Below are 72,089 nucleotides of genomic sequence, written 5' to 3'. Positions count from 1 at the left end.
GTAAGCCCCTTTGCAAACACCATCTCAATTTCTTCTCAAATGAAAACTCACAAGTGAAGAGTAGTGAAGAGCAACGTCTTGTCACAGCAAAGTATGCTTTTTCCTTCTATTTTCTATTACCACACCTCAAAATCTGTCCTGCCTGCCCCTCTCCAAAATTTAAAATTCCTCCTCTTCTTCTCAGAGCCTTTGACTTCCCCTTTCATCATAGCCCACAAAAGTTTCATACTGAATCATCAGTCCAGTCACGGGAAGTTGAATGTACCTCACACTGCAGAGCAGCTGAGATACAGTGAATTGAGGTACATTTGCACCAGCTGAGAATGTTGCCTTATCAGCACTCATAGCCCCTGCCAGCTTGAAAATGAAGGACTGAACTTGAATTGGTGATTCATTTTAGTACAGCTGAGCCACCAGTTCTGTTCCCACATTATCTTAGTATTTTCTCTTTGGTCTTTGTTGACAAAGCTTTGCCGCCCACTCATGAGAATGGGCTGCTGGTGTCTGGCTGGAATGTGTACAGCAGTGTGCAACCCATGGAGCAAACGCAGCCAGCTCAGATCTGCCGAGCAGTCTGTGCTGCCTGACAACGGAGGGATGGCTTTAGCAATTGACATGTCAAAGCCTGCAAACCTCTGCTGAGAAACTCACAGGTACACCGAGACGAAACGCACCAAGCTGAGACTTGTCATTGGAGCCATGATCTGGTCAAAAAGGGTATTCTGACCTGCAGTCCGCCCTGTTTCAGATAAGGCAGGTGTGGAGCTGCGGCAACACATGTGCTGCCAGTGGTGCTGGGCAAAGCCTGTATGTCACAGCAGCAGCAGACACTCACTTTTAATTAAAGTCAATTGTCTGCTTCTAGAGCTAAGCAGCTAGAAACATAGCCTCCCAGGAATTGCCATTTCTGCTGAAAAGCAAGTCAGAAATCAAAGAAAGTGTAGCTTGGAGTACTAAAAAAAAGGTAACTGTAGAGGCATTATTTTCTTCATTTAAAGAGAAGTTGATACATGTTTAAAACAAACACCAAGTTTGAGAAACAAAGTTTGATGGGATGCAGAAGACCAACTGAATCCATGCTAGGGATTTCACAGTCCCAGAGAGGCATCCCACAGGGCACTGTAAACGAACTCCCACTCAAATGTTGTAGAGACAACAAAACACTCATTTACAACACTGCATAACATCTGCAGGTAAAACCAGTCTCTGTGAGGACTCTCTGAACCTAGAGCAGATGAGTTACAGAAGCTCTTGCAAAAGACCGAGAGCGTGTTACTGGCTGAAGCCACGCAGTGCAGGTGAGGCTTAAGGCAATGTCAGTAACATAGGAAAGAATGGTAATACAAACCAGTTAATGAGAAATTGGTCCTTATCAGTGGTTAGTGCCTATTTCAGAGTAAGTAGACTGAGGATAAATTGAAAATTAATATTCTCAAACTAATTATGACAAATCAGGACTGCAGTAAGTGCTTCCATCTGAGTAAAGCTATAGAACTACTAATTTGCCACTTAAATGACGACAACATGTTCCCTTGTTAGAGCCTGGACTGGAGCTGTCCTATCAGGGTTAGTAAAAGACTGCATCACTACTCTAAATGGGAAATCATTTTTCTTCAGAGCAATCAAAATTAAAAAAAAAAACAGCTACTGTATGCTGACAACTGATTTCTCACATGTGTGGGAAACAATGAACTTTCAGCAGCTTCTAGGATCAAGCCTATAATACAGGCAAGCATAAATCTGTGCCTGAAACAAAAGCTCAAACAGGCAAAAGAATTAGAGCAAAGGGAAGTATGTCATAATCATCAGCTTTACCCCAAAGACCCTCTTGTTTTTTCTTTAGGCCTATTCCAGTTCCTAATGTGGGACTTTCATTGACTCCACTGGAAATTAACTTGGGCTTTGTGTCAATTTCTTTCACTTTTACTGCACGACCCAGATTTGAGATACCACACTCCTAAATCTATTCCCAGTAAAAGTTAAGCACATGACAACTTATTTCCTCATGTGTGTTCTGTCTCAAAATCAGACCCAAAACAGCTTATCAATTTGCACTGTTACTGCACTTGAAAGTTTTTCTCTTTTGAGTTCAGACACCTCTTGCTACTGATGGAATTGTCCCTTCAAAAAATAAAGATACTTATTTAACTAGAAGAGAGAAGATCACTAATAGAGAAAGAAGTTTTAATCCTACACATATCCACATAACTAAGAAAGAGGAAGTAAGAGCCCAAATATATCAATTTTACTTTGAAGGACTTATTAAAAACCATAGACTAAAGAAGCTTATTTTCTTGGAGATGATTTTTTGGTACAGAAATATCTGACATCAATGTAAGGCCAGCAAAACTTCCTTAGTGTGCAATGAAGTGCCTAGAGTACTGTACTAATGGCACATTTGGCAGGACGTAAACTCCGCTGCATCTGTAAGCAACCCGTTAGTCAGCGTGCAAGACGTAAGGAACACAGATCATCAAGCAAGCTCAAATATCACATGAAAAAAAAAGTAAGGAAGGAACCTATATGACTATAGCATCAATGACCGAGTGATCCGATCCCTCTGTGTGTGGTAGAATTAAATCTGCAGAAGCCAAATCCCTTCCCTAAACTCTCATCTTTCTTGAAGCCATGAATAGTAACCGATGTTAATGTAAATGTTGTCAAGCACCCAACCATTATTTAAAAAAAGAAACATTTCTCTAAGAAGTACCTGCCCCAGGTCTCCCAGCACAGCTTGCACTGTCTGTTGTTAGACTGCACACTCCTTGGGCCAGGAAGTGTCACTTTTACTGCCTCTTACAGCGCTAAGCACATTATCAAAGCTTAGCATCCATGACTACGAAAAGCAAAGCAAAGAAAAATCCCACAAGTGAAATTTGGTGTGGGTTGCAGATCCCAGTCCTGTTCTAACATCAGGAAACTGGACTCAGGAAGGATTTGTGAAAGCTGTTAGAAAAAAAAAGGTAAAGATATTTAGGGCTTATCTACAGGGGGACAAAAGGAAAAGTTAACATGTTTTACTCTGGTTCATTTAACTACATGAAACCTCTCCAAGGACTCTTATAATTATAGTGGCTTTAATTTGATTAGGATAGGGTCTCTCTAATTATGGAAGTTAGCCCACAATAAGCTGTGGTACTAATTTCTAGATTTCTGGCTGCTCTACACTCGCTTCCCATGCAGTGATAATAGCTGAGTCCACATATATATATATACAAAATATATATACACACATACATAAATCATGCCCACACAGGGAGTTAGCACGAGGAGGAGTAAACAGCATGTTATTGATTCACACTCTGCTGAACAGAACTCTGAAGTGTCAGATGACAGTGATACAAGTCGGATCTTCAGAGTATGTGTACCTTTGTCACCAAGCTTTAATCCAGGCATTCTCTATTGCTTCTGCACTCTCAGTTACTTCAGATAGCTTTTCCTCCATGTAGCATGGGGGATGTACAAGCTGGCATAGACTTTTTAATCTCTAGTTTCTACAGGGTGACAGTACGGTATCATCTAAGAACAGAATTAAAATGCCATCATGCTGGGTGCATATATAATGCCGTAGTGAGAAAGTCTGTCTCATCTCCTACTGTTGAATATTTATAGTGAAGTAGTGACCAGATTCCCCAATGAAGTTTGGGGTTCTGTTGTGCTTATAATTTTGTGCATGTCTGGAACAAGTCAATCACAGGCCTAGGATATTTATCTCATCTGAAGATGACAAAACCCCAGGGAACATCTACCTCTCATGATCCAAAACCCACATGACAGAACACTTTAGCAAGACTGGATACTTCTCATAAATAGGTCTTAAGAGAAGCTAGGATTGTCATTTCAACTTAAACTCTTCCTAGAATACCTAAATCACACTCCTTTCTGTCTGTGTCCATTCTCAGTGCAGCTGGGAATGTTCTTACTATTGTAAAAGCTAGGACTTAAAAGACAGCAAACCATCATCTGGAAGATATTGGTACCAATGTGTAACTGGTGACACAGACTCCAGCACTGACATTTGCATCAGGACTTAATATTGAACTTCTTGAATAGGACATGATGAACTAGGTCCACCCACATTTTGTCAGCATTATTTTAAAACAGAAACTGCAAAAACAAACAATATCAAAAGCATGCTTAGATATTTCATGCCTTTGGTGAGAGGAAACACAAATGATCTTTTCCCCTGGAGCTACGTTTACAGTAGTCTTATTAAAAAGCAGAGACCAAACAATTTTATCACATTATATTACATATTCAACCATTCTATTAGAAGGAGACTGATTGGATGTACTCTGCCAATTCAATCCAATTCTCAAGCAATACTCTCCTTCCTTGCTATTAAGCAACTCAGCCTCCTAATCTGTAATAACTGGAATTGGAATCCTCTGTCTTTTACCACAGCATTTCCCACTGATTTAATCATTCTATTCATATTTCTTGCTGACCTGATTTTTCTCCCCTTTCACTTTTAAATCCCCTATTGACTTGAATTAATCTTGCAGAGGGCTTGTACGACTGGGAACTCACTGAGTTTTGAAAGCAAGCTCTGCAAGCTCACGAAAGCCCTTCTCACACATCTATTTTCAAAAAAGGTTAAATGCCTCGTGGCAGAGGTAGCCAAGTGTCATTGAAAAAAAACTGCAGCCCACCACATACAGAAGAAGAGAATGAAAGTGATGGTTAAAGCAAATCTGTACCTAAGAAGCTGCTTCAATTCAAGTTAAAACTCACTTGCCGGAAACTGTACAATTTTACATAGGAAAAGTAATGACAGAATTGCTACTAAAATAAAGGACCAGCCAGTTTCATGTGTACTATACTAAGGTCCTGCAGTAAGCTCTCTTACTTCATGCTGTGCTGTGGACAAAATACAAATTATGCGCTGCATCCATAAAAAACTGTGACTACATGCAGTACCCGTGCCTTAAATAATTACATGAAGCCATTTAATAGGATTTGATCCTGGGTTTATACTTTTCTCCCTGTTTTAAAACTGAAGAATATTTACACAACAGCTATCTATCTGTACCAACAAGGAGTCTTCAGTATGACATGGGCTCATGCTGTGCACCTAATACAGCCTCACTGAATAAAAACTTATTTCAGTTATGAGGCAGCATTCAGGCTGCTACAGTTTCTTGTGAAATACACATTTATTTTCTCAGCTTAATTGCCCCTTCCCAGCTGCATTAAAACGAAGAGGGAAAGAGTCTGCGATTTCATGACATATACTGAACATTGGTTATATAATAATTAACCACACTAGGAATATAAATTAAAAAACATTTTGTTATAATAATGCAAGTTCATATAAAGTAGGAAAGAATAATTATTCTGCAGCAAAAAGTATAGAAACAAACATCCACTGGTGCCCAGAAAAACGTGATATAGCTCTTTACTTTTTTTCTCAGTTAACAGTCATACTGTTAATTGTAAGTAAAATACTTACTCCAAGTATAGTGGTTGTACTTAATAATTTCTGCTACTGTTTTACAGATAAGAAAATTCTCTTAAACTGAGATCAAGAAACAGCATGACACTACAGTACTGAACAACATAATACAGCTGTAACAGAAATTCCTGCTAATGTTTGCATTTCCTATAGTTTCATGGTTTTGTGTGGTGGTTCACAAAGTATGGCCTATGGATCACTGTTAGTCAGCTAAGTCACGTCGAGGGATCTATAGAGCTTCTGAAAATACTCAGTATTTTCAGTAAAGAATTTCATAGAAGTGAATGTTTTCCCAAGAATTTTACAGGCCTCATATTGATCCATAATTGCACACTCGACAACTAACCCCTTCTGTCAGTTATAGGGGAATATCAACAGATAGTAGCATTCTCCATGTAAAGAACAAGGATTCAGGTTTTGGATGAAAATAGAAAGGTTATAAATGGCCACAAGCTAAACTTTCAGCTGGGGGAAGATACACGTATCCAATTACCAGAGAAATTCTTGTCCCTTCCTGCAATTAAACCATTGGGCTGCACTATTAATACTACCAGAGCTGTATTTTCTACGTAAAGAGGCAAAAACCAGCACATGCAAACAGAGCAGTCATTTGGCAAGGGAAATAGTGTGAGTCTAAATGCACAGAAGGCATCACTTCAAAGAAGAAACATTATTAACAGGTTTTTATCCCAGGTTTTTTTGCTAAATTTTCCTCTCCTTTGTACTGTGTTCCTGGAGGGTCGAGTGGGTTTAATAAATTACTAAGAGCTTTGGAAGTTTCTAGCATGAAAAATATCATGTAACTATTCTGCTAAGACAGAAACAAATAAAACCACATTTTTCCTTAGGTGCTTAGACATATGGGAAAAGATAAAGGAGAAAATTATTTCAGCTGGAGTGACTATTGCATTTAACATATGTGGATGTAAAAATATTTATGAAGATAAATTTCAGATTTCAATAAAGTTACAGGATCTTTTTGCCTGTTTTGACAATTCTCCTCATTACAATACCAGAGCTGTTGATAGCAGTCTTAGGAAGGTAGGTATTACAGAAACTAAGTACATTATATCTCATTTTTCTTCTTTATGCTATTACTTTGACCTTTGAAAATTAGTGTAGATTCTTGAAGTGATTATATAGCTGTCTGTAAGTTTATGGCCAGTATCCACCGGAAATATTTTCAAATTTAAAAGAAATCATTGCCCCCTTTAATTGCAGTAGCAAAACTATTATCTTATTACTGTTCTTTTTCACCATGAAACTGCAAAGCTTGTGTGGGCAAATTATCCCTCTTGCTGCTAGATAAAAAACTGAACACGAAGCTGCTGAAATAATCTTGCAATATGGGCATTTAAAAATGAAGTAAAATGTTATTCACAGGTTCAGAGGAGGAGCAATAATGAACACTTATTGGTTTTAAAGGTATTTGGTGATTTAACTCATGCAATTTCTTTTAGGAAACTATCTCATTGTTTTAAATGGCCTTGAGAGTTCTATTCCATTAGCTGCAAATTTGAGAAAATAAAATGCTGTTTTCAATCAACATATGCATTAAATCCATATCAGATTTTCCTTTAAGAAGTTTATGTCAGTTAATATGAGTTCTGTACATCACTCTCTATTTTTCACACTGTACCAAATTAAAATGAAACACCTCGTAACAAGAAAAAGATATGCACGTATTGTTTTCAAGGACTTGACAAAGAACCGTTAGCTGCAAATGGTCATCATGTCTTCACAAATCTGGGGGTAAGGGAATAAGGGGAACAAGAAGCAGAGGGCAACAGAAATAAGAAGAGGATGGAAAATAGATGTTAAAGATTCAACAAGGCATAAGACCTCTTAGACACCAACACCATATCTTCCAACTCACTGGCAAACTATCCCTCAGAAGTATGCATGGGTACTCCCGGAGAAGGCTGGAAATTTATTCTCTTGATAGCTGCTACTGTTAGTCAGGCAACTTGCTACCATTCTTACTTGAAGAGAGACGGCCTTCACAAAGATCTTAAGCTTTTTCTGGAGGTCTATCCACAATTTAAACAAGCTTTCTCCACGTCCAAGGGTTGCTCACCCAGAGCTTGAAGAAGCCAACCCATTTTCATGAGTAAGAGCAAACCACAGGTCCTCTGAAAATGCTCCACGCCAGGAGGATCTCTGCGTGGCCACCGCTTCCTGAAGTTTTACAGCGATGCAAATACTGCTGATTGTCAAACATGACACTTCCAGTTTCTGGTATGGCCATATTTGACTTAACTGGCTGCCATGTTATGCCTTGCCCTTGAGACAGAGAAAAATACTAAGGTCAGGACCATTAGTGACCCTGTTGACCAGAGGAAAAGTCTGGCTGAATGAACACAGTGTTAGGACCTAGTTCTGTGAGAACAGGGAGTGAAGAGTAATTTCTGGTCAAGCAGATTTGCCACATTGCATGCTTGTGATTAGTTTCAGTTTAGCCTGGTGTGGTCTAAACAGAAGTGACAGGTAGAAAAGCTGGAGCTGGAAACTGAACCTAAAAGTGAGGAGATGAACCACCTTTTGAACAGTGATCTTTCTACTGTATTAAAGTGATTAATTTAATATTTGCATTGAATTACAGCAATTACAGTTAACTGAATGGCAGGATTCCTTATTTCTGAAGATACCAGTTTTGTTCAGATTAAAAGGATATCCTTCGTTCTCCCATGCATTCCTTACCTGACTTGTCAAGAACTCTTGGATCAAAAAGAGAGGTACAGTTCCTCCAGTTTCTGGTTTTGTTTGAAATGTCTAACCTATGTGGTCCATACTCCACATCACGCTCAGTCAAAACAGATTAAAAAGAATTAGAGATAATAAACTTAGGCTAAGTCCTCAGATGTTACAATTGTTCTGAATCAGTGTGACCTGTATGAAAAAGGCCTGTACTAAGCCTGAGACCATGAAGATCTCAGGTCTCAGATTTTCAACCATGATCACAGTTCAGTGCAGACTACAGACACACCACCAGGAAAAATCAAATACCTTAGTCTACTTAAAAGTAGTACAGAAATATATACTCAAGGACATAGTTTCAGTATTACATTTGACTTAGTACAGCTAAACTATAACTTATTTGCAATTCGAAATCATTAAAATCACTTAGGAGCAGTTTGTTTCAACATTCTGAGTCTGTACAAGAGTCCTGATCACTGTAGTGATGATACAAGAAAGGAATACTTGCCATGTAATAATCATCTCTGGAGGACATGCCTTTCTAAAACGTACAGATCACATTATGAGAATTTTGCCACTTCTGTTTCAAAGTGAAAACTAAGCTACTGGAACATTGAAAAAAAGTCAGAAAAGAACTTTGGCTATTTTTCAGTTTTAGATCCCCATAAGCATTCAGACATAATTCACTTTCATATGTTAAATTGAAAAGGAGAAGATTTGAAGTTTCAAAGGCCTATTTATCTTCCACCTAATCTAGTATGCTTGTTCCCTTCGCAATGAAACTTTTACTGCTATCTGCTCCTGTCTATTACCACATCATCCAACTTCTCTCCAATGTTTCTGACCTTCACCTGCACTTGCTGCTTCTCTCATTCCAAGCTCCTCCAGGGGATGCCAGCTCTGAACTGAAACATATAGCTATTTTTTTTCAAATTCTTTTTTAAAAAATCCACATCTACTGTGACACATACAAGCTACGAGGTGACTAACAACAGGTCTACCGAAGGGAATCTGGGAAATATTTGATAGTAAAAATAGCAATAGTAAAATGTATTCCTCTTTTCTACTCTTCATTGATGAGTTTCTTAGGGCATGCCTGCACTGTACAATACTACAGGACACAGGGATACCTGAGCTACTGCTGAATGAGCCAGCTCTGCGGGACAGAGCTAATTAGCCTAAGCACAGTGCCATGCTAGCAGTGTTACATCGCGTTAAAGAAGGAAGTTAGTATGTCTTCACAATTCTGCAGTCTGCCCTATCACTGCACCAGCTTGCTCAGAGGTAGCTTGGATGATTTCCGGATCCATCAGAATGCAGAATTTCATTAGTAATTGTGCAAATGCAATTCCATTAAAGTTAGCAAAACTCATATGATGACTTATTTGTAGGTAGGTTTTTTTCTTATGGTCTTAAATGTGTGCACACAAACACACCAATTTTGATCTCCTGTCCATTAAATAAGTATACACATACTTACATTAAAAAATAAATGGTTTGTGTGTGGAGAAAAAATGTTGAATGCTGAAGGAAATCAAGGAAGATCGGTCACTCAGAAGTGGGTGAATTCAGGTGCATGCATGTAAAGACATGGAAAGCAATTTCTTGACATTTCTTGACATAACTTCTGCAACGCAGAAATTATTCTCTTTTTATGCCCTTTCAACATTACAGAAATTTTTAAAAAATATAAATTTATTTTCCATCTATATTTAAAAAATAGCAAAAAAGTATTTGTATACATTGCAAGACTATAAAGCCCTGTGATAATTTTTCTATACACTAATAATGGCAGTGCACTTCATGGCTTTGTACAAATGTAATAGACAGAGCCAAAGAAGCCATTCAAGGAGCATAGGCCTCAGCCAGTAAGTCTTGCTGACCACAACCTATAATGAAGATTATGATCCTCAAAAAAGCCATGTTAGAAACTAGCAAAATAGAGGAAATAGACTTATAAGATGAAGGCAGCCATTAAAAGTTTCCAAAAGGCAAAAGTATGTGAATTAAAATGTTTAGGCCCATCTTAGAGACTGCTTAAGCATACTATAACTGACTAATTAGAAGCACCTATAATCCAGAAAGGAAACAAGTGGACTACACTAAAACAGTATGACTGACCAGTAAGATTTGTATTAAAAGTTATGAAAAAATAAGAGTTCTTCAAAATACAGAATCTCCATCACGAGCAAGTCAGCCATACAAGACAAGCTGCAGATAGTGAAACGTAAAGTAGGAGCTCAGAAATCTCAGAATCTGAAGTCAAAATGGCAAGATTTGAAACTAACAGATTTGGAAAGTAAATCTTCCCTTCTTTCAAAGAAAGAAATGAAAACATGTTGAACTAACAGTGTAGCTAAGAAAGACATAGTCATTATGGGTAATAAGGGATTTGAGATATATTCCTATATCAGCTATAGTTTATCACACAACTGCTCTCTCCCTCTCACAGCAAAACCTCTGACTTCACACATAGCCTTAGTTTAAACAAGAGTGAACCTAGGCTCAGAAAGCAAGGCAACAGGGGTCAGTCTGACACAGGCTGTGTTCCCTTGTCACTGCCAGGGAGGTCAGCAGAGCACTGGGCAGCCAGGATACCGCCTTCTGTCCCTTCACTCAACAAAGGCATCCTGCTAGGTAATAAGGATTGTTCTTATTGATAAACTGCTATTGGCCAGGTCACATAAAGATAGTCGGACCTATTATCTGGATGTAATAATAATAATAATCAGTGGGAGAGATTTATATTTTCCATCCTGGGGTGCCCCAGGGTAGCGCAGCTGGGGGTCTTTTCCAGCCATTCAGGCAGATGTCTGCGATCGGCAGAACAGAAAACCTCCCAAGCTCAGCTACTGCATTTGCTCACAGCTAATCCACTGAGCTCTGAAACGCCGCTGCCCACCTAGTGAGGCAGAATGGAGACCTCACTGTGCGCTTCAAGGCACTAACTCACTCCATGGGAAGCTGCCAGTGCATGTGACCAGCACCAACCAACTGCTTTAGCAATAACGATCCGCATGCAACCGAGTTCTAGCCCTGTCCCTGGGGTCACAAGCACAGGCTCATTTGTATGTACAGCTCTGCAGTATCACTATCTATTTCGGAAAATGTAAACCTCCTAAAGTAATGGGTTTATTTGTAATGCAGTGTAGTGAGAATCAAAAAATGAATTTTTATTAACTGCATGTCTTGAATTTTTTCAGGCTAGCCAGTTCCGTAAACTACATTTTTATGATGTGCTCATCCTTGACATTTTGGCTTCTATTTTTCCCAGGTGAGTTTCTTAATGGCCAATTTCCAACATGCTCCAAAGTGACTCAGACACCATTTCTGCACTAGTCTGATCACCCTGTCACAAGTTCTTGCTCACACAGATCTCTACACCCACCTTCCTTCTCAGACGAGGGGCCCTATCTTACTGGTTGAACAGCAAGAAAGCATTAACAGTAATTACAGCAATGTTTTTCCTCTGCTCTAATTACAGTGACATCAGCATTCTATTAACCTTTAAATTACTGGTATTTTTCCAGGGGAGAACTGTAATGAATACCACTTAAGAAAAATGTTTCATTATTTCAATGCAGAGAAAATGAGCAAGAAACAAAGCAGAGGGAGCGCATCTGTTGCCAGTATACATGCCTCCTCACACTGCTCTTGTACTGATGGACACCACTGCCTCTTACAGGCCAGATCCTCAGCTTCTATGTATTGGAATAGCTTCACTGAGTCCGGTAGCCTGGTATCTATAAAGCACAGTTTTTATTTTTGGTCTTTGGATTTCTTGAGAAAAAAACACCTGGAAGTCAAAGTGCTAAATGAGGTGTGGTAGGTACCTAGTAGCTGGAAATAGTGAGAAGTTACTGTCTTGCATATGCTCCTGGACAGAAAGAAATAAGCACTGCGCTGGATTCACCTTAAAATAATAATCAATGAAACACTGATGAACGCAAAAGAGAAACGGTTTTCTTTCTTTTGTGACAGTCTAATTTCATCTGTTACAAAGTTGATATTTCTTTTTATTCCATTGATGAGATTCCTTAATTTCTCTGAAACTGACCTTAGAACGGAAATATCTTTTTCAGAGAAGCTAAGGAAAGAAGAGGTTGGCAGAAAAACAATACTTTATGGAACAAGTGAAGTGAAGTAGCTGGCGATTTTGTGTATTCTGAAAATGGTGTTTAACAATTCAGAGATGCTTAGTCAGAGGAAATGTTTTTTCTCACTCCAGGCTTTCCAAGCACTTCATTCCTTTAAAGGAAGTCTGTGGAAATACTTCCCATGAGAATATGAATATTCAGGAAAAATAGGGAACCATTTATGCTGATACATACTTTTTCACTGTTGTTTCTGGCAGAGGTGCCTGTTCCCCAAATATACCTAAGCAGACAGATATACAATGGCAAGCTCTTCTACACTGATGCAACAAAAAATTCTGTTTACAGTAGCACATGCAGAGGTTTGGCATAGTAAGAACACATGAGAATCAGTAATGGAATAAAACAACCTTATTACCTCATGCACAACTAGAAAGAAGCCAATGTGGATGATTCTTCATGGAAACGAAATTGTTTTCTTCTTTCAATGACAAGAATCACTTTCATAGACACAGTTCTTAATTCAGTTTAGAATTCTGTTGTGAGTCCTTTGTTAATATGTCTAGGACTATCACTTTAGGTTAAATCTTCTCTGGTTTTTGCCTTGACTTCTGGCTAACATATTTATGAGTATCAACAGTGTGTATTGTGAGTATCACCCCATCTATTCCTGCAGAATGAGATCTGGGTAAAAGAGTTCCCACTCAAAGAATTTTTTAAAATGAAAAATCAGTCCTCATCTCTTTTTTTTTAGTGTCTTTTCTAAGAACTGTTCTACTTCACGCAAATAATAAAAAAAAAAAATGGAACAGGTGAAGTGAGTGCTATGACAAAATAATCTCACCTGAGACTCAAATCCTTGATCTGAATCAGGCAGAGAAGGAACTTAAACCAGCTTTCTTCCCTCACTGTGTGACAGAGCCACTATGCCATGGACAACACTGGATTGACTCTTTCTCTCTGTGTTCAAAATTTCAGGCAGATTTTCAGGGAAACTTCCATTGACCAAGAACTAGTGAAACTGCCCTTCTCAAAGGAGAAGTTTCAGCATTTCCTCAAAACAGTTTTGTCAACTGAATAAAAATATCACGACCAGTGGACTTGTACCATTTTCTAAAATAGCCAAGAGGCTTCAGGACTATGAGATTCATTTTCAAAAGTTTATACCCTTAGAAGCCTTAATCTCACTTCATTTCCTACAGGGTGAGAACAGTCAGCATGGATTTACCACAGGTCAGATGAAGATTATAGAAAGCCAAAGGCATAGTGGAGCATGTCACAGCAGTATAACCCTGGCGGCATTAGCAACATAGTGCTTTCTGAGCCCTGGCAGAGGTGACTGACTCTAATACAGGAACTCTTAAATCAGCACACACGTTTATTGAAAAAGCACCTATGAAGAATTCAGTTGTAATGAAGAAAGTAAAAGGTACTGAAATTGCTTAGTATATACCTTTAGAAAATCTTACTCATCTTAATATATTGGCACTGCTACAATTAATAGCCTGTTTGAATTTCCCTTACAGTTTCTATTACAGGAGATTTATAATTCAGGCATAAAAATCTTTCTCTAGGCTGAAACTTGTTATTTAATGTCTTAGCTCATTTCATGCAGCTTTTCTGCACAACCCAGCTCACCTCTTGCCCCTAAACAGTAACAAAAGCTGCTACGTGGGGTTCCTCAACCTAACACGCTGGTAAGGGGTCAGCAAGCTCTGCTTGCCGTCTCGTGTAAAGTTTGCAAGAGTACTTTTTTAAAAGAAACACCTAGGTCTGTCCAAGAGCAGATGAGGTAAGAGCTCAGGAAGTAGCTCTTCTAACTAAAACTTTAAACACAATTGGAGAATGTCCCTAGCAATTTGCTGAATTATTTGCCTATCACTGATATAAGGAATTTGAATCTTCCTGTCACCTTGAATAAGGATGCTATTGGCACACAGGTTTTTGAGAGGGAATGGTCTTACACTGGAGACAGAATGAACAAGCATAGCACATCCACTGAGAATAAGACTTGAAAACAGAGGAGCAAGAACAGACCAACAACTGGGAAACAACAAAGCGCCAGCCACCTGGAGGGCCTGAGAGATAACCAGGGCCATATGAAAAAAAAAGCTATCCAGGGAGAGGTCAAAGAAATGAGCCAGAAAGGGAGCAGAAGCAGAATCATGTCTGGATGAGACTTTTACCATGGTAAAAGAGGTGATGACACTGGGATTCTTTCCAGATTGACCACAACTGTTCATTCTGACTCAAGCCATGACTCCACAAGCACTAACACCAGATCTGTACAGTATCAAATCATTTTGGCACATAAATCAGATCCACATCATCCATGGACACAAACTGCACTTTGTTGAATTATCCAGACTAATGACAATGTTTATGATGGTTTTCTACTACGACATGAAAAGAGGAAACATTTTGACCAGCAAATGCAGTTTATGCAAGACGGTGGTTAGCAGCTGGAACACAAAACTTTCGGATCTGGCATTAGCAGTTCAAAATCCTAATTTACTACTTATCAAGTCATCATCCCAAAGGAAGGATGTTGTGTTACATACCATCACAACTCCACCACGTTTCCTTTCCCTTAAGGCATTACAGGCTTTCTCCCCTCTCACTTTAATAACAATTTTTTTGAACAGTTTTGATAATGTGCTGAATTCTATATGTGTCCATTTCTTGAACTCTCTTCTAATTTTTGAAAATTCAAAACAAACAGTTAAGATCTACATGTTTTTATTTTCCCCAAAATGCTGCCAAAGTATCATCTTCTCCTATTTTTCAATAAAATTGCATGAAACTGCTAAAGGTGATTTAATGCATTGCCTATCTGTACAAAACCACAAGGCTAGTGGCTTTAAAAATAGAAGTAACTTACTGAAAATTAAGGAATAGTAGGGAAGAGTTATGATGGGACCTGCAACAGCCAGTGCTTTAAAACAAATCTATTTAGACTTTCTTATTATAGCTAGTCTGAACAAGGTGTAATGCTCTGGGATAGGATAGGCTCGTGCAGCTGACCTGGAATCAGGCAATGATATAGTACATAGTATCTGTGGGAAAAGATGATGCTCAACATTGCCTGGAGTAAGGAGAAAAATTGGGTGGTAGGAAAGATACAGTCTAGAACAGACCTGAAGTGGAAGTTACATAAGCATCCTTTGTTTGTCATTTCATATCTTGTGAATGCTTGATTTTGCTCTGCTGAAGTTGTTTTTATGTAGCTTTGTGTGGGAATGTGGGGATGTCACCTGTGGAACAGCGGTTTCCGTCGATTAGAGTGGAACTGGCAGTAAAGATCTCTGGTTTCTATTCCCAGCCTTGTCACTGACAGTACCACTCACCACTTCCCTTCTCTGTTCTTCAGCTTCCCCATTTATAAAACACGAACATTGTTATTCCCTTACTTCACTGAACGTCTTAGTGATTCAGTTAATCAAAATGCTTAACTGAAAAATAATATATATGAACATTCCTCAAGGAAAAGAAAATAAAACTTGCAGTTATCATAGTTCCTGGCAAAAGGAATCACAACAAGAAGAAAATGAGTTGTAGACCGGTCATTTTTAAGAACTTTACCAAATTGCAAAGGTTATCACCCATGACAGCATGCTACAGCAGAGTTCATATGAAAGTACAACCCTACAGATGATCATAGATGAGTACTGAAAAGGCAGCCATCAAGGAAGTTATGTTTATACTGAATCATTCAAACAGAAAACACTGTGTTCTTTTTCAATTTTATGTGCATCACGTTGGAGCATGACGAGATTCTATCAGTTCTTGTGCACCAATGCAGATTTCTCATAAACAAGGAAAACTCCCAGGTTAAATCCACATATTTTAAGTCAGAGGTTGGTAGAGTTTTTCATTAGTCTTAAAATTAACCGGCTGTGTAGGGTCTTATACACATTCTCTCTTCTCATGAGAAAGACAGTAACCTCTCACCCCTACTGTATTTTTTTTCTAACGAGATCCAGTGAGCCTAGATTCCAGCTTCATACAGTATGGACTATCATCTTCAGCCTGGAGTTCCCATTAAAGCATGCATGCTTCCTCCCTTTGCTCTACATCGACATGTTAATTTTCAAGAGAGAACTAGTATAAAATAATATACAAAATTCAGCTGATGAGGTACTCCAACACTTGGATTGGATTCATATAGTTTTTTTGGTAGTATATACTGGATTAGAGTTGGATGGTGTATTTCTGATATTGGAAGAGAGAGGAAAAAAAACAACTGAACTAGAAAGGTTCAGAAATTCTCAGATCAAATGATATATGATTCATTTGAAGGCATCTCTCTACAGCTCAGAAACTGTCCTCTACTGTGACAGATTGAAAAACTCCAGTACAATTTGTCTTTTCAAGCTGTCTCTGAAATAAGATTCTGGGGGAAGTTTTTCAAGTGCAGAAACATGTGCTGTCTTCTTAGCTTTTAGTTTATATCCAAGCTACTGAACTGAGAACATTTTATATCCTGTCAGTTTTAATGTTTGTCAGTCTACTTCTATAATTGTGTTGCTTGTGAGATTTTGTTAGAACAGAGACTAGGGTTTGCAAAAATGTGAGGTGTGAAAGTAACACTGTAATTCACAAGAGAGCTTTGTTTTCATAAACATTCCAAAACAGAGAACTTGCAAACTCGCTGGTTCTCCTAGACAGCTTTGTAAAATCAGGCTTTGTTCTGTCTCTCACGTGGAAAGTGGAATCAGTTCCTTATTCCAGAGCAGTGAATTCTGCGCGTTACTTACTATCAAGGGTCATTTTTTCACTATTGTGGCATATGTTCTTTGAGTCCTTTGGCCAAATACTTATTTATTTGCCAAAATACTGAACAGAATCAAAGTTTTGGGAGGCAGTTTTCTTGGAAGGTAGGGCATTTCTGTGCCATTTGTAAAAAAAAATTCAGGCAACAATATATCATCTTGTGAGGATCTCTTTTTATAGCCCGTCCACTGGTCTTGCAGTGCTGAAGTTCTCTTCTCATGGTCACGTATCAGTTGCTTATCAGTGTTCCTGGAATGAGATTGCAGCTCTACCAGTCAGCCAGAACCCAAGTTGTTACTTGGGTTGCAGAGTGGCAAAAATAGCTGTCGGCTTTTTCTGGATAGTAAGTGTGCATATGGAGAACCTTGGAGACAATCTTGTCACACAACGTATGTTGTTTCTTGGTAATCTCTCTATGTGCTCGCATGTGCTTCCACTTTCATTTCCTTTAGGGAACAAACACTAGGATACTTTCTTTGTCCACACAATTCTCAGTAATATTTTGAGGCTAAGCATTTTATTTCCTGCCTTTTATCTGTTTTCTTGACAATGAACTTCAATGTCTGCTCTCTCCGATAGTGTTTGCCCATTCTGCTTCCTGGTTCCTTTACCTTGAACTTTTGTATTTATTTTGCACTAATGACTACTAATGTTTTGATCCTTTCCACTTTACTGCCTCACTCTGTCTCAGGTCACAGTTCTCATCAGACACTTATCACCCATTCCAGTATTTCAGGAGTTATTCCTAGTAACAGTGTCAATCATTTTATGTCCTTGCTTCCCAATGGGAAAGTACAGAAAGAAAAAAAAAAGAAAAAATAAAACTCCAATTTTATCTTCATTTTTTTCATCATCATTTTCATAGTCAGGTCAGCTTATGGTAAGACTTAATTCTTGTTTCTGATATCATGCAAGTCCTTTTTGGCATGGAGATCCAGGTGACCAGATGGCCTGTCTGTAGGTGCTGCATTTTTGTCTTATTAATTGCATTTCCTGCTATGTTGTAGGTGTCATGAATCTGCTCAATGACATCAAATTTCATCTACAGAGTGCTGAATAGTAACAGCTCAAGATTTGCAATCAAATCTTTATCTACTACTTACAGGAATCCTAGAACTGTGGCAAATTACTGAGTTGTACATATAGATTTGTGCTCTCTCATCTACACTCTTCTCTCATGAAGCTTTTGCTTCTCATCTAAGTGCCATCCAATTTATTACTTCCACGAAATACTATTTATAGCATATGAATTTTAGAAGTCTCAAGTGCTGTAGGTTATCAGACATTATTGCTCCTCAGCCTAAGCCTTATCTTCAAGGCTAGCACTAACACCATTTTTAATTTGCTTTCTTGCAGGTAAAACAAAATGGTCAGCAATAGCATACAAACAGACCCTATGTTTCTAAGGTTGTCCCTGGTCTAAAAAGAGCTAATTAAGGCTTTATTAACTAGCATGCCATATTAGATAACTGCAACTGTGCTAAGAACTAAAACTTTGTACTATCAGAAGCACAGATTTTTCTCTTTCAGCATTGTCCCTAGTTGCCCCCAAGAACCGTTCTGGCAGTTCTGTACTCTGAAGTCCTGGGTTCAAATCCTTGGAGACATTCCTTATCTGTACAAATGTGTTTGCACTCTCCTTGTATACCTTTTCTGAAAGTCCTGTTGCATATCTGGACTCTATTATTCAGTGCACAGAGAAAAGAACAAGTAATATTGACCATTCAGTAACTGAAATACTCTGATAAAGAGGCTAACTGAATGTAAAACACTTTTCTATTTATTTAAAAAAAAATATTGATAGACTTATCTTTTTAAATAAGCCAACGGAAACACAATGTCACCATCCACATTTTTCATAAGTAAATATATTTGCCACTGATGAGAAACTCTGATGAATTAGTTGGTTTTTTAAGTGCCTCTTGTGATTGTTCATTTAGGTAGAAAAGAGCCAAATTCCCTATCCATCTCTATGCACATGAGTAGTCAAGGAACTAGAAGTGAAAGGCAATATTAACTGAGATAAACAGCCGGCAAGTACACGGGAATTCTTTCCCTTCACTGGAAAAGAGATCATGTTGTTAATAATTGGGATTTGCTAATGAAAACAAGCCTTGGAAACTGCTTATCTTCATCATATCTTGTATGATTATTTAAAGTTTGCCTAGCTTTCATGTTAGACATTTTGAAAGTCAATTTACCTGAAGCAGATAGTAGTAATGGAGTAAAAGCACAGTTAGTTCTCTGTTAACTTCAGGGCCCAGTGTTGACAGTTCCTCCTCGGACTAAAGGAAGGCAGTCCTGAGCTCACAAGGGTAGAAGGTAGGGATGCCATACAGTGAGTTTACACAGGACCACATGTCTAGAAAACTAGTAGCTGGAAGTATTCAGAGGATGTGGATCTTTCTGTTCCACGTCAGAAGGTGAGAACTTGCATATTTTTCCATTAAAGGCAGGAGTAGATTCTTTATAATTGCACTGCTTCCTAGAGAGCCGGCTTTTTGCAGGTGGATACGTACACATTTCCTAAAACAGTGTGGGCAAACCTTTATTTAAACCACATTAAAAAGCATTACAGTATTCATTCTGGCACCAGCTCAAATTTCTCTTGATATTGAACTTCCTCCTATATTGATGGTTTGCCTTAACTGTCTAGAAATGTACTCTATCTGCACGTGTGTGCATGTATAGTACACCTGATGAAAAAGTCTTGTCATTAGCTTTAGGTTTTCTTTAGGCTTTCTGCTTTCTCAGACATATCTCCGGAAGTTATATCTATAGCTAAAGAGGTATTTTCCTCGATTTCTATGCAGTTGTTCTGACAAAGATATCATACCAACACAAAATTTCCCCCACTGTTCTAGGCTTTGAGTTAGCCTCTAACTTCAAGGCATTAACCTATGTGAAAGGTCTTTTCCTTGCATAAAATCTTTGAAATAAAAACTGATTTATTAACAATACATGATTTCAGTGAAGTGTTACTGGCCTGGACATGAGAATTATCTAATGAAATTCTGTGGCCTGCATTCTGCAGATTAATCCTATTTATTTCTTCTTTTCTTGGCTTGGATAGACAAATTCTTTCTCAGGACCAGAAATAACACTTTGGAAAGCATCTGCATTTATGAGTTTCCTTATATTAATCAAAACATGCGCCACAAACTGTTTTCAGCATAGATGACAGATATGTTCTCTTTTAAATTGGAAGATTTAGATGCAAGCTTTTTTCTTTAGTGTGTTTTGAACTTTTTCTTTTGCTTTTTTTTTTCCCTGTTGATATAAACTAACCACTTGCATACAGGTGCTCAAAAGAAGTTTCAGAGAAGCCTCGCAGTATGTAGAAAAAATTAATCTTGGAAAAGGTTCATGAAGCTTTGTCAACAAAGACTGACCAAAGTACTAAAACTACATCATTCTTTATCCAGACATTATGGAACACATAGATTCTGTCAGAGAGTATTGGATAAAAAATTAGAACAGATTTCTAGAACAACAGAAAACCAAAGCTACAAATCAAAAGTATTTCAAAAAGCACTTTGATTAACTGAACTAGAGTTATGTATTGTGACAATTGATCTCTGTTTCTTTCCTGGCAGGTATTGTTCCTTGCCTCTCAAAATAAACTGATTGTATTCAGCAGTGACCTTAAAATTATCATTAGGGAGATATGACTCAGAGAACCTTGGGCAGCCTCAAGCTATTCTGTGTTTACGAGATCACGACTTCCTTTCAATCTCTTCATTTTGAGGAGATGCTGCTATTGTCTTTTGTTATCTTAAAACTGGCAGGACCAAACAGATGTTTTAGATGACACATCTGATCTTTGACTGTGTTCTCAGAAGACATTTTTTAGAGTTTCAGCCATGATTACCAATGACTTTGAGATAACACACTTAATCTTCAAGTTTTTGTTGGCAGTCAAAGCTAGCTATCCAGGATAAACATATTTAGTTGTTTTTTTTTTTAATTAACTACCTTATTTGCTTGTAAAAACACTTGGAAATAGTAAAATTCAAAGGATATATAACATTCTAGTTCTTAATTATGCAACTACTGAAGTGAAGATACCTGTCCAGTCTGCTAGATAGCTGGTCTTTATCACCAGGACTCATTAGGGAACTATTATTTACATTTTCTGAATTTAAATACAATATGTTGCAATTGTTCCACAGTCAATTCCTGCTTTTTGGATATGACCACTACTGAACCGGCTTCTATACCACTATGGATAATTCTGTTGAAATCCATACTCAGGCATTAAACAGCCCCATGAAAAGATCAGATTCTAAACTTCAAGTATTTAATGTAAAGTAGTCAAAGTATAAAACAAGAAAGAGTCAAAATAAATTAAGCAATTCAACTTTGATTGGAAAGAAAATTTATCTTTTAATATATGTATGGGAAAACTATGGAAAATTATTTTTTAATGAATAGATACAGAATGAAACCCACATGCAAATCTGCTGTATCAGGATGTATAATTACCACAAATCTTACATCTTTCCAAATCAATGGTGTCAATAGACTATTTTTTTTTTTTAATAAGCTACTTTCACCTTTTGATAAAAGTGGAATTTTGACCTTGTCTGAGTGCAATGTGCATGAGAGTTTACTGTATAATTTTCTTCACCAATTAGCATCTGTGTTATGTAAATTTGGTAAAGCAGTAGGAAGCTAAAATCTCAAATGAAGCTTGCATCCAATTGCAGCATTGCAAAATGATTCTAACCCTGTTTTATCACTATATATATATTTCTTATGACAGAGAAAATCTGCCTCAGAAGGCCATTATCTGCCCTAACCTACCTTTTCCTGACCAGCAGTTTTAAGCTATCCACACAGACAGAATATCTCCATCACTGAGTGATGCACTCTAGTCATACTACATTATTCATCTGAGCTTTTTCTCTAGGAATAGGATACTCTCGTGCTGGTCTCTCAAATCTCAGAGCAAAAGGAAGCTATTCAGCTTATGAATCATAATATGTCCTGAGACACAAAATGCTTGCCAGCAAGGAGAAATGAACTAGATGAAAACATCACCAGTGCAAAATCTGCACTAATGAGAACTACAGTACTTAAAGGACACACTGATATTTCAAAAGCTGTTAAATCTAAATAGATCCCAAAATAAATAAAAATAGATAAGAAACTCCTGTATTGTCTTAAAATGAAAAAGGCAGCTACATCAAAATTTAAAATACCAAGCATAACTCTATTAGAAATCACATGGGGCTGTTCTCTGTTCCCAGCTTGGTATTTAGCATTGGTATTGGTACGCTTCCAATAAACCTGAACAGTGTGTTTGATTTTTTCTTTTTTCTAGTTTTCAGGATATGCCATATATCCTTACTTCTATTTATAATGAACAGTGAATCACTTATACAAATCTCCAGTAATGCTTAGAGAAGAAACTCAGTGAGCGTTTATCTTTTCCGCAAAACTCAGGAACCACTGTGCTTAGATTTTCCAATAGAAACTCATGCTTATTGCACAGGGTACGTTACTTTGACTACTGTTATACACATATATTATTATATAGATATATATGTAAGTATTGCTTATTATCCAGTGTACATGGTCAAGTACACTTTTAAATTAACTTTATTTGGAGGAAAGCTGGACCCTTACATTTTAAGTACTTAAACATTATAAAGACCAGATCACTTATAGCTAATGGTGGTGAATAAAGTTGTGCAAATTATGATTTTAGGGGGAAGTTGAAATTGAATAATTACAAAAAAAACCAGCACACACAGTGCTGGTTTATTTTAGTCATATACTAAAAGTCATACATTCAGTGCTCCATGTTAAAAATATTAGGTTTGTAAAGTATGACGGAAGAATTCAGTCCTATAAAATGGTAAGTTAGGAGGAATATTGGGCTTTTACTATGTGTAGAGAAAACTGAGCCAAGTCCTGTCATGAAACTCAAGAGAATTTGGGGAATACTGATGTTGAAAATTACTGTTGTGAGTGGTATAATTAAAGATCTTGTTTACCAGCTAGGAAGCAGGTGGCCATTTCAAGAGGCAACATCACAGAAATCTCAAAACCAAAGAGAGTAATAAAGTTCAAAGCAACTCATTTTCCTTACATTCTGAATTGAGGTGTGGTTTTCCCCTCTAAATGTGCCTTAGCAACTTGATCTTCATTCAGTGGAGAATCTATTGATTCTTCTGTGAATCTATTTGTATTCTCTCTGAGCCAAGTGAATTATGTTCAGAGGCTGCTTTTATCTGAATTTACAAATCATGATGTTTGAGGCCTAGATAAAATTCAGAACTTCATGCTTGCTCTTCCCTCTATGAAAGTGACTTTTAAAGGCATTTTAAACATTACTTGGTATTCAAATGAGGAAAAGACTATGCATTTGGCTTCATTATCAAATTTATAAGTCACAAAGCAAGATTTGCTCTTCATTGTTGCTTTCTGGTATAAAAATAAGTTTCCATACTCTCTGAAACAAAAAGCCTTGTAGATGGGAATGCCCCTTTGTGTTTCATTGCTTTTTGGAGAGCAGAAGGGACTAGAAGAAGAAAGATTCAGCACTACATTTAAAAATATAGGGTTTGATTTTACTTTTCTTTGGGAAAGGAAGGCTGATCTGCAAAGAACTTAAAAGAGACTATCTCATCCTTTAGCAAGATCTGAAAAGAATCTACTAAATTCACACACCAAAAAAAAAATCATCTTTCCCACTAGAGACTATTATAAAAATTTTACCACATCCAGGAATGTATTCAGTTTCCAAGTTATGGTCTGGGAAACTATATTTCTAAAGAAATCTGAACAAAGCACAATGGCTGTTGTAGTTCTTGTTTTTAATTGTATACACAGCCAGCAGTACTGATTCATCTACTTAGACTGCCTATCACTTCTCATTATGAAAAATATCTCATTGCACACTTGTGCATGGGGGAAAAAAGAGTTGTTTAATTTGAAAAACCTATAAACATGTCATGATTGCAGCAGGCAACATGAACTTGGAAGCAGTAGTAGCTGTCAGGCATGCATCTTATTGAGCATATCAAATAATACTGCTGGTTTGCCATCTTATTGTGATCCTCAATCACACTGCAATGGCTGTGAAGAGAGAGTAAAGCATAAAGAACCTGGGACACAGCACACAGTTATACAGTCATAGTTGTGGAGTTCTTGCAAATATAGATGAATTCAACAACTCAAAGGAAAAATAAGGCGGAAAAAAAAGAGGAAGATTTGTAGAGGTGGATGACTGAAAGGAATTTGAGAATTTTTTTTGACAAGAAACTGGTGACAACACGAGGAGGAACACTGAGGAGGAATTAACCAAAGATGGTCAGCAATTTGCAGCCCACCACTCTGAAGAAAAACTAATGTCATGTGGTGCTGTAATTAGTCTCCAGTGAGTTTTCTGCCATTATGCATTAAAGAAATATCCAGAAGATATGCTTTGAAATTCTTACAACCTATTTTAAGATGTAATAGCGAATAAAGTAAATACAAAAAGAGAAACTAAGGGCAAGGAACATGACAATACAGAACAAATTCTATTTAATAACTCTTTTTTAATGCTATTAACATATAAGCTTCCCTTGAACTAACATGTATTGCAAAGCTGACTAAAACTGTGTGGGAAACATTTGCCTGTCTTGTGAAAGTTAGAAAACTCCAATGTTTTCACATTTCACATGAAATTCTTTTAAGTGTTTACTTATTTGTTTTTAATGAAAGAAGAAAAGGAAGCTCACACAGAACAGCTGCTGAGCTTAGGCAAAGACTGGAAGTCGTAAGTACAAGTCTCTGCTAAAATTAATGTTTGTTTATACAAAGTATGAACAGGGAAGAATAGGGAAGACTCCTATTGCATATCAGCCAGTAGCTTGGTGGTAAAGGTTTTATCTATGATGTGAAGGACAGATCAAAACTCTCCGTGAATCAGGAAAAATGGAGACTTGAATCTGACTCACCCAACGCTGGTAGACTCCTTGCTATAGCCACTAGAATACTGTTTATTTATACAATCTCACCCTCCTCCCTCAGAAGAAATTGTATCTTTTCTAAAACTTTTCTGCCAAAACTAACATGTATTTTTCAGCAAAGAGTGCTGGTTTCAAAACACTGACCTTTTCAAGTGAAGACTCATTCTGTTGAAACATTACTGAATAATTTTAGAACTGTATCACTAGCGTGTAACAAATGAGTTGTTTGTTGTCGCTTAACAGGTTTTATTACTTTATTTTTCAGGAAGAAAACCTAGAAGGAAAATATAAAAAGAAGTTAAGATGGAAAAGTCAATCTAAATTGGGTAATGCCTTAATATCCTGGAATTTCAAACTCCAAAGAGCAATTCAAATTCCCAAACCACTATATTATAAAAAGACTAAAAACTTCCCTGCTTACATTTCATACCCTTTTAAAACTGTCCATAAAATTGTGACTCATATCAGCTAGATCAGGCTTTGCATTTACTTAATACAAAATTACCCATACATCTTGGCAGTACATTTGCAATGTTTTCTGCTTGCTCTTTTAAAAGTAAATAGGGTAGAATAAAATAAGATATTATGGATGTATCATGATTCCACCAGAAAGTGCTCTCATTTGGACAACAGACAGCAGCTGAATTCAGACAGTTCACCTCCTATCACAAAACAATGGTGAGGAACCTGGTGAGGTTCCCGCCAACTTGAAAAGGGGAAACAAACCCCCTGTTTTTAAAAGGGGAACAAAGAAGACCCGGGAAACTACAGGCCAGTCAGCCTCACCTCTGTGCCTGGCAAGGTCATGGAGCAGATTCTCCTGGAAACCATGCACATGGAACATAAGGAGGTGATTGATGACAGCCAGCATGGCTTCACTAAGGGCAAATCGTGCCTGACCAATTTGGTGGCCTTCTATAACAGGGTGACAGCATCGGTGAACAACAGACGAGGAACGGACATCATCTACCTGTGCAAGGCATTTTACACTGTGCCGCACAACATCCTTCTCTCTAAACTGGAGAGGCATGGGTGTGATGGACAGACCACTCAGTGGATAAGGAATTGGCTGGACGGCCGCACTCAAAGAGTTGTGATCAACAGCTCAGTGTCCAAGTAGAGACCGGTGACGAGTGGCATTCCTCAGGGGTCCATATTGGGACCAGCACTGTCTAACATCTTTGTTGACGACATGGACAGTGGGATAGAGTGCACCCTCAGCAAGTTCACCAAGCTGTGTGGTGCCGTCAAAATGCTGGAGGGGAGGGATGCCATCCAGAGGGACCTTGACAGGGTTGAGAGGTTTGCCTGTGCCAACCTCATGAAGTTCAACCAGGCCAAGTGCAAGGTCCTGCACATGGGTTGGGGCAATCCCAGGCACAAATCCAGGCTGGGCGGCGAATGGAATGACAGCAGCTCTGACAAGGACTTGGGTGTACTGGTGGACAAGAAGCTCAACATGAGTTGGCAATGTGCGCTTGCAGCCCAGAAGGTAGATATTAGGAAAAAATTTTTTATCGTGAGGGTGGTAGAACACTGGCCCAGGTTGCCCAGAGAGGTGGTGGATGCCCCATCCCTGGAAACATTCAAGGCCAGGTTGGATGGGGCTCTGAGCAACCTGATCTGGTTGGAGACGTCCCTGCTCCGTGCAGGGGGTTGGACTGGATGGGCTTTCAAGGTCACTTCCAACCCAAACCATTGTGTGATTTTTTGATTCTAAATCTGGTCAATAAGCTAGAATAAATCGTCTCTCTCAAACAGAAGCACAGGAAATCTGATATTTAATACAGAGCAGACAGAATTTTTATTCCGAAGGGTTTAAGGTGAAAGTCCCAACAGCCTGAAACTTGATCACCCTGTAAAGAGGAAAGACTGTGTTGCCTACCCAGACTAGAGCACTCAAAATCTCGAAATATGAATCCTTTTATAAGTGTATGTTAACATGCTTCCTTATTGCATTCTTAAGTAAAATTGTTCTATAAAGAAACCCCTAAGAATTGTTAGGTAAGGTGTTTGAAAAAGTCAGCCCTCAGGAAGGGATCCAGATTGACTCTAGTAGGGGAATATCATGAGTTGGTCTAGATGATTGTTGTAGGTCCCTTCCAACTGAAATATTCTATTCTATTCTAAACATGAGGACTTTACAGTGAAGGATGGCACCACCACAGTGCAGTGGAAACATTGCTCTGTCCCAGTGGAAGCTGGGAGGAAGGAATGTCTACAACGCTGTTTTTCTTCTTTTGGCTTTAATCTCTTTTTAAACAATAAAGTAACATAGCACCTTTCCTGAAAAGCTTTGAAAAGTGTAAATATCCCAAAATTTCTGTCAGAAAGTAGTGTATATTGTAAATGCATATTCCTGTGGGGCCTCTTGCCTGGCTTGAGAAAGTACAATCTAGGGCATTCACTCTGGATGCAGGAGTTTGGTTCTCCCTCTGGTCTCTTGCAGAATCTTTGTTTTGTAAGTGTGCTTAATCATTTCACCCTGTCTTGTTTTTCACTACCATGTCCTGTCTAATTAGATTACAAATTCTGTGTTTGTCTTATAAGTTCTGTAAAATGTCTGGCATAAAGGGCCACTTATCTCAACTGACCCACTAAGTGCTGCCATAATGCAGCTACTACTGATGCATCCTAACGTGACAGTATTTCACCTTAATGTGACACGAGAGGCTGGGACTATATGGTGCACTTTAATTTAGCACTGAGAGGGGAAACAAACTCAGGGTACAAAAACGGGAATCTAATGGGGAATAGCAGGGAACAGGACTGAGCAGTGCCTGAAAAGTACAGGAAAATAAATTAGACTTCTGTTGAAAACCAACTGGAGACTCCAGATCTGGAAAGTGCTAGTTGCTTTGCTTGGCAACCATTTACACGTCCTTCTGTGGCATTTGCCCACATACACAAGAATATTATTTATCTGAGGGCGAGCAAAAGAACTTCTCAGCCCAAGGGATGCATGAGCTGTAATCTCACCTTTTGTCTGCTGACAAATACGCATGTGTTTTTCACAGCTTCTGCGAATGATCCATCTTTGCAGACTTTCTCTAAAGCGGGATTTAAGGGAAATGGTAGTTAGTTACTCTATAGGAAGATTCACCTGGCTCACTGCTATTCCCATGTGCTAAGTTACTCTATTTAAATCATAAGATTCCCATTACAGACTCTTCAGTTAGAACTAGGAATGCACTCTCGATTTCCAGTACCAGAAACTGATTTTATCTTTTCAAAAAGTGAACATTTTTCACTCCCCACATGCAACAGCATCTCTAAGCACTGAACTGCTCAGCTCACACCAAGAATCCCGATGGTCTGTGTTCTACTTATGTCTCATACGACCCACAAAGGTATACTGCATTTTCTTCTAAGTAATGGGCCATATAAAAGGTATCAGCCTGGTCCTCCTCCAAAATTCTGTTCAGTTAAATGGAGTAACTTCGGGCTATGGCTGCAAAGTTATTTCCTACAAGGACTGGTATGAAAAAGACTCCAAACAAATGAAAAACGCTGAGCCATCTGAAAGTACAGTGCAATGTTGGACAGCTTCCTGAAATAGTTCTAAGCGAAACAGTAAAACCAAAAGCAGTATGGCCCTGTCAGCACAGTTTTTCTCTGCAGGATGAATTGTCCAGGGCACTGTGCCTCACTAACGCAGATGTATTGATTTTACCTTGCTAGCTTGGGTATCCTTACACAGCACAATGCTCTCCATACATATTCTTGGTGCTCATTCTCAAGGGAGGCAATTAAGGTGTCACTGCGTCTTAACTGTCTCCATAGACGATATTTTCCTTAAAGCCCTGGCCCTCAGAAAAACAAAACAAATTGCTTAAGTTTTATTTCCAACCCTCGGCATAGAAGTCTGGAATACCGTACATGGAATTTACAATTATAACATCATTTATTTTTAGAAGCAACTAGCAAGATACGTCAACGATTTAGAGAAATTAATTCCACTGGGGCTAAAGGAGACAGGTCTGACCGACAACTCTCAAAACTGTTGGGTGCTGAACATACGCGGGAGGGAAGGGAAGGGCCCCAGTCAGGGAGCTGTTCCGTGAAGGACTCGAAGCCCACGCCAATGCCAGCGGGGAGCGGGGAGCAGATCGGGGCAGCAGGTAAGACACCGAGAACCCAACACCGGCACTGGACATGGGGGAGCGGTAACGGAGGGCTGCTTCTTCTCAGGTCCTATTACCTGGTAGCAGATGGAGCTCAGAAGCCCCAAGTCCGCCCCGCAGCGTGAACCAGTCTGTTAGGGGAGGTGATGCCCCCGCACTTCCCTCACGGGAACACTCCGATCCCACCGAAACCTCCCACCACCCCTCCCCGGCCCGGCCCCCTCCTCACCCGAAACCTTCCCGGAGGCGCCCCGCCGCCTCCTCCCGACCCTGCGCGCCTGCCTGCAGCCGCTTATATTCCCCTCCCCCGCCAAATCCCCAAACAGCGTCGAGACAGGGTGGGGGGAGCGGGCGGGACCCCCACCCCGGCGCTCCCGCCTTCGCCTCGCGCTCCGCCCAACGGCCGGCCTCGCGCCCCGCCCCGCGCGCCGCGGGGGAGAGGCTGGGGAGGGGAGGGCGGGGCGGGGCCGCGCGCGAAGGGCCCGGATGGAAGCGGCGCGGCGCGAGGCGGTGTGACCCCTCCCTGCCCGGAAGTGGCGGCGGGAGCGGGGCCGTACGGGAGCCGGGAGGTGCCGAGCGTCAGGGAGGGACAGAGGGAGGGGCGGCGGCAGCACCAGGTCTCGGCGCGGGGGCAGCGATGCGGCTCCGCCACCCCCCTGGCCTCGCCGCTTCCGCCTCCCGCCGGGCACCGGTGACCGCCGCACCTTCTCCCGCTCCGGCACTATGAGACCCGCCGTGCCGCCCAGCCAGCGCCGCGCTCCGGTACGTGTACCGCCCCGGGCCGGGGCTGGACGTGTGCGAGGGTCTGGGGCGGGGAGCGGGCAGGAGGCCTTTGTTGTGCTGGCTCTCCGTGCCGGCGGGGCGGGCCCGGGTCCCCCGTGCCTAAGGGCAGCGGCCTGCGGGGCCCTTCCTGGGGCGGCGGGCCGCGGTGCGGGGGGACGGAGGGCGGGCAGCTCCCGCCCAGCCCCTCGTCTTTGCTGTGGTCAGGCCCGCGGAGCCGGTGCGGGCCCGGCAGGCGGGCAGCGCGGAGGCGTGGGGCTGGTGGTGTTCCCACGTATGTTATCCATACCTTGGGCAGGACGCGCTTCGTAATGGGCTCCTGCAGGCCCTGGCATGAGCGCTCTCGGCTGCGCGGCTGCGGACGGCATTCCTGCAAAACAGCCTGAAACGTTTTTTTTGTGTGTGTGTGTGCTTCTGTTACCCTTAACTGGGTGATAATTTGTTCTGGGAAGTTCTCATCTTGTAAGACAGAAAAAAAAAAAGGTTTTTTTTTTTTGCTCCCTTTTGGGGGTTATGGCAAACTTTCTGGGACACTGTAGCAGCAAGTGAATAATGTTTGTAAGCTCCTGCTTGATTCATCTGTTCTGCGTGCACCATTTTATGCGTGGTCAGGAAGTGGAGTTGACTAACACTGGTTTTCACCTGATGATGTCATCTGCTGAAATTCAGTAGAGTCCGTTGAAATTTGCGTCATCTTGAGGCTGTTTGGGAGTAGCAGTAGTTGAGCAGGAGCATAAAGAATGGAAAACAGCAAAACAAAGAAAACAACATGAGCGCTATTGATGAGTTTGCAAGATTTTTTTAACTGCGATATACTAAAATCAACAGTTTATTTTAGAACGCAGCTTTGCTTTGGGAAGATATTCTCAACTTGTTTTCTAAAATTGTTAAGTGTTATAAAAACAGTATTTGAACAAAAAGGTTTGTTTCTAACTACCAGGAAGAACAATCTGTGAGAGTCAAGCTGGGTCATTCCTTATTCTTATCAGTTCTGCAGAATGCATTCTTTTGATAGATATCCCATATGGTTAGAGGAATTTGTACCACGGTGGTGCTGAAGCTGAGCCATTTGTATGACTGCCAATGCGTTTTGTTTAACTGTTTTAAAGAAGTTTGGTTCCTTTTTCTGTTATTACTAAAAATTTTGTTGTTTCTGGAAGTAAAAATCTCCTTTTAGAGGGACACTTAGCAGTCACTGTCACTTCTGAAAGTATTTTACCTGGCTTCTCTAGCTGGGCCTCCTGGGATGTGTGACTAGGACAAATGTAAATGTTTGCGAAGGATTTCCAGTGTGTGTTTACCTCATAGTGTTTCCCCCCCCGCCACCGTGAGTGGGTATTTGCTCAGGAAAGGGAAAATAATTTTTAAACAATATGCCTTTTGTATCTAAAGCTGCAAACATGGCAGGGTTGGGTACATCACCAGAAATTACTTCTATCTCTCTTCTAGAAACCTGAGATTTTAAATATCCAGAAATATCCTTGGTGTTATATTGCCTTGAAACAGCTTTCTGCCAAACTCTCAACTTCGGTACTTTGCAGTCTGCTTTTAAACTGTCAGGGAAAATAAAGAATTACATTCTGAACTTGCATAGGCGTTGTGAGCTACTTGTTGCTATTAAAAACTTGTGTATGCTGTAGACAAATATAAAATGAATTTGAAAAGCCACCAAGTTTTTTTCTGGCCTAGTCACTGATTTCAGCTGTCAGTGCATACTGCTTGCAGTTCTTGGATGTTCAGTGGAAATAACATTTTAAAGCTACTTTTCCCCTCTCCTTTTTCCTATATGTTGTGCTTATCTGTTGATTTTTGTGCATTTGAAAGCATCTCAACATAAATATACAGGAAAGATAATGAAACTATAGTTGTCATTAACAGCACAAGTTGAAGTGGAAAAGAACTAGCTGATGGCAGTAATAGGAAGTGCAGTTAAGAATTGCATTTAGATCTCATTGACTTCTCTTTTTATTCATTCTTCCTTGGTTTTCTGTCTACGTTTGTGGTTTTCTCACTTTTTCATATGCAGTCTCTTCACATCGCCACCTTATCTGTTCCCTTTTGTTCTTTACATCTTATGCCCTTGTAGGAATGAGTGTAGTTAGTCAATTGTCCTTTGACAATTGAATTTGTTTCCAGGTTCTGGGGTATGCTCAGAAGTAGGCTTCCTTGTGTCTTGCATTACAAGACTATCTCATCCCTTTTTTTTTTTTTTTTTTTTTTCTGTTGAAGATAATTTGATTGTGGCAGTTTTTTTTTTCTGACAGTTTTTGAGGACAGGCTTGCATGCTTATTATAGGCTCTTCTGCCTCTTTTTACAAAGTAGTCTACAACATGCTGCCCTTTCTGCTTCCTGCGTATTTGGCAAAACATGCTTAAGAGTAAGGGAATCTAAATGAGATCTGTTATACTTGTTAAAAGCAGTAACTTGATACTTGTAATCATAAAATCCTGTGGTCTTCAAAATATTGTACCCTGGATCAAAACATGAAGACTTTGAAAAGTGTCAGTGTCGTTTCGTTCCTACTTTTTTTTTTAGGTCTTCTCTCACTACTATGTTAAAGCCCTTTGGCTTTTTAAGAGTCACAATTAGTGTTTCCTAAACCATCTACATGAAATCAGTTAATATGCCACACAGTCAACTAATGATAGGGCAGCAGAACGATGTGCTGATGATACATTGACTTGTGCAAATTGCAAGGTTTCAGAAGTCTGTTAGCACGGTGAAGTTGGAGGGACATGCAGCCCTCGTCATCAGGCTGAGGAGGAATGATTGGGTAGCCAGACAGGCTTATGTGTGTCTTGGGCTCTGCGTTTCTAGGATAAAATAGAAGGCACTTTCCCCAGTGGTTGTCTTAATACCTGCTCCATCACGTCAGAGATGTCCTATCTAAGAGATTTTCGTATCTTGGTTCATGATTCACTTTCCTCTCTCTGCAAAATGTGTACATATTCACAAGAGACTTCTTCCTTGCTTTGATTTCTTGACAAACTTTACGGTTCATGTCCTTATGGCGCTTTGTTTCTGTTTCTTCTTGTCCCACCCATGTGAGAGAGACACATACTGGAATTGTCCCTTCGACATGAAGTAGGAAATCCCTGCTTCAGTTTGTGCTCAGTACTTAGGAGAGAACTGTTGCAACTGTGTGAAGGGTGGAGATATTTTTGTAGAGGCAATTTAGATGTTGTAGTAGTTGTTGCTGAGAGAAGATGGTCACTTGCCCTAGTTCAGTGGATTGCTTAAGTAGTGTGTATACTATGTTATAGAGTGTGTATTGTTTTGCATAAATGTTTCAAATTTTTGGTAATGTTTTAGCTGTTCAACATGTATGTTGGGGCTGAATTTTGGCAGGAATGTATGCTCAGTGTTGGAGCAAGCTTAAGCAGAAAACGCCTCAACTTTCATGAGCCCATTTTACCCAAATTTAATAGCTTTCCAGTGTGGTTTTTGGTAATCTGGTTTAAGATTATTTCTTTGTCAGCTGTAAAGGTTTTTCTGTTCTTTACAAGGAATCACGTTTCAGACATGCATGTATCTGTTAAAGTTCTTGGGATCAGTGTTTGCATATAGCATTTAGGAAATGTAGTGGAAAGTGAGATACTCTTTCAGCTGATTCAGAAACTCATTGACGTGGAATAATCTAGAGAGCTCACATGTACAAATTCCCTGAATTAGATTACTTATCCTTGATACTGCCTTCTCTCTCCCAGAAGCCACTTATCCTTTGATTTTTGTGAAAAATATTACACTTGCCACTTTTCGTTGGTTACTCGTCTCTTTCTTTCCGTGGGAATCATCAAAAATAGGTGACATAACGCAAATGTAATATGTTATTTCCAGAACTTGACAATTGCTTTAGTGAGAAAAGCTAGTTTCTTTTCTGTGCTGCTGCTGCTTCAGAGATTAAAGATAAAGTGATTTCAAAGTGGGCTTCACCTAAAGTTGAACGCTAGGTGAATAGAGAAGGATTTCTCTGAGTTCTCACCTCTATAAAAGAAGCTGCTGTATGTACTCGTAAGCTCTTTTTTTTTTAAGCATTAGAGATGTCTGGTGTGCTCTCCCTTGATTTTATTGCTAAATATATGGAATGAAGCCAGTGGGCTTTGTGAGCACTTGTAAGATGGTAACTTACTTCTTGTGTGCCTGTGAATGTTTAATTAAAAAAAAAAGTCTCAAAGCCACCTTTAGATCTCAGTTCGCTCAGCTGACAAGCATCATTTGAAGCTCTAGTTTGATTATACTTTTGCTGTAGGATTGCTTTAGAATAGACAGCTGCTTAGTCTCTGATTAGTGGTCTTTTATCAATGGAGTACTGAACAGTCTGTGTCAGTTCCGTCCACCTTCCTTCATGTGACATTTGCTCTTTGCACTACATTGTGACTTGACTTGTTAAGTAGCTCAAAGGTGAGTTATCATTTGATGTGTAATTTAACTGGCTGCTTTATAGAAAGAAAAAGCAACTGTGTGCCAGGGAGAATACAACAGAGTAGCTCTTGGCATAGGCAGTGCTGCTGCTCATGAAGTAAATGTCTCCAGCAGTTGGGAAACTTCCAGAGTTCATGGGGTGGGAACCTCTTGTTGTGGTACCTGCCTCTGTTGTGTAGTGGAGAGGATCACTGGGTGAAACTTGGGAGCCAGGCTTTCTCTCGGCCTCCTTCCTGGTTGTTCCTTTAATGTTTATCCCCTCCCAAGAGCTCACTTACCAGTTGGTCAAGTCACTTGCAAAATCAATTCAGAAGTAAGGTTACGAATGGAGGTGAAGGGAATGGGGGAGAGGGGTGACTTACACTTGATTTCTTTCAAATGGCTTGTTTTGTTGTGTATTAAATGTTTGGAAAATTAGACTTTAGTGTTTCTAAAAGAGTTTGGAGTTAGTTGCACCAGCTGTTGTTTCCTGAAAAACTGAAATTAAGTGTAGGTCCAGAACTCATTCTGGCCTGACGAATAGCTGGTATAACTTTCTCCTCTGGTATCATACTTTCTAGCTTGCTGTTCCGTGTTGATGTTTTCTTTGGAAAACTACTCTTCCCAAAAGTTTTAATTTTCCTGGCTGTATTCATGTTCAGTTTCTAATTGATGGATCTGTTTTCTCCATCAGTATGGCCTGTAGCCTGTGAAGTACAGTCGTTTTCAATATATGGAGTTTTAGTAAAAAATCACTGGTTGAAGTTGAAATAAAATCTAAATACAGGTCACTGGTTGCTTTGAGCACTTAATGTATTAATTTAATGATTCAGATTAGCTAGCTAATTTCTTAAAATCCTTCAGAGGCAGCACTTGTTTACTGTCTGCAGCATTTAACACAACACGGCTCTGAATTACTTAATCTGTAGACATTACCTCAGCAACAAACCTCTTTGGCAATTTTTCTTAAATTTTAAACTAGATGAATTCCTTGTAAACTGAGTTTAATTTCAGTGTCATTTGTTTGTAGTTGAAACTCTTGAAGATAAAATCAGAACTGTTTTGTAATGAATTTAGGTAAGTGCTCTATATAGTTTTCTTCAGCTTCTGGGATGGAGCAATATTTAATGATAATATTAAATTTGAACTCCTTTTTATGAGCATCATATGTACCAGTGGTCACACTGATATTTACATATCATATTGAATAACTGTTATTGTAACAGAGGACAAAACACAGGTATCTCAACTAATACCGAGTGTGTAAAGTTAATTGCAGCAATTATTTGCATATGTCTGGATTTGTACCTATTTCTAGGTGTTTTTTTCATGCATTGAGAAAGTTCTGCTTGCAGTCTGTATGAACTCATTTAAAAGTTGAGTCATACTACTTCAGTTCTGGAAATGTTATACTGGAAACCAAATTATCTGAAATCTTTAGCTTCTTTGGGTAATTGTAGGTTAATATAATACATCGCTGTACTGACTGTAGAAGTTGGTGCGATCTTGCCTTGTGTCTGGTACTGCATTTTGCATGTGGTAGTTTCAGAGGAATAGAACATAAGAAATCTAGTTTTGATGGGATTTTTATGTCTCCCCGCAGAATTTGTCAAGGTAGATTTTGCTTGTGACTTCAGTGCATATTGCAAACAAACTTTTAAAACTAAAAATGGCAGCAGAAGAATATTTGTGTTGCAATGAGTGATATAGCTTATAGGAAACTGAAACTTCTTATACTGAAGATGTTTGCATAAATACATTTTTTTCAAGTTTTGCAAAATACACTGGGCGGGTGGTTGATCTGGGGCGGGGGGAAGATACAGTGAATACATATGGAGAGGCTTCTGATTTTGGGGGGAGTGTACTCTCTTCCTTATGGCAAAAGATGCCTTATTCTCAAAAATGTTCTCCTAAAGTGTGGTTGTGTTCTTTTAAAAAAAAAAAAAAAAAAAAGCATGATATAAGGAGAAATGGAAGAAAAGCATACATAGACATTAGCCTGCTTAAAGTTTGTATGTGGTAAACTTTATCTCCAGAGTTAGACTGTATGAATAGTTATATTAATAAGATTATCAAGCAAAATCAACTTTTATTCTGTAGTCAGTAGTCTTGAAAATTGTATTACAGGCCAGGAATAATTTTTAGTAATTCAGATAAATGTTTGGAAATGTACTGTCCCCTCCAACAATTGTGGGAGTCCACTCACTGAGTGGCGAGAGGAAAAATATGTGGCAGTAGCATCACTAAACGCATTTTATCTGTGTTGCTAATAAATTATAGTGTCTAAGCCTTCACAGAGGTTTTCAGAGTCACTTGTAAAGATGGGTTCATCACTTGGTGTTAGCTGATGTCTTTATTTCCTAATATTAAATTGCATTTTTTCCTTCTGTTTGTTTTTCTTTTTTTTTGTGAAAGCAATTTTCTGTGGCTGCCCCGCAGGTGTTGCACTGTGCTACGTCTAACGAGGCGACTTCGTCAGGATGATTCACAGCAGGGTTGTGCCTTTTGTGGATAGAAGCAAAAAGAACCAGACTTGCATCTGCTTTTGGTCTGCTGTATTTGATAGCACCGAAGATGAAGCCAACTCTATTTACTTGCCATAGTCGGTGGAGGGCTTTGCGTAGTGCATGAGGAAAGCAAGGAGGGATGCTTGCCTGATTCAAGCATAGATGCCGGCGTGCGATTGCCTGGGCGGTCTGCAGCCTGTGCAACACTCTTTCTGGAGGCACGGCTTCTGGTAATAGGACAGCTGGTTGCAGTAGTAGTTCACTGCGTGGTGATGTGTGGAGTATATGGCTGGCAAGAGCCTCTCAAAGGCAGCTGAGGCATCTTACAAGAAGAGAGTTTAGTCTGATAGAACTTACTGCCTTTTATGAGCCCTGTTGCTTTTGTTCAGACTGAAATCTGCTTAACTGTGCCCAGATTAGCCAGGCCACCCTGAGAGCCCTATGGCAGCCTGCTTGCGTTGTGTTTGCCTTCCTCTTGTTTTTAAACTTCAGTAAAACAATCAAACTGTAGAGGAACAAACTGATGACATAAGGAGACTGTGCTGAGGGGGGAAAAAAGTGTGTAAACATCCTGTTCAACAAGATGTGAGTAAGATTTTACACATTCACACCTTGGTAGCTGGGGCTTTTTAGAAGACAGCAATTTTAGTATAGACTTGAATATAGTCTTAGGCCTCAGTTCTAACCCTCAAAGAGTTTGCACAGGTTTTGTCAAGCAAGCAGATGATATGTTGGCCTTTTGGAGGAAGACCTCTAGCAGGGGAGCCTGATGGGGAGTAAGCTGCACCATTCCCTTTCCCGTTCCCTCTCACCCTGAGTAAGCAGTCCAAGGTTGCAAATCGGAGCAGTGAGTTCTGCAGCTTGACCTGCTGGAGAAGCAGCGGAGCTTGGTGTTGCAGAGCAAGACGTGGTTATTGCTGAGTAGTCTTTTCTTGTGAGGCATCAAATGGTTCTATGGAAATTGAAAGCTATATAAATCTTTTAATTAATTTTAAAGAAGGAACCTTTGTGAGAAAAAAAAATGTGAATACTAGTCTCGGGAATTCCTCTTTCTAATCCATAATTTTAAAAGCTTACGGCTGCTGAGTTTGCTCAGCTTTTCTGTCTAGAGAGATAAGAGATACTTTGAAATTTTTTTTTTTTTGAGCAAGTAAGGCTGCTGTAAGTGGGGAAAAGTCATAGGAAACTGCAAAGATTTGAATCATTTTTGTTGTGGAAAAATGGATCTTAAGCAGATTATTTTGGAATTGTTCTTAAATCCGAAAGTATAAGCAAAACAACTAATACCTGGATGTTTTTGAAACAATAGGAGAAATTGTGTACTTGTCTCTGAACTTCAGGAACCAGTCTCTGTTGGACTTTATGATCCTTATGGGTTCCTTCCAACTCAAGATATTCTATGAACTTTTAGAATTTTCTTTTTTTACCTCTGTGAGTGTAAACCTGCTTAGCTGCAGTCCAAGACTGAGGTGTCAGGTTTTTCTTACCTTGATGGCTTTCATCAGGTCTTCATATAGCTTTGCTTTCAGAGGTTCCTACTTCATATTCACCAAAGCAGGTGACTGCAGCTCTGCCTCTTGACCTGCCTGTCTTAGAATGCTGCCTAATCAACTGTTGTGGATGAAATTTAACACCCAGTCCATTGAAATCAGTTTCAAGTTTGGGAGAACTAGTGTTGAGTGCAACTTGATCCTCTGGCAAAATTGAGTTTTGGGGTTTGGAAATCATGTGTAGGTTTCTTCTGTTTCCTAGCATGTAAGTAGCAGTTGTGTCTGGTTTGGTAAGTAAGAGGCGTAGAACAGGCTTGAGATGAGCTGCACCTCTCAGAATTTCCATGAAGGTGCAGCTGTACGGATGAATTTGTCTGCTGCTTGCTGTGATAGATGAGGCAACAAATAAATGATCAAAAACTTCTCCTGGTAACATCTGCGAGTATGAACTTTTGTCTGCTGAAAGCAGTTGTGTTGTACCGTTTCATTGTGAACTGCAGAGGTTAATAGGTAGAGCACTATGCTGCTGTTGCTCTGTACAGCTTCTCTGCAGCAAATGAAAGCACCTGTCTCCAGAGAGCATAGTCCAGTACTTTTCACAAATCTTATTAATTAAAAAAAAAATAAAAAAAACCCCAAACAAAAACAATAAACTACCCTCAACTAGCTAAATCTGCTGGAGAAAGATATTTTTGTTACAATTGAAGTCAGCATTCTGTTGGCTAATACGGGTATTACTGTTTCATGTGCAGAAACATAAGTCAAGATTAGCATTTTCAATTTGGTGAACTCTTGTGTGTAACTAAACTATTTAGGGGAAAAATGTCTTCATTTAATATACTTCTATGTGGCAATGATTTGTTCGAGTAAGAGTAATGGAGTGAAACTGAAGAGGGGAAAAAGATCACTTTGGCTGTATACCAGGAAAAAACCCAACAGCAATAGATTATTTGAATAGAATAGCTTCCCAAGAGGAATTGTGGTGGAAATACCTATCTTTTGGGTCCCGTAAAACTAGACTGGGCAATGAAACTGAAATATGCTGTAAGAAATAATCTTGCATTTCTTCTCCAGGGAAATGCACAGATGACTCCTGTAGGGGATGGTCTAGGTTATCTAATAAGGAGTGCAGCGGGTTTCGTATATTACAGACCAATAATGCAAGGCTAATGCTGAGGGATTTTTATTAATAGCTTGGCTGATGTAAACGAGACAGTTTCAGTTCAAGCTCTGCTGGGCATTAGGTTTTCTCTCAGCTCGGGTAAAATTCAACTTTATTTTTCACAGACTTAAGCTAGGAAAGAAAATTCAGAAAAGCATGAAAACTACATGTACTCAGCTTTACAGCTTTTACAACTGATAGTATAATCTTTCTAACTTTGAGCTGCTGACTTCAGTGTTGTTACAGCTACAACAGCATGCCCATGGTAGGAAGTTGGGCAGTTCACATGTGCTGGATTTTTGCCTTGCTGGGGCTCTTCTGCTGGAACCACCTTGAGGATGTGCTTTTAAATTCTGGAGTCTTAGTTGCAGCTATTTTAAGATGTCTCTAACCCCAGCTGCCTGCCCTGTCTCTGCTGAAGTTTACTGTCCCTGGAGCAGAGGTGACAGGGGATGTATATGTAGCTTCTCAGCTGTCACGGACCAGTCCAGGGTAGTATTTTTTTCTCACTGGAGAACTGTGGAGAGGGTTATGAATTGGCTCGTGGTGTGGGTGCTGAATTATGTGTGTTTCTCCTGGCTGATTGGTAGCTTCCAGAGCGTGGGGACGGCAAGGGTGAGATCTTAAGCGTGAAGCACATAGGAGCAGCCAGAGCTTATGATTTAAGCCCCAAAGCTTGTTTAAGTTTCTGTAGATTGGTTGCTATTGTGTGGTTCCAGAGCAAACATACACTTAAATAAACATTTTTTAGTATTATGTTCTTAAAAAAAAAAAACAAACCCAAAACCAAACAACCCTTCCTTCTAGTTATAGACCTCTCACTTCTTTAGTGTCATAGGATTTTCCTTTGTGTAGCCCAACTGCTATTCCCTTCTGCTTGCCCAGAAAAGGAGGTATTTTTTAATAAGAACTACTACAAGTAGTGTAAAATGTAGTGTATTCTCAACCTATAGTTTTTCTAACTTAATGAGATCGATATACATGACTGCAGTTGTTTAAGTATTAGTACTACTGTTCACTCAAATGTTGCAGTGATAGATAGGGTTTAAATTCAATAAATACTAAACACTGTATTTAAATGTTCTAGGTATATGTTGAGTCTGTTTTCAGAGAAGCAAATGGTCATACTGAACAAATTGGAAAACTGCCTAAGCTTAATAGACCTTTCAAATGTCTGTTATTGTGCTGTGTATCATCCAGCAGAAAATTTAGTTTAATAGTTAGCTATATAGGAAATACACAGCAGGTCTTTCAAAAAGATCAATTGTGAAGAGATACAAATCCTGCTAAGTAAGAAACAATCCTATCTTTTACAAAGTTCCTTTTTTTTCTACTAGTAATATCTTACAAATTTTTGTAAGCATAATCAGCTTACAAGACAAACTCTTAAACAGAAAAAAAACCAATGCACAAGTCAACTGGAGCATTGCTTCACATGGAGGGTGTGCAAAAGAAACTTAGTCTTGTGCCTTAAAATGTCTTTCACTTAACCATTTTGATCTGGTTTGTTTGTTTCCTCCATCTTTAGCTTTATATATGTGTTCTCTCTTAGTCAAGAACTGATAAGATAGCAAACATTAAAGCAATTCAATGTTTTTCCCAAGAATTTGCCTCCTCAGTAATTTAAAAAACAACAAATTTATTGAATAACAAATACTGGATGGTCTTTAAGTTCCCTTCCAACCCAAACCATTCTATAACCTAATATAATACTTACATATAACTTATAATTATTATAATACTGCTATATAATTATTATAATACTATATAATACTTTATTCACTTATGATTGTTTAATGAGAGGAAATCAGTATCTCTGTAGCTGAAGTATGTTTATTTTGGAAACTGATGGCTTTTGGAAACTGATTTTATTGCATGGAAGGATTATTCACTTTAGTTTGTTTTTTTTAAACTCAAGTTTTGGCTGTACAATTAGGCAAACTATATTTGGTTTCGTATATTCTGAATAGTGAGTTTGCTAGGAATAAAAAGTTGAAGAGGGTGTTATTTGTTATTTGCCAGTTAACCTTCAGAAGTTGATCTTTTATTTCAGTCAGTAATGAAATATTGATATTTCCAAAGGAAAATAAAAGTTAATTCATAACTGCTTTGCATTTCCTGAAATTTTCAGCCCTGTTCAGGAAAAGTCAGTTACCATTCAAATGGAAATGCACAATACATGCATGTGGAATTTATTGGCAAGATCATTTATTAGACTTTCCTTAGAGATTGCTAAATGATATTAAAATCGATCACCCATAGACAGTAAGTTACTCTAACTCTTACATTAGGTGTTAAATGCTTGAAGTAATTTGGTTAGAGATGTTTAATTTTTCAGGCAGGATTGTCTCCCTATCCTCTTTTTGGGGCATCGTGGGGACTCTGTGCCATTGCGGTTTGAAGTGGACCATGACATTGCTATCAAATGTTGTTGTTATCCAGTTTCTGGACAGGACTCAGGAATAAGCCCATGCCATGCCCGCCTCAACTCATGTTCAGTTTTACCATGTGATGAGATGTTGGAAGTCCTATGAGGTGCCAGAATATAGTCAGTGTGTGAGGGAAAGACTTTGATCCTGGAGGCACAAGCCCTGGAAAGAAGGGAGAGCTGAGAGAAGAGGGTCAGCAGGAGCTGATCATCCGTTTCACAAAGGGCTTCCCTTCTTTTCCCTTTTGAGGGAGCAGGTCAAGGTCACTGGTTTGTTTGGTGAACTGATTTGTGGGTTAGGTTCTGGCAGGCTGGATTTGACTTTCAGGGTGTGTTGGATACCCAGCAGAAGGCAGTTTATCTAGCCATTCCTGCCAGTACTTTGTTGACTGTAATACCTTATTGAAAGACAAAGATAAAACATTGCTACATGCACACCTGCTTGTATGCACCTGTTACACTATTTCAACTCTGAAAGAACTAATAGGTTATAGTTGTTACATTGAGCTTCTGCTCTTAGATGTGAGAGCTGGCAAAAGATCATCTTAACACTTAGGGCAATCATTCAAACAAGTTTATGAAGTGTTTTGTGTATTTATTATTGGGAGAGTACGAAATTTGTCTTTGTATGTTTATAGGCATGTGGTACTTTATAAACGAGCTAGTCATTTTTTCAGTGAAAAAGTTGAGATGATTCCAACAGAAGATGTAAGAGACTGGGAATGTGCTCTTGTCTAGCTCTAAGAGGTTGAAAAGTAACTTTATTTAGAATAATGTTGACAAATATTCAATTTCTGGGAAGAGAAACAAGTGAATATGTCTGATAAAATTCGTGTTATATTTATATATGAAGTAGCTTTTAATCTTAAGATCACTTAAAAGTTAGGAAAGTAGCTGATACAGATTTTGATGAAATTTAGTGTAAATAAATTTTGTGGAGGGTAGCCTGTGCTTTTTTATGCTCTGTATGTGCAGGTAATTAATTAGAGATAATCAGCTTCAGATGGCTTGAAGTTTAGCACAAGTATTTGTTTGAATAGGAAAGTACTTCGGGCAATTCCTAAATAAAATGTGCTTTGAGAAATCACTTTTTTTTTTGTTATTTATATCTACTTGCCTGCTACAGCTCTGTAAGTAGTACTCAGCTCCATGACAATCCTGATTTATCAGAGACTGGTCTATTTGGTAGAGTGATTGGCAGGTGAAACCAAGACCAGTAGAAGTGATGAGCCCGTCATGTTTGGGGTCAGGGAGTGCAGGTTAAGTAAAGTGCTTTTGAGCTTTTCCTTCAGGGAAAGCAAACTCATGGCGTAGGATCATCACTGTCTGCTGCACTACATCCAGTATGATTTTATCACTTCATTAAAACCCAAGCAAACAGCGGAAGTACTTGATACACTTTAAAATACAATTCTAATTTCCGTTTTGGAAGCCAGAAACTTCTTTTGCCCTCATCCATTAAAACTTGTTTTAGTGTTCCCAGTGCATGTTTCCTCTGATGGTCAGAGACTTCTGCCTGGCAAAACGGCCACTCTGACTGGTTTGTTGAGCCATGTCTGGACAGGTGTGGCGTTGCCTGAAAGCTGCCAGAGGTATAACCTGATAATGTCCTGCCACCTCTAGTGCTTTGTTCATGATAGCCTACAGAGGACTAAATGCAGGCTCTAGCGTGAAAATTGTCCTTCTTAAATTGCTTCGTCCTACAGAAAACAGGCCTGTCTTCCTGCACTTCGTTGATTTAATTCTGCCCAGTCATTCTCCAACTGGTTTTGCGAACTGCAGCTCTGTCTGTTCCCAGCTGTTTGATCTAATGGGCTGTGATGAGGTTTTGGTACTTGAAAAACTTTTTTGTTGGAGCTGATGACAGTGGCTAATCAGTGATTCATAAACACTTTCTTCAAAGTAGTATTTAGTCTTCTCCCCAAGCACAATACAGTAGGTACAACAAAGGGTGAGTGTGTAGGTGAGTGTGTTTTCTCGTCTTCGGGCTGACTGTGTGAGGTCCGCTTTGCCCCGGTAGCTGTTGGTGGCCGCCCGAAAGTGGGTAAGGCAGGCAGCGGCCCACTCTGAGTGTCAGCCTGGTGGACTGAAAAAATCCTTCCTTCCCCAAACATCTCTACACTTCACAATAACATCTTTGAAACTTGTGTTCTCTTTCACCTTTTAGTTCTTGTAAATTTCCCCATGTCCCTACCCAGATCCTGACAAATGGATTAGTGCGAGGGGCAGATCAGCAGTACTGCTAAACTGCTTCCCTGCTGTTCTCTGACAGTGTTTCAGTCTGTCTTAACAGAGCATCTGATGCTCTGCTTATTCGTTCTTCATTGTTCAGTTTGCTGTTGGTTGGTTTCTTGCCTTTTTTTTTTTTTTTTTTTTAAATTACGCATCCAGGCATATTTAAAAATAGAAAAGATTGCTTCTCAATGCAGGCTCCCAGTATGGTATTAAGCTGTTCAAAGTTAATGCTTTCTCCTGGTTTTCTCAGTCTAAAAATTTGATAAGTTTAGTAAATCCATGTCAAAAAAAGTGAGATACAAATCTTTTCCTCAAAGATATATCAGGAGCTCATGAAAATCAGTTGTCTGGTCCTAATGCTGTAATGGGAAACTTCACAGAAAGCTGAAGTTAGTCGGAAGGATCTAAAAAGTGTACTTATATAAAATAATGGCTTTTGTCAGAACCTGAAGTAAATAATAAAAGCCATGCAGCAGGTGGAAGGAACATCTGAAGTACAATGTCCTTGGTAGAACAGGTACAGAGACAAGGCAGCAGATGGACTTGAAAATAATTGAAGATGGCCACCTTTGCTTAGAGTTAATTTCTCAGTGAATCAAGCTAATTTAGCTGTCAGGGCAGAGAGGGCAGATAACTACTGGTAGCTGGCGTGAGGTCACTGGACACTTTCTAAAGATACTACACAGCAGGTTTTTTTCAGTCTCTTTCAATTTAGAGACGCCTTCAGAGCAAACCTGGCTCAGATCTGCTACTTTGTGGTTACTGGGAACTGACTGGTCTAATGGGCTGAAAGAACTGAGGAACCCATTCCTGTGCATCTCATGCAAATGACAGAATAAGGAATGGGCTGTAGTTCTTGTTTTTAGCTTTGGAGAATTGAAGAACAGCAAACAGATTCAGTAAGGCTGAGGTAAGCTGTTCTGACACTTTCAGGATATGATTCTATATAAAATCCATCATGTATCTGGGTAACAGCTTCAGTTGTTATTGTTGAATAGGATGTGCTCCCAGAAATAATGGTAATGTAAGTACTAATACTTGCTTTTTGAAAGAGGAATGTTCACATGTGTCCTTCCCAGGAATTTTTCTCTGAGTGATCCTGTACAGATAACCAAAACAACTTGTAAACCTGTAAACAAAATCTATGTAAACACAGCTTCCACAATACATGTGATTCCTGCTTAAAAAAAATATGGGGCAAACAAGTTCTATTACCTTAAATTTAGGGTGGCTGTTTGTAACTAGTTTTCATTTATGGGAAGTGCTAATAAAACACTGAAGGTTGCCGTAAAAAAATACAAGTTTTATTTAGAAGAATAAGTAGTTTTTGAGAAACAACTGAATTGTATTTGTGATTATACTTGAATGTCTCGATTCATATCTTGCAGATCTAATCAATGATTATTTTTTTTAATCTTGTCATAGTAGATCTGTTAGGCATCCGTTATAGAATCTGATTATATAGCATCTGCATCCTTATCTGGTGAAAACTGAGAATTAATTTTGTTTTCAGAGGATTATACATTTGTGATTCAGAGCAATTCTCATGTTAGCAGACTTTAATGTGGAAGGGCTAATTTGTATCGCAAGTGAATGAGAAGTGGTACCAGAAAGGCAGGAGGGAAAGCATCCGTTGAGGATTATAACGATTCACAGAGAATTCCTCTTCCTATAGGAATAATAAACTAATTCACATCATGACTAAATTGCATGTGGTCTTGCAGTGTCTTTTTAAAATATTTGTCTAAAACTTTGTTTCTAAGTGCATTGTCCATTCCTGAAGGAAGAGTTCCAACTTTAGTTATGTGCAATCACATCTTTTGAGTAATATAATTAGTGCTGTTCTATCAAGAGTAAAAAGACCTATATGGTGAAGACTTCAAATGTTTCAGAGAGATTGTAGTCTTCTGGTCTTATTTTAGTGACAGCAGTGTATGTTTAAAGAAACTTCCTGTACTAAGAGAGAAAATGTTTTGTGGCAGAAACAATTGTGACTTTCATTTAGTTTGATCAGGGTTCATTTCGCTTGTTTTTAGCAACTGCTTAAGTGAGAAGCTGTGCTACTGGCAGGAACCTGTCTAAAGATGACAGCAAACCCTACCTAAAAGGAGAGTCAGCCCGATAACCCAGAGCTACCCTCAAACAGACCCGCCTTCTTTCACTAGCTGTGTACAAAGACTAGTGCAAGTAGGCTGAGAAATTACGTGCCTGTAGTTAGATGTGATGCATCTAGGCATGTGGCTCAACTTCTAATTGACAGGAGAAATTGCAGTGCTCTTAAGTGATAATCCATAACAAAATCGCTTTGTTCACTATTAGAAAATTCTTCAAAGTTGATGAGTAGACCTAAATTGTTTTTCAGCTTTGTGCTTCGATAAGGAATGAGCACATTGTTGTGGTGATTATAATTCTTCAGTCAAATCTGTTGGTATTAAAGATACAAGGCAACCATGAAAGATGTGTGAAGAGATGTCCCTGCTCCTTGCAGGGGAGTTGGACTAGATGACCTTTGAGGGTCCCTTCCAATGCTAACCATTCTGTGATTCTATGAAAATAGTACTTTAAATGTAAGTTTAGTTTCTGGCCCTTCCTTGAGAAATCCAAGGATTGTTTGAACCTATTCTGCTCCCAGGTAGCTAGGTGCTCCTTCAGGACTGAATTATGCCTGTGTGGACAATGTAACTAATAACTGAGTGCTCACAAGGCCCAAATTACTCTCCAAGTCAAAGCAGAAGGTCCTGAAGAAAGTTATAACATGACTGGAGTGATCAAGGTGGTAATTTGCAACAGTGATGTTGATATAATGGCATTAGTGTTATTGTATGATACATAGGCACTTGTTTTTATTAAGTACTGCGTGGACATTCAGCATGCAGATTTTGAGTACAAATGGTCGTTAATGTGTGACACTTAGCTTGTCTAAATACCAAAGCCATTGTCCTCTTTTCACGTTTAATTTTCTAATGCATTGTTTAGTAAACACCAGAATATAGATATCAAAATATGGGAATTTTTTTCATACTTAAAAAGAGTGAACAAAATATTTGAATTACTTTTTTTTTTAGGAGAATTACTGAAGTTTGGATTGCTATCTTGATACTATAAACCTGCAATAAGTGGCAATGTCAAGGGTTCCCACCCCACCTCCTCCTGGCGAGATGTCCAGTGGACCTGTGGCTGAAAGCTGGTGTTACACACAGGTAATCTACATAAATTCTAATGGCTTTATTTTCTAGTAATAATAATTAAAAAGCAAAACAAAACAAAAAACTAAAAATATTGAATTGTGTTGACAGTATGACTAGTTCTCATAGTTAATGCTTGATATGTAAGTTAAATTTTATTGACATTTTCCACATCTTTTGTTCAGGTTAAAGTAGTAAAATTTTCCTATATGTGGACCATTAATAACTTCAGTTTTTGCCGAGAAGAAATGGGTGAAGTTTTAAAGAGTTCTACCTTTTCATCAGGGCCAAATGACAAAATGAAGTGGTAAGGTCTTTATTCTAGCAACTGCTTTGTTTTTTGTTTTCTACTCTCAAAAGTTGCAAAGTTAAACTGCAAATAAATATTAAAACTCTGACATTTATTGAAATTTTACTACAGGTATGAATTGGTTCTAATTTAAAAGTTTCAACAGTCATAAGGGAAACACTTGTTTCAGTAGCATGTATCGTTGTATCTTAGAAAAATATTTCTGAATTTATTCTGGATACAATTTAAAAATGTACAATTTCTGCATTTCTTTCAGGTGCCTGAGGGTGAATCCAAAGGGATTAGATGATGAAAGCAAAGACTACCTGTCATTATATTTGCTTTTAGTCAGTTGCCCAAAAAGTGAAGTCAGAGCAAAATTCAAATTTTCCCTGCTGAATGCTAAAAGAGAAGAAACAAAAGCAATGGGTAAGGAAATCTTAATATCTTGCATATGGATTTGTAAGAACATCCCAAAGAAAATCAGCATTGTAATTTTTTTCAGTTGAGAACAGAATTTAATATTGAGATAAACTTTTAAATATCTTTTTTTAATATCATTTTAGAAACTTAATTAAAAATTTTGTTCGTGTTTCACACATTTTTGATCCCTGAGCTATGTTAATTCTATCCTGAGCAGTATAAATTACAGTGCCTTACTAACTGCTGTCACTCCAGATTCTTGTCACTTAGCTCTTCTAGCAGATTATTCTTGCTTCCTGGTAGTAGAGTGTATTTGCTCATTTCTGGCTACAGTGGAAGCGTTTGATTTTCATCGTTAATGAGGATAACCATGCATGGTTGTTTTTTTTAGACGTTCCTTTACAATGTTTTGGTCTACCTCATCTGATTTACACTGTAATCAGTTTAAAAACATGAGCCATGTACCCAAGGAATTAGAAGACTTTGAAGTAATTGGTGATGTATGGAAAATGTATGGCTCGGCTTTAAACTCATAAGCACAACCTTCATAGGAAATGCTTTTTTGTAAAGCTGGACTTCTCATGAAAATGTGTAATTTAATACTGGTCTGCACTGAGTTTGTGCTGTTGCTAGTCCTGTATATGGAGAATCTACCTATTTTTCTGCTGTCCTCCTACTCCAGGACTTAAGAGATCTTACAGGTCTGTTCTGTTGCAAGTTCTCAATTTCTTGGAAAAATCTGTAGTTCTTCAGTACTCGTACCCAAAGTTCGTGCTACTTTCTCCTTATGTAATTAGGCTCACTTGTAATATTTAAAGTAAGTCCACGAAACTGAAATCAAATCTAAAAATTAAATGATTGGACTTCTCGGAAGGAAAGTAAGTGTTCATTTACTCTATTTATCCTCTTCCACTGATGGAGTCATGTGCTTCAGTCCTTACAAGCCTGGTTCTGGAGCTTATGTGAAGAAAGCTACACTTTTATACATTTGGTGGGTCATAGTTTTTGGCTTGAGACAGTCTTCCAGTCCAGTGGTGGATTGGTGTATGTAATTAAATGAAACTGCGGTGTGTGCTTAAAAAAAAAAAAAAAAAACAACAAATTTGAGGTAATCATAATATCACAGAATTGCTGAGGTTGCCAGGGGCCTCTGGAGGTTGTCTAGTCCAAACCCACTGCTGAAAGCAGGGTCAGCTAGAGCAATTTGCATGGGATCTGTCATGCTTTGAATATCTCCAAAGATGGAAATACCACAACTTAGCTGGGCAACCCCTTCTGGTGTTTAACTAGATGCTACTGGTCCTTTTTTGCGTTAAGAGTTCATTACTGGCTCTTGTTCATTTGTTATCCACCAGGACCCCAATCGCCAGTCACCTGTTTCTTCCTAACCAGGAGGTTTGTAGCAGACACCAAGCACAGCATTTCTCACGTTGACCTGTCCTTTAATCCCAGCCCATAAACTCTCAGCTGGCTCATCGTCCATTGCAAGGCAGAGCTGCACGCATTCGTGTGGTTCTCATGTAAAGGGCGGCTCCCTTGCCTCACCTTCCTGGCCTGGCACCCCTAAAGAGCCTGTACCTGTTTGCTGCGGCACTCAGGTCAAATGAGCTGTCCCACCGTGTCTCTGTGAGGCCAAGGAGATTGTAGCCCTGCAGCTACGTACAGACCTCTAATTCCTCCTCTTTCTTCCCCATGCTGTGTACATGAATTTATGGCTACTGAGATGAAAATTAACTCCATCCCTGCCGAAACCAGGACAGCACTTCAGAGAGGCACTTAGTTGTGCTTGTTTCCCAGAAGATGTATGAGAACTTTCTTTCTAATGCTGCCCTAAATGAGGGACATGCGATGTAGAATGCAAGAATTTTGAGGATCTGAAGATTCTGTGCCAAGTGGTACTTAAAATGCTAAAAATTGTAAAGTGCTAAACCCCCAAGATCCTATGAGTAGATACGTCTTCAGTTTCTGCAGTAGTAGCTATCCTGTATTTGGCACTACAGGAATTATAAACATCTTAATTTTGGAAAATTACCAGCAGAAATCTTATTTCTTGGACTTTCGAGCCATTTACCATCTGCTTCTGGAGATGCTCTGTTTTTGTTTGTACAGTATAATGACGCCCAACTGTAGATGTCCTTTGTAAATTGATAATTCATGCATAGACTGCTGCTTCAAGTGGTGAAGCTGTGTATAAAATAGGTAACAAACTAACATTTTTAACTTTATTGGAAAGAAGGAAAATACATTTACACTTTTATACTATTTAGTTTTGTAGTTTTGTAAACTTAAATTGCTACTGAGCATTTAATTTCAGAGAGTCAACACTGTTTTTTTGCTGATAATAGTAAAAACTACTGAGTTAACTGTAGTGTAGAGAAGTCACTTTCCTGATGTCTTTATTTTGGACCTTGTAGAAGAATGATATCTCTCTTTATAATTAGCAAATCTGATGGATTAAAAATACAACTCTTATAGCTATGGCTAAAAGATAAATTAAAATTATATCTTTTTATAACCAAGGAAATAGTCTGTTGCTTGAAAGCTTTTATTGCTGTTTTGGTTATTTAATGCTTTTACTGTATTTCAAAATAGTTTCAACCTGTGAAACAAGATTTTCCATTTCAGGAAGAAGTCAAAACAGATTGTTATGACAACGGCAGAAGTGTTGTCAGAATGCATTTGTGATGACAAATTCATTGTAATGGTACTTCCCTGTGAACAGTTTCTGTTTTGACATATTGGCATTCTTAAACATTAACTGAAAAACTCCTCTCTTGCGTGATGGTACCTAAGATAACATCTAAGGAAGTGATATGGTTTGAATTGCAAATTGTGCTCTACTAAGTTCTGTCAAGTGTTTCATAAAATAACACCATTGCAACATTTAAAGTTTTAATCGGTTGTCGTGATGCATATGATGCAAATGTGTTAAACTGATTCATTTTTGGATTAACACTTAGCCTTAATATAGAATTTTTAGGTGTTATTATTTGTTAATATTTTTATTTAACTTGCTTTATTTCTACATAACTTTTTTATTAGAAAGCCAAAGAGCATATCGATTTGTGCAAGGCAAGGACTGGGGTTTTAAGAAATTCATCCGAAGAGATTTTTTACTAGATGAAGCCAATGGTCTTCTACCAGATGACAAGCTTACATTATTTTGTGAGGTGGGTATAGTTTTTTTTTTAAGTGGTAAGCTTTTAAACAAAATATTTTGTGCTCTAATAAATAGAGATTTATGTTGATTTAAACAGTAATATGCTATAAAAGTTGTCTTCTGTAAGCTATAAATATAGCAAGATACACATTGACTTGCTTTGTCTGTGTTGTGTTTTGGTTTTTGATACATGTATATTGAAGTGTAGAATAAGTCTGAATTGATCACTTGTAAATTGTTGGTTTTCTCTTTGAATTTGCCAGGATTACATTAGAATCTACTGTAAAATTATGCACAAGGTGACTAATATGTGTTGTCTGCAGAAGTACTGGGGTCACTTCTACTTAAATAAGTTGTATTTGGCATTATAGGACTGTTTTTCATTGGATAAGCAAAAGGAAATGCTGGCTCACATTGTAAAAAATCAACCAATTGTCAGAATCTGTATTCCTATAATATGTAATTGACGGCTTTAACTAATAAACAGGTCTTTCAAGTAAATTAACACTTTTTATAGTAATTGTTACATGTTGTTTTCTGAACAAGTGCAAGTATTTTAGAAGGACTGCTTAATACTGAGAATTAATATTGAGAGCTGTGGTATAAATTTAACTTCATGGTGTATTACGGATCACTCTTAAAATATCAGTTATGTTGATAACATATTAAAATTCAGTAAAATGCTTACTCAATGTTAAAAATGGAAACTAGAGAAGGTTGCAATGAAAGTATAGTGTCTGTTAAATATACATTGACCAGTTATCTTTGCTGCCATAAAGTGATTAGTGGCTTAGGAGGATGGTAGATGCTCTGACTGCTAATAAGTTTGCTTTGATCTGTGTATTTACAGGAAATGTGTAAAATTGTCTTGACAAGATTGCAATTTAATTATATGTCATTACGGTGTGTAGGAAGAATAATTGAAATGTGGCCCTTGAGACTAGATATTGCAAATATAGTGCATCTTATTTTCACTTAGACAAGTTAAGTTAGCTGCATGATAAATTTGTTATGAACACAATTATTTGAGTGATAAAAGCAGATGTAACAAGTGTTTTATGGTTCTGTAAAGATACTTTTGAGTATTTTCTCGTTTTAAGTTTTCCTTGTAATGAATACTTTGATGTAAATGAACAACTCTTAAAAATAGTGTTTGGTTTTGGAAGTAGGTCACTATCTTATTTTAAAGATAAAGTTTGTTTTAAAAAGAATTTGAACAAATACTGAGTTTTCCAGAGAGGAGTATTGTTGTTTTGATGATAATATTTAAATATAACTGTTTCTCTACAAAACTTCTCAATGTTTTAATGTGAATGGCTTTTGTGAAGTGTTGAACAATCACCTACCCTGATCGTAAATGCTGAGGGAAGTACAGTTGTGCACAGTGCGCATGTTAAAATAACTTCTGGCTTGTTTCAGGCTAAAGAAAAAATACTGGAAATACAAACATTTTTAAAAATTTGTTTATTCGGATGTTTTCCTATCTCTTCAGCTGTCGTTAGAAATAACAGGTGTTGTTTGAAGGACCTGTTTCTATAGACAAGTCTGAAGTTTTTGTCCTTCTAAAACTTAACTGTACGTTCCAATTTCTCTATTTTGCCTTCCTGCTTGTATCCTAATTGGAAGACTAACTTACCTCTTCTTAAAACTGTATTGCACTTGGCTTGATAAAACTTACCAGGTACTTAGTAAAGGTCACTGAGTTCCAGCTGTACTAGTTGGTTCTTCTTTTCTTCCTGTTGGGTTGCAGAAGGGTTATTTGGTCTTCCTTGGCAGCAAGGTACTCCTTCTGTGTTGCCAGATGGTCTTAAGATGAGTTGGATATGTCTTTGGATTGGAAACTGAGGGGTTGTTAAGTTAAATACTTTGCAAAGCCTGGTGTTGCAACTGACAAGTAACCTATTGATTAAATACAACTTCATAATTTTAATTTTTTTAACTGATCTGTTTCACTCAGTTCTCACTTTCTGTATAACCTGAAATCACTGAAACCTTGCAAGTATTTTTGTTTGCTAATAGAATAATAAATTCTCTGCAGGATGTTTTTCCTTCCACAGATTTCTTACTTAGCTTAGGTTGAGAGAGTAGTCTTATCTTTACTATTAGATCACCACAGATTCAAAACCAAAAAAATTATACACATTGTCCGTGTTAACTGTCGTCACACGGAGAACTTGAACAAGTCTCAGTTCATACATTTTTATATATCCTTACAAATGAGAGTATGCAATGCAGACAGGACCTGTGCCCCTCAAGTACTCATGCCGTGTGGCAGCTGCTTGTTGGATAACTTCCTAAGAAGTAAGGTATATCATATTTTGTGGACTACCTGTAATTCCCAACTAGATTGCTACTTTTTGAGATAGTTTGTTCACTAATAGTTCTGGCATCTTCGTGTCATCCTGCAGTTTAGTGAAGAAATACCTTCACTCTTGTGAGTGTTTTTTATAAACACAACTCCAAGGTGCCTGAAGTAAGCGTTTGGTGTTAGGTATTGAGACAGTCATAAACCAGTCACTTAGAGCCTAAGGTGAGTTTTCAATAATTATGTGGGATTAACTTGATTAGATTTCAGCTTGATTTAAATGAACTTTTAAAAAAAAAAAGGAGAATGCCCTTGATTTTAAGCATACCATCTGGAGAAGCGAGATACGAAATAGGTGTTTGCATTTAGGGTCTTTAAAAGTTATTACAACCTATAAAAAATACACACCAGGCTATTCAGATGTAGGAGACCTGAATTAAAATTTTCCTCAGATTCTGTCTTAAAAGGATGGCTCATAGCTAATTGTGTTGCACAACTATCAATATTAGAAACCGTTCTAAAATAGTAAAAGCTTGGAACATCAGAGGTCAGTTTAAGTACAGTTAAAGAACGTGTAGGTGACCTTCTAGGCACCGTCTGTAGCTAAGAGGATTCTCTGCGGACAACTTGGATCATGAACTTTGAGTCAAGTCTCTGGAGAAGCAAAACTGTCCTTTGGCAACAGCAGACTAGCTTTGCTAAGCTAAAATTCCACTTGTGATTATGTATATCTCCTGAAATCACTCCATGTGTATGAAAACTGTGAAATAGAGTACACAATAGCTCTCTAGATTTTTTCAGTGTTATAAACGTATAGTCTTACTGTGAAAGTGAAATTTCACAGTGCTTTGGGGTATATATTTTTTTTTACCTTTAAAAGGTGGAAGAATATAAAGGAATTTCTTATAATCACAAAGGACTATGGGATGAAACAGGGGAATTAGGCATTGATTCAAATCCCCAAGCTGCAGCCTTGATTGGATCCTGCTCTTCTTCTGATATGGAGTTTGGTTTGCAGTGCTCTGACTTTCTGGAAATCTTAGCTGTGCTATTTTTGTTTGATTCCAGATTTATTCCAGATGCTGTGCCTCTGGAAGTCAAATGAAGTGCTGATCTTAATAGTATCAAAGTTTTCTCTTAATATATAATCCCAGTTTTCTGTATTTGGGGATGCAGTGATCATCATCTTGTAGTATGAATCTCTTCACAAAGGTTTTATTCTCAGGCAGGTGCTCTCAGACAACAGAAGTAAAACCTGCTGAGCTGCTCTGTTTTCCCAGCATACTGATTAAAATGACTTAGTGTGTAAAGATATCTGAAAAAAGCAAGTAAGAATGCCTCTTTACTGCTTACGTGAAAGACTTAAATAGGGGGAATAATGGCAATATATTAACTTTACATGCCCGTATTTCACAATTTTCTTATCTGGTTCTGTACAAAAATTACATCCTGTGGGCACACGTTTCATTATTGAAGTTACTTACCTACTATATCTATGTTTCGTTTACTTACGTTTCTTAAATAATGGCTTTTAATCTTGTTCGGAAGACAATCACTTGTGATTCCTGCCTTAGCTGGACAGAGTAAAATGAAATAATGAAGGAACTATGTTACTTGCACTTAATTCGCATTATCGCATTGCAGGTTAAGTATGACCTTGCTGTACTTAAAGTTGGAGCTATATTACTGTTCAAAATTTCTGTCGATTATTCTTACGAAACTTTTCTGTGACCTTGCGATCCTGATGATCTGTTTAGAATTTTATATTGTATATATTTTATTTCAATATGTGAAGAGTGTTGAACTGTTAATTTTTCTCTGAAATAGCGTTAACTTTTGTTTTGTGATCCCCATAGTATCCCAAGAACCAATCTGTCTTTGACTTAATTACTTTGGCATTTTTATCAGGTGGCGTGTGGTATTGTGCTCTTTCTTGTTATTTTGGCTGAATAAATAGACAGTGTTAGAGTCTCTAAGTAAAGCTCTGTTTGTTTTATGTTACTTAAAGGTAAACTGTGAAGCATTAGTTTATGGTTCCAGCCTAATGCCAGAAATACCACTGTGTTTGCTTTGTGATTGCTGAACTTCTAGCAATAGGTACTGTAATTTAATTATTATTGGCATTCAGTTATGAAGGAGTTGTCTTGCTGTGATTTTCTGTTAGGTAAGCGTGGTCCAAGACTCAGTAAATATATCAGGACAGTCTAATACAAACACTTTGAAGGTACCTGAATGTCGACTAGCAGAAGATTTAGGGAATCTCTGGGAAACAACAAGATTTACAGATTGCAGTTTTTATGTAGGAGGACAAGAATTCAAAGCTCATAAATCTGTCCTTGCAGGTACTTTCTACTTTTGTATTGCTATTATTTTGTAATTAAAATTGCTAAGGGTTTAAAATTTGATGATATTTACTATTTGCTTTTCTTGCCACAGCACGTTCTCCAGTTTTTAATGCAATGTTTGAACATGAAATGGAGGAAAGCAAAAGGGTAAGCCGTACTGAAAACTTTACATGTGAATAGTTGAGCCTTGTGAAAAAGGGAGAAGTTGCAGAAAACTTAAAGTATTGCAGCTTGAAGATGATGAGTACGGCGTGATGGTGCATGAGTGGAGGAGGTGCTACTCCTGAACGCTTTCCTGGTGAATTCTGCAGGAGTTTCTTTGTGTAGAAAGACCAGATACTGGTCTGTGACTGGAGAGGTTCTGGGGATTTGTTCTTTCACGTACTTGTCTCTGCCCTAGTTTTTTTTGTTTTTTTTTTTTTTTTTTTTTTTTAGCATTAGATACTGATGTAATTGACCTAGTAATCTCTGCCCCTTTTTGCTTTAGTTTATACCTTCATGTAAGCCCATTGACTTGACTAAAGTTTTGCTATAGTGTATTCAAACATCTTATATGGTGGCTAGGACACAAAGAAACAAAAGGTGAATTATGACTCAAATTAAGCCTTGGGGCAATGAAACACTCCTTTTCATTCACAATTTCTGCAGACACTCAACCTGTATAAGTGTTTTGGATGGATAGTTACTTAATCAGCACAGAGAGCTGCTTCTGCTTTTATGCACTCGCTATCTCCCACAGCAAGGAGTTGTCTTTCATGAAGAAGAATCTCTGAAATGGGTTGGTTATAGGCAGAATCCATGAAAAGACAAAGAACTGATCAGCTAACTAAGGGATTGTAATAAATGATCATCACTTGGTCTTGGAGGCTGCATTGATGCCGCTTTTGTGAGCAAATACATCGGATGGATATGGTGCTGTAGTACAACTGAGTTTCAAAAACATGTCATTTTTCTTCCCTGCACTTCTCCAATCTGCAGATTTTCACAGGTAGAATTGGAATCTTGAAGCATTTTTTTGGTATTTCTGACTGGAAGAAACCCAGACATGTCCCAGCTTCAGTAATGTGTCATACCGAGGGCCTTTGCCTTCATGTTAGCAGTAAATCTCCAGTGCAGCCCAACTCCTAAATACTGTATGTGGTTCAGTAAGAGGAAAAGAGCCTGTACATCTTCTGTTCTAACAGCTTGTGACAGTCTGGTGCTTTCTTCTACATCTTTGACGTAATTTCCTACTTCGTTATTTGCTTATAAGGAATACCATTAGAGGATGGGGTCAAGCGTGCAATACCACAGTTTCATTAGGACGACCTTCAGTTACCTGATGTCATATAGATGTGCTGCTTTGCTTGCTTTTTGGATTCCTAGAACAAAACGTAGGCTGCATTGACTCAACTCAAATTGAGTCAAAAATGGCTCACTTTGTTCTGTCTGCTGCTCTGACTTCTGATATTCCAAGCATGTCATTGTCAGGCTGAAAACTCAGCAGCACTTTTAAATATTCCTGAAACTCTGCTTTGATTTTTATGTACAGCCTGTGCAAGAGTCCAGAGTTAGACATTTCTAGAAAAAAGTTGAAATTACTTTTTATTGCCTGAAGTTTCCCAACTGATTTCTTCCTGACTTTAAGAGCTACAGATTTTTATTACTTTCTGCTTAATATTGTGGAATATTAACTTAAATTTGTAAGGATTTTGTATGGCAAATGAAGTGGCATGCATGCAGATGATACTTGATATCTTCACTTTAAAGTTGTAGCTAAATTCCAGAGGCTTTTGTTGATTTTTCTTCTTTACCAGAATCGCGTAGAAATAAATGATGTAGACCCTGAAGTTTTTAAAGAAATGATGAGATTCATTTACACAGGAAAAGCGCCAAACCTTGAAAAAATGGCCGACAATTTGTTGGCAGCTGCAGACAAAGTAAGTAATTGACTCCTGAGTTATCAAACCTGATGTTTGCTTGTGTAATGTTCTTCTGAAAAAAAAGTATTTTTTCAGATTGATATGTTTTGAATTTTTTTATAAATGAGAAACAGATCTTATCAGAAATGGAGAAAGTTGATATAGACTTCTTTTTACCAGTAGAAGACTGATAAATCTTTCTTAACCAGAAGCGTTTCAGATATTAATTATATTTACTATTCAATTTTTTTTAGAAATCTGGGACCACTAATATGATCTGAAAAATCGGTCTTGATTAAAATATACCCTAGATCTTTGTATTCTTGAAGAGGATTTATACAAATGTTTGAATTAACTATGCTCCCTAAAGTACTGCTACTTGAGAACTTTCATTTTTTTGTCTTCCTTCCAAACTTAATAGTTCTAATCATTCATCTCTTCTGGATTGGGATCTTGTATTCTCTTTAAATTCTAACTCTGAAAGACATTCTCTGCTATGATTTTTGAGATGAGGGGACTTCTAACAGCACAACAATTAAGGTGGAATTATTCCCTTTCATATAATAATTTACAATTTTCTAACTTTTTAAAAACTTGACCCAATACTTTGTTTTTTCTTCACTGCTTTGCAGCTTGAGCTGAAACTTTAATTAGCTGTCCTCGGAGGACACAGTTGTCTTTCCCTGAGGAGGCATAAGTAGTTTAGAATTCAGAAAATACTTGCTTTAATGTGCATAATATGAAACTTTTTCACTTTCAGCTGAGAGTATGACAATTTGTTAAATTACCTTTGCAATTTCTGAATTGATTGTGCAATCATATCCATAAAACATTAGTGGTGAAACTTCCTGTTCTCATAATCAATCCTATAATGATAAGTCATCCCAGTAGTTAATTTCAAGAAGCAATTATAATGTTTTTTTCAGGGAACTTAATGCGTTCTGTTTTTTTCACGATCCCTTGGCCTGGCATTGACCTGCCTTTGGTGACTTACCACTCTTACTCTTTTCACACTTCATTGTCAGCATCTTGTCTTCCAAACCTGATTGTGTTTTGTCCAGTTTCAGTACACCCAAGTGACAAGGTGAAATGGTGTTATTTTATGAATGCTGGCCTTTATTTAGGGCATAATTGATAAACGTAGGGAATACTATAAGGTACAGTTGTATGGTTGTCTGTAAAACCAGGAAATAAATGATGAGCTGGGAGGTAACAGTTAAAAACTTCTAGAAAACTTTCTGCTGTTCCTTCTGCATGTGAAGTAATCTAAAAGTGAGTGTTCTGCATGTTACCAAAGGCATTACACTGCTGTATTACCTGGTAGGTACAGATTTGTTCTAACTGATATTTATTTACTTTAAGTGGAGGTATCCTGAGGAGTACTGTATTAATAAAATGGAAGTAAAAATGCATAGGTCTAGAAACATAGAAGTTATCTGAATATTTTGACTTTTCTTCAGTGACATTTACTTTGTTGCATAGAACAGTTGCTAATACAAGTGTGTGAGTGGCAACTTGAGTTTATGCCACTTAAGCATCTAAACTTCTTTTTTGACTTGCAAACTGTATCTAAGGGTGCTAAACTAAATGGGATGGGCAAGATCTCGGTAGAAGTACAAACAGCTGAATTAAACCTGTTCGGACTAAGACATCCTTCAAAAAAGAAGCACAGTTTATTAATGCAGAATGTAATATGGGAATGTAATTATTTTACATCAATTTTCTGGTAGGCTGTGTTGAAGGTATGGAAGAAATTAAGAAATTCAGAGATGGGGGTGGGGGTAAACTTGGAACAAGCTAATTTCAAACAGGCCAATGTATTTTCCATTGGACAGTTTCATGAAACTTTCCACTATGTAACTTCTTGCCCCTCACTTTCAGATGTAAACCTGTCTAATGATGATTTTGAGAAAGAGCCCATGTCTGTTCCTTGCTCTTCCTCCCTTGCAAAACTGATGGTAAAGGAAAACTTCTAATTGAGTTATTTTTGTTAATAAACGAAAATTTTTTATTTTTAATAAAAGTTCTCCCAGTAAAGCATTTGATCAGTTTGTGTCAAACCTAATGCATGTCTCACCATTTGGGGACTCTTCAGTGCAGCATGTTGAGTTTTGAATTACCTGTTTGGAAGCAGTTTGATCTTAAGCTTGAGGGGCACCAAGCATTTTCATGACTGGAACTGTCTTAAAAACTGTAAAGAGAATGGTAGAAAGAATGAGTTTGAAGAATGATTAGTGTAGTTTTTTCTTTTATCAGTATGCACTGGAACGGCTGAAGGTCATGTGTGAGGAAGCACTCTGTAGTAACCTCTCGGTAGAAAATGTTGCTGACATTCTTATCCTCGCAGATTTGCACAGCGCTGAACAGTTAAAAGCACAAGCAATAGACTTCATTAACAGGCAAGTAATATTTATGAGACTCTAAATATATTTGTATGTATGCTTTGTGTACCTCTTTGATATTAGCACAGTTCTCTCTTACAGGTGCAGTGTTCTCAGACAACTTGGGTGTAAAGATGGGAAAAACTGGAATAGCAAGTAAGTTCCCCTGCTTCACGATGTTCTGTACAAACACTGCTAAATAGACTGCAGATCTTAAGAACTGTTGCTTCATTTCCACACTTCTGAGGCAAGTCCCTGACTGTAAGTAAAGTAGGATTCAGTAGATGCTACCCTAGTTATGACTGTCGCTTCCACTTCAAATGATAGGGAGAGTTAACTGCCCTCCGGTGTGAGATGGTAACAATAGCTGGTTTTCGTTCCTCTCCTAGGGACATATCAGTGCTGTGAGATGGTGACAAGAGCCACCACAAGAGAAAGGAAACTGTTCTCTTGACTAACCGGGGTTGTGCCTGAACAAGTGGTAACTTCGGTGTGGTTTCAAGACTTGCTTAGGTTAATCTGAGGCTGCAGTATTGCTTGAGCCTGCAGTGTTTCCAAAGAAAGGAGGGCAGTTGCTCCATTTGCCTTCGGTGACGCGTTTGTGCAGCTTCCCACATGCCGGCACTAGTACTCTTGAGGCCGCACAACTAGTCAGTCGGGTCCCTCTGATCTGGCTGACTGTGTATGTGCTTGTGCCTACAGTGGAAATAGTTTGAGAATATGTGGCTCACACTGTAGGACTGATTGGAGCATATACTTCAAACAGCTCAAGTGAGTCATGGAACAGAAGACAGCTGAATTCAGAGCAGCCAGTGGTAGGCTGAAGCAGTAAAAGGACAGCAGAGCGCTTATTTCTTACTGTCAGAATCTCTAGAGAAGTTAAAAGATGTGTTGTACCAGTTACTTTAAAATTAGTCCTTCTCCTTTTAAAGCAAAAAAAAAAAGTCTTCGCAGGCCTAATGGTTGAGCATCAAGTGGGAAAGGAAGGGAGTGGTAGAAGGGAAATAGTAAAATGCCGGTAGAAAAACTAATACAGATAAGTCAGAATGCATAACAATGTAAACTAGTTGATGTGTTCCTTGTCAAGTGATTTGGAACTTGCTGAGCTGACTTCTGTTTTGAATAATTGCTAGTAAAGATGCTGGTCATCTTTGCTTCAGCTAAAGCATCTACAATAAATCAGAGAAATAATGTGAGAGGACCTGGTTTAATTTACTGACTCTGGGCACCAGGGAGTCTGAACTTTGGTATTGTTTCTTAAGGCACTTACTTTACTGACTTGCAGCAGAAGATTAAAGTCTTGCATTGGAAATCTGCAAAAACGTTTTTTAGGGATCGTATAGTGTAGAGCTCAGCTGCTAAATTCATGCTTAACAGTGTGGGGGTGCTCATGAAAGGTTCTTGAAAATGCAGCGCAATGGAAACTTAGGGTTGATGCATAAGCTGTTGGTTCCAAATTACACATTTATCCTGTGTCGATGTGGCATGCTTCCCAACCAGTGTAATATTCTTCATGTACAGAGTGAATTTTAGGCTTTTGTTCTATATTATTTCACAAAAAAAGTGAATATGTACACTGAGTAAATACATTGTTTTTAATCTCCTGGATGTCAATGTGATACTTGCTGAAATCTATTGTTGCTTCTGTATTAGTTAAGTCACCAGTGGCCACTGAAAGCCATTTTGAATGTAGTACATGGTCTTGTGCTGAAGAAAGAGCGAATATTCCCAAGTATGCTCCACTGGTATTCAAACTGCGAGCTCCCAGTGAAGGGTTCTGTAGTCAGCCAGCTAATCTGTCTTCATGGCTTTTTCTAGTATATGAACTACAACATTTTTGCTGCGGTTTCAGCAGATTCATCTTGTCATCCTTCTCTCTCCCCAAATAGAGCATGCCCTTATATGTAATGAAATTATCATGTCTTCCCTTGCTTTTTTCTCTACATGAGAGCTCATTTTCTTCTAGTTTTCCTCATATTTTTATCGTTTTTCCTGAGCAATTTCAAGGTGTTTATCTTAAGACAGTGCCCAGTATTGGACACAGTTCTCTAGCTGAGGTCTTGCCTGGCACTGAGTAAAGCAGAATAAGTACCCTATGTCCTACGTGTGATGATACTGATATACCCAAATTCCAATTTGCTACTTATTTCCAATGGCAACCTTACTGGCATCCATAAAGTCTGTTGATTCCTGATGCTCAGTTGCTCTTCTGCAGTCGTTCTGCCTTGCCTGCTCTTCTCCACTGTGCATTTGTGCATTTGGTTTGTAAAATTGTTTGACGGTTCTTCATACTTCTGTTTGCAGCCAAGCAACAGACATAATGGAAACAGCAGGCTGGAAGTCCATGATCCACTCCCACCCTCACTTAGTAGCAGAGGCCTTTCGCGCACTAGCATCTGCACAGTGTCCACAGTTTGGCATTCCACGCAAACGGCTAAAACAGTCCTGAAATCTTCCATGAACTCTAGAGAAATTGAATTGACTCTACTCCTCCATGTCCAGAGGTGTTTTCACAAACCATAACAAGAGTTTTTGTTATCCTTGTCCACAGAACAGAAGCTGAAAAAGCCTATTGTTTGCTTTTCAGATGGATAATTTATGGTTTAATCCTCAGCTTTAAATTAGACTGATTACTCTAATTCACTGAAAGGCCTTAAATTATCTTCAATGACTCTCTAGTCCATATAGTCTAATGTATCTTGATTTTTTTTTATTATTTTTTTAATGTGCCTTGTCTTTTTGACTAGGCTCTGCAGGATTGCACTAGCTCCATAATGCAGTAAAGTTGATAACTGAAGATTAATTTTTGAAAGGGATCTTCCATTATTTTCAGAAGGAAAAAAAAAAAGATTATAGTCTGGTCCTGTACTAACTGGAAGGTTTTAACTAGCCTCTCATTAAAAGCACTTGAACCAGAGGCACACAAGGTACCTTAGACAAGTGCTAAATAGAGGGAGAGCCTGTTTACCTTCAGCGAATGCCTGCAGGCTATTTATGGCAATATAATGCTTTGAACATAATTTATTTTTCATTGTGGGGGCAAATATGCAATGGTTTGGCCCAAAATTGTATTTTCATTACAGTTTGTAGTGCTTATTGTGTGTGTGTCAAAGCTGTCCAAATGGTGAAAAGAAACACAGAATAAACCTCTTGCTTGTGTTTCTTTATGGTCCATCATTAGTTTACATTTAATGCAGAACTGAATGAGAGGTAAAGAGTTCAATGTGAAAACAGAATAGTATTGTGTATGGAAAAAAATATATCCCCCATGTATGGTTATGTAGAAAAATAAAGGATGCATAGAATGACCAAATGTAAATTGAAGAAATGGGCCAAATGGGTTCTGAATATGCACTTTTAATGTGTAACTTTTGTATGTTGTGTGGTACATATCTATTTTGCTTTTGATGAATTAATGAGGTACAGGTAATTGTGGCTTAACTTTTTAGATACATTTTGAGATGCCCACAGCCACATGGGATTTAGTTTTGTTAGAAAAGAAAGGCATGTCTTTTTAAGATTCAATTGAAGGTGGCTACTGCAAGCTTTCATATTTAAGTAACAGAATATTTTTGTTTATTTGAAAAAGGCATGTGAATGGTAAAACTTTTGAGGGGACTTTTCCCATCTTGACGTGTGTGCACAGCTTCCATTAACACCTAAGGAAGTTACGTACACATCAAGAGGAATATTTCCCTGAAATGTCAGATGGTATTTGCAAGCAAGAGACTTGCTCAGTCTTGCATTTCAGTTATTGTACTAGCATTGTGGATGGTATTGAAATTCTGCATAATGTGAAAAAGATGAAACATTTGTAAACTGCTTGTCATGGGCCAGTTCTTTATTATATGAACCTTAGCTTTAATACCAACATCCTCAGTGTTTGATAGCTTTGTTTACAATTGGGAGGAAATGTCTGCATTAGTGCACACTCTAAATATTTCCCGAGTTACTGCATTGAGTTTACTGTAATAGTGATAATATGCTATATTTCTTTTTTTGGGAAGACTTGGGTTTAGCAGTGGGGAATGGGAGGAGATCTCACCTAATTTATAAACTTATTTGCATAAGGATTTTAGTTTGCCTGTTTAAAAAAAAAAGTTATGCAGGGAGGAGAGAGGAAGAATTTCAGATTGTTTACTACCTTAAAATCTATCTCCATCCTCATTTCAGCAAGATTCATCTGAATTGCTCTGAGTGAAATTTTTAGAGGAAAGAGTGTATAGTTTTATACTTTGGCATCCAGTAAACCACTAGCAAAGGTAAATTGGAAAAAAAATGCCTGGTCCAATTTTGAAGAATAAAATAACCTCTAAACATGCATTTTCTTCTTACCTTCTGACTAAATCTTTATGATGGATAAAGTGTAAAATCAGAAACTTTAATAGTACATAAGGCATCAAATTATATATTTACAGAGATTTATCCTTTTATCAATTTAAAAATATTTATCTAAAATGCATAAGCATTCTTCACAATAAGATGTAAAAGTAATTGTTCCCTCCAAAATCGTGATGTTTTTGCTGCACTGTGTAATGCATTAGGACTATATATCCTCATACTCATCACTGGTAAAACTTGCAGCTCTAACTTGTAAAGTGACTTGAATATTTAATGCTGTAATGATTGTCCAGTTCAGCTTGTTCTAAAGTAACAACATACAGTAATCTTAACAGAAAGCTTAAGGACTTTTATGAAGACTTTTTTTTTAGAAGCTTAATAGCACACTTTGTACCAAAAAATGTCAGACACTGTGCTGTAATATTGTCTGCATCGTAGCCTGTCCACTTTTCAAGTCAGGCAGTGTATACCATACATTACATTAACAGGAAAAAACCCCAAACCATGGTAATTGGTCTGTTTAGATATAATTTTATTTATTATGTATGTTTTCAGGTTTTGTCAGCTCTTAAAAAAAAGGTAAAACAGTTGCTGTATTCTTAAGTGAGTGCACTAATTATTCACCTCTTCTATTCTTTAATTAACTACATGCAGTGTTCTCACTGGAACGGGATCGCTGGTAATAACAGCCTTCTCCTTCAGATTCAGTAGCTTGTTTTTGTTCTCCACATCTCAAGAGCTTGCCCTTCAAAACCTCAATTGTCAGTTCTAAGTGCAGCAGATATAAAACTATCTAATAGAATGGACAGTTTTTTTCAGGCTGAAATCTTAGGGGTTTTTCTTAGTTTTATATACAGATTAGGAATATGATGTATGAAGGTGCCACATTTTGGCTTGCCAACACTACTCCCTCAGACATATGTGAACCACCGCTTCCATACTTTTCTGGGGAGAACCCTGCATGTGTCCTGTGTGTGCGTGCGCGTGTGTGTATGACTGTGCGGTGTTTTTTGTCAAGAATGACTTTCTAAAAATAAGGACTCAATTTGCTGTTAAAATGCTATTATGTATTATATATATATTATTTTTTTTTCCATTTGAACCTCTCCTAAGGAGATGCTTTGGGTGGAAGATGCTTCAATAAATAATCCTTATTTCCTAGTCCATTTACTGCATGCAGAATTATGAACACATTGTGCCTTTTTTAGGAAACTGTTGTAATGAAGGGAAGATTTAACAGGATACAAGATCTTTTTAAAAGGTATTTTTAAAGGTGAAGGAGAATGATGTTTGATACATGATTGAGATGGAGAAGTTACAAATTACCCATTTGAGCTCTGTTGCATGTTGATTCTTGCTTTCTGAATTCAGTTTCACTGTGGTAGAAACAACACAAAAAAAGTGGAATAAGTATTACAGATACAAGTTGAGTAATGGTATATTTTTGTGAAAATGTGAAAATATTTGCTGTTACAAGATAAGTGTATGTCAAAATGTGATAATCATGGACACAAAATTAGTTTTACAAGTTACTCTAGTTCTGATGTTTTTCTAAACATTGAGTATTTAGTATAAAATTCACCTTTGCACAGAAGGTCAGTAGAAGACCTACATGGAGATATGTTCTTTTTTAAATCCTCATGCCAAGATTTCTCCCTTGGGAGAATAAAATGATGTGCAGTATTTGAAACCGTGTTTCATAAAAGACAGTGAATTGCAAATGTGAGGTATTGCTACCTGAAATATTGTTGGATTTTGTTGAATTTGACAGTTGGTTAAAATTCCTAAGCTTAATTGATTTATTTTTTTTTTGTAATTGACAAATAGAATGTTAACTGTCCTCTTTATCTGATGTTGATAGCGTACTTAGTGCAGAGTTTAGCTCCTTAGCTAGCAAGACATTGACTTAGTCTCATACCTTGGCTTCTGCTTACAGTAAATGGACTAAATGTTTGTAAAGGGAATTCACTATTTCAAGTGTTTTGCAAGGAACTTCACTGTATTTGTAACCTGGTTCTTGAAGGCTTAAGATCAATGAGTCCTGTTTTAGAAATTAAACCAGTGAAATGGCTTAGACCTGTTCTGGGGTGGAAATGATGAAGAGAATTCAGATACGTAAACAGTTGTATCAAACCATCCAGCCTTTTTTATCAGCTGATGTTAATGGTGAAATACTTTTTGTACCTTGTTGCTGAAAATATTTTTGCATTTCAGCACATCAAGTTACAATAAAGTTGTTACTTATACAGAATGTGTTTCTGTGGCTTGTATTTGTTTTTTTCCAGTATATATTCACAACGACTACCTTTGCTGCTTTTCTTTGAGAAGGGTATTTTACGAGCACTGTCAGTCAATCTGGTGTAAAATATACTGCTGTCCTTTTGGAAATGTTTTTGGGGAGGGTCATATTGCAGTCTTGCTCTGATCTCCACTAACTTAGTTATTTTTCCATTTTGACACTTTCAAATAACTTAGAGCTCCGAATAGCGTATAACTTACCTACCTGAGAAGTGGCTGCCTTTACACAGACTCTGACAGAACCAATGCTCAGTGGGAAGAAAAGTTGATCCTGTGGTAATGAAGATCGGCTTCATGGTTTCTAAGAGATTTGGTTTATTTTTCTACCTACCATCAATTTTTTTTTTTTCCCCTGTCAAGGAGTATAGGCTAGCAATGACTACATACAACAGGAACGTTGCTTGCATTTGTTAGGAGATAAGTGGCAGGTAAGAATAATCTATGTGGGGTTTGATATGTTTATAGATATTTTGCAAGGATATGTATAACTGTTGACTTACTGATATGCTGCTCTACATATTTGACTTTGGACACACTGAACTCTGGAAAACAATGATGTCAAGGTAAGTGACTTTTTGTGAAGTGATGCAGGCCATCTGAACAAACACAATTACCTGTCTTGTGTTATCTAGGCTACGGCAAGAATGCAGCACAGTCGACCGCTGCAGTTCTTCCTAAGGTGGCTTGGGTAACAAATAAGAATACAGAGCTGTCGTCACAGGGCTGTCTTGGGTGTCTCAGCGGAGCACATCGCTGTTTTGTGTGTACAGGCAAAATTCTCCAAAATTTGCTTAAAACACACATCTCAAGTTACTCCACAGAGATCCAACTTTTAAGTTCCTCATGGGGCTTTTACCAACAGTGGCATAACTGACGTCTTCTCAGGCAGTTTCAGTAACCTCCAAGGTAAACGTGACTGGTTACCATTGTGAATGGTAATCAAAATTATTTGTGCAAGTTGAAAATTTTGAAGTGAGCCTCAATTTTTAGGTAAAGAATATTAATTGTTTCTCTTTTTAGAAGGCTATATCTCTTTCTTTAGTCTTTCTGAAGTAATTTTTCTTCCAAGATGTTTGCCTTGTCATCATACAAAAGGTTTTTTTCATTATTTAGCAAAACAGATTCTATTAGCATTGATTTTAAAAAGCACCAATGTTCCTTCTAAAATGAATTTTAAGTCATGTGCACATGAATCTTTTCCTCCTCTTAGTTGAATACTTCTGTTTAAAAAAAAATACAGTATCAATCTGTCTGAATCTTGGTTTAACTAAATATTACTAGTAACTTTAGCAGCTTTCTGAGAATTCTCATCTGAAGTCCAACGTGCGTCCTTCTCTTTTTTTTAAAAGGGGAAAGCTCCAGTAACGAATCTCGATTCTTAAGGTGCACAGTTAGAGTAAAAAGCATCTCTCCCTAGGCAGAATTGCCAGCCCTGCCATACACTGAAGGCAGTTTGATGTCCTACTGAGTAATGTCAGCTTAAGCAGTCCCTGTTACTTCCACTGGAAGAAAGGTATTTCAAAGTGCAGCCTGAGCGGTCACAGGTGAGAAATGCCGATTAACTTGTCTGTGTTGTGTCTCCAGACTTCATAGGTGTAATTGACTTATCTTGACAACTTGCATCTTTACCATGAGAAATTCTGATTTATTCTAGGATCTTACCTTTGTGTTTTATTTAATAAAGAATTCAGTAAGTTCAGCAATGATCTGTATGGAAGAATATGACCTTTTAATATTGATGTTTTTCTGGTTTAGATGACTTCTGCTACAATTACTATTCAAGTGCGAGTATTACCCATTCCACTACAAATTTTGTCTGCCATGTTTATTAAGTAAATTATGTTGATGATCGAACTTCTTGCCTTATACACAAATAACTTTGCACTTAACATTGTGATAATATGGTAATAGACGAAATGCTACTAATTGCTGTTGAAATTAGAGTAGTTTTGAACAGTTTATCTTTCTGGAAACATCTTGGCAATTTTCCAGTAGAGGAACATGTTTTTAATGTTGTCCATTTTGAAGATTCCTTCTTTGTTCTCTCAGAGAAAGCTGGAAGAAATGCAAGCACAGAAGTCGAATTAAGTATTTCAGATGTATGATGCAAAGGGCTTGCTTTTTCCACTACAAGAACTACGTCTAGGCAAAACAAACAAACAAACAGAAAAATAAACCAAACCCAGACTCAGCTGTGACAATTCATGAGTGCTTTGGAATAGAGATGGCATTCCAGTGGCTGTCAGATAAGTTATATTTTAAACAGCATGTGTAGTCGATGCTTTAAGTGTAAAATTCAGTTTCTCAAAAGTCAAGTATAAGTAACAGAAATGAGCTTGTGATCTGACTCGAGAGGAAAAAAAAAAGTTTGCAGAGTTTGTTTGGCCTTGGTTTACAGAGAAACTTCCAAGAGTGTCTTGAGTTCTCAGTTAAAGTATTTTGAAGGAGACTTAGAGCTGTAGCAGTATGTGATGATCATCCTGTAAACCAGAGAGTGTATTTGACTTCCTTTTGAAAACATTACCTGACACTAACATTTTTGTCTTGCATTCTTAGAGTTTGGAGCATAACAATATTTTTGTGCAGGTACTGTATTTCAATCAAGGGTGCGTCTATAATGAGTGAAAATCTGTGCTTTGCCAAACTTATGCATGTTTCATGTGTTGGCGGTGATAGTCATGTAGAAAATAAATTGCGCTATGCCAAACTTTGCGCTGCTGATCAGAATGGAGGCAATTTGTGCTGCATTTTAAGCAGTTACGGTTTTTGACTTCCCACATTTCTAGTGGGACTGTAGTTGACTGAGCCATTTCAGTTAATAAAGGCAAATTTTGAAGCATATGCAAAAAATTCTAATGCTTAAAACATAAAAGGTTTAACTTCATGTTAAAGTCCTATTTTAGCCTTAATTGCCAACTAAACTTTAAATTTTGCGTTTTTAAATTGGGAACTTTCTGTAAGCTTTAAAATTAATTTTATGTACACAATTTTCTAACCCAGCTGTTAAGTTTTATCAAATCTTGACATTTTAGAACACTTACCTGCTACTGAACTATGCAACTAAAACGTCTACTCACCGTGGTCAGCAAGGGCTAAATCTTGCTAGGGTAGTTGTAGCATCGCCAGGTTAAGAGCTGTGATGTTCTCCATGAAGCCCACACCATGTGCGTTAAAAGTAAAGGGGGAAAAAAAAGAAATATCTTAAATTTTGCATCTTGTCTGTGTGAGATCTTGTGGATGGACTGTTCCTTTCAGGTACACACGTGTGGGAGTTCTTTTACTACCGAGAGTTCCATTTCTCCTTACAGCCGGACTGTGTTTGTTATGCTGGATCAAAAAAGTCTGTACCAGTACAAATTACCTGGGGAGTATTATCCCAGGGCAATAAACAGAGGGACATAAAACTTGTTTGCCTTTTTCTCTGCCACTATTGTAAGGACCAGCGTTGGGGGAAGCACGTGCAAGGCATGCTCGCTGAGACTGGCTGCATGGTTGGTTGCTGACAGTGCAGCTGAAGCTGACCAAAGGTGTTTGATTTGGATTGCTGGGGCATCTGTTTATGCACAGACAAGCTGCTAAGCTTCCTCTTTGCTGTTAATCTGTACACATTGAATGCTCTTGGCTGCTACCTTTAGGACAAATAACGCCTAGAGCTTGTGTATTTATCAACTGGTGAATTTACAAGGCTATGGAGCAGCGTGGATAGCTTTTTGAATGTAGCTTTCTCTTCAAACGTCTTGTTTTGCTGTTACATTTCTTAGAATATGTGCTGGCACCTCTCAAATCATATAAACAAATACAAACTATCTAGTGAAGCTGCAAATGCTTTATAATAGAGTTTCAGCAAGTTGAATTTCCTTGATTAAAAGAAATGGAGATACAACTTTTGTTTGTAACAGTGCATTTTAACAAGAGCTGTATCATGTCAGATGTAGTTAATCTCAGAACAAACTATAAGAAGGGTTAAGTTGTACACCAGATTAGGAAAGCACTAGGTGTTTTACCAGTAATGCTAGAATAGCAGACATCTACTTTTGACAAGCTGACAGACCAGAGAATTGAAACTTAATGAATCTTAATGCTTTCTGTCATGTACTTCAATTTTCTCAAATTATTACTCTAATTAGTTCTAGTCTTTGTAAAGGAATGATTAATGATAATTAATACATTCTTATAATTTGTATATTCCGGCTCCAGTGTTTCTAAAAAAATGTATATTTGTGTATGTGGGTGAGACAGTTTTGTCTGTTGTTTCTTTGGGGTGTTGAGGTTTTCCAGATTTTTGGTTTTGTATTTTCAGTTGAACAGGGAGAATATGGTAGATGCATTAGATAGTGTAATATGCTTTTTTTTTTCCATAAGGAAAGAATTTGAACATAACCTAGATCTTGGATCTCTTCTGTAAAGCAGTTTCTTCCTAGCTAATCTTTAGTGGATAGGTGGGGAATATAGGGATGGAAAGCTACGGTCAGGAGGCTGAACTCATCCTTGAGTCTTGAGCCTGCAGGAGTTGCAGGGTCTGTATGTGTGAAATCAGCATCTCTTTGGATGGCTACAGAAAAGCTCCTTGTTTAGACATACTTTATCAAAGAAAAGGAGTGCTTGCAATTTCAGCTACTTTTTACAATCAACAAATACTTCATTCTAGTTGCCTTGCCACTTGTTTAGTGAAATACATGGTGTTTCCTGGGGCAGTGTGCCCCAGTTATGTTCACTTCTGTGAATATTCTGTACAAATTTTAATCAAAAGTACTTAAGCAGAATATTGAAACTGGCTTTCTAGAAGATTTATCCTGAAAAAAAACAGTGTTTTGGTATGGATGCGCAGGCAGTGTTGAGTTGGGGATTAAGCAACTGCAGTATGCGCTTAGCAAGTGGCTGCTGTTTTCCAGTAAGTAGATACTCTAGGCAGTTAGAAAAAGAAACAGAGGTAGAAAGTCATAAAATATCTGCACTAGTTTATGTTAAGATCAGGTTTCATTTTAATGTTAGGAATGTTAAAGGTCGGTTTTCTTTTTTTAAAAAAAAATAATAAAGTAATGAGCTGTTGAAGATACTCCATGTGGTATAAAACCAAGAGCATTTCTAAGTTGGGCTTATTTTGTGTAAATAATCATTTCTGCACTCTTAGTCATAGTCATGCTATGAACAATCATTGTGTTTACTTTGTCAGTGCTATCAGCAAGTCCGTAATCTTCCCTCGTGGCTTGTTTGCAGAGAGCAAACTTAACGTTTATTCCTGATTCCTCCAAATAAAAATGTGTGGAGGAAGTTGCTGTTGTACGGAGACTGTCTTTAACAACAGTACTTACTTTGTGTTTTAGCATGAATTGCAAAGATGGAAAGAAGT

At 38.1% G+C, this 72,089-nt stretch overlaps 1 protein-coding gene across 1 annotated transcript; it reads left to right on the top strand.

Moving 5' to 3' along the window:
* The first annotated feature begins 29,707 nt into the window (after positions 1-29,707).
* On the top strand, positions 29,708-66,692 carry SPOPL (speckle type BTB/POZ protein like). The gene is made up of 11 exons (XM_086751048.1): positions 29,708-29,869; positions 47,177-47,311; positions 47,482-47,603; positions 47,863-48,014; positions 51,051-51,178; positions 55,638-55,815; positions 55,910-55,965; positions 57,615-57,737; positions 59,976-60,118; positions 60,203-60,256; positions 62,405-66,692. Exons 2-11 carry the CDS (start codon positions 47,234-47,236, stop codon positions 62,547-62,549), a joined length of 1,179 nt encoding a protein of 392 aa, XP_086607174.1. The 5' UTR covers positions 29,708-29,869; positions 47,177-47,233; the 3' UTR covers positions 62,550-66,692.
* Positions 66,693-72,089: the final 5,397 nt, after the last annotated feature.

This window comes from Chlamydotis macqueenii, chromosome 6 (assembly GCF_036417535.1).
Source record: "Chlamydotis macqueenii isolate bChlMac1 chromosome 6, bChlMac1.mat, whole genome shotgun sequence".
In the NCBI taxonomy this organism is placed as follows: Eukaryota; Metazoa; Chordata; class Aves; order Otidiformes; family Otididae; genus Chlamydotis; species Chlamydotis macqueenii.
Note: the sequence above shows the minus strand (reverse complement) of the source record. Positions and strands in the feature narration are given on the sequence as shown.

Coding starts and splice junctions, on each gene's coding strand:
- SPOPL (XM_086751048.1), top strand. CDS start 47,234: ATGTCAAGGGTTCCCACCCCACCTCCTCCTGGCGAGATGTCCAGTGGA. Junction 47,312..47,481: donor AAAGCTGGTGTTACACACAG/GTAATCTACATA, acceptor TCTTTTGTTCAG/GTTAAAGTAGTAAAATTTTC. Junction 57,738..59,975: donor TGTTGGCAGCTGCAGACAAA/GTAAGTAATTGA, acceptor TTCTTTTATCAG/TATGCACTGGAACGGCTGAA.